Below are 72,089 nucleotides of genomic sequence, written 5' to 3'. Positions count from 1 at the left end.
TTTTTCATTATATAATAACATTTCTTGTTTCTTTTTAACATTTTTAGTTTAAAGTCTATTTTTCTGATGTAATTATAGCTACCCCCATTGTTTTTTATAACTGTTTCTTTGCAATGTCTTTATCTATCCTTTTACTTTCAGTCTCTGTGTGTCTTTAAGATGAAAGTGAGTTTCTTGTAAGTAGCATATTGTTGTTGGTGTTTTTTTAAATCCACTCAGACATTGTATGTCTTTGGTGAATTTAATCCATTTATTTTTAAAGTAGTTATTGATAGGTAAGGACTTATTATTGTCATTTTCTTAATTGATTTCTTGTTGGTTTGTATATCTATTGCTCATTATTTCTTATCCTGCTAGCTTTTTTAAAAATGTCTTTTGGTATCAGTATGCTTTGACTTATTTATCATATTCTTTTGTGTACCTATTTTATAACTTTTCCACTTTCTCATTACAATCTTGAAGGAGAGACTTGGAGACAAGCAATCAAGCACTCAGCACATTGCAGCTGTGGCTAGGCTTTTGGTAATCTTTGTAGAAGTATTGACCTTTATGTGTATGGTTCCAATGGGAAATAAAGATGTGTTTATGTGTGGCACTGTGGGGGTAGTGTTTAGAGGGTTGAGGAAATTAAGAAGTTTTCAAAAAGGCCTGTACTTCTCTTCAGAAAATCTTCTCCCATAATGAAGGATTATGGTTGTGATATGCAAGAAAGTGGCGGTGGAAGCATATGTGCTATGCTGGTTCAAAATTAGTTTAATAATTTTAAAATAAAATATCACAGCATTTCTTTTTCTTTCCTGTTCCTTTCTCTTCCTATCTTGCATTCCTTTTAGTTTCTTTCTCTTCCCTTTCTTTCTTCCTGAACAATTCAATCCTAAATCCACTAAGTGGTTCACAGTAATATTATTAGGTGCCAGAACCTGATTAGATGGGAGGTTACAGTGATGCAGAGGAAAACGTGGAAGAAGTGTAAGAAGGACATCTATATAGGAGGGATGTGAGGGGTGCTTAGAACCTGAACAAGGTGAAAGGGGAATTCCTATAGAGGAGTGGCCATTGTATAGTCTCAGAGCTAGAGTAGGGTGAGCAGAGCATCTACCCAAAGGGGTGACCCAGTGGGGTGACATAAGCTTAATATAATAAGATTGAAGTCCACACAGGATTGTTGGTTCAGTGCATGGTGTCAAATAAATGAGGGAGCTGACCACATGTGGGACAATGACAGCCCTACACAGAATCCAGATGGTGAGATTGAAATGGATTTGAAGTGAGGTCAACTGAATGGGGGAAGGTGTAGCAATGATGATAGGGGATTGGTCACATACAGGAGGACTGATCAAATAAGTTATTCTATTAAGGAAAATGGGGATTAGTTTCCTCTTTTTGGAGAAGGAAGTTACAATTATGGAAAGGGAGAAAGCTAGAATGAACAGTCTTATTGCATTATAATGGGAGTTCTCAGTGTGATCTCATGGTTTTAATATACATATGTACAGAAATGTAGATGTTTGTGTTTGTGTGTATTCATACATGTGTGTTTGTATGCTCCTATGTTCTGTCCACTGAAGGGTCTGGGAGCAGTGACAACCTGATAATAATGAGTACAACCATTGCCCAGAATATTACTTCTTCTAAATATAATTCTTCATATGAAGGAGCCAGGACTTTCTGGGGTAATGGCTGATTCCAGGTCTGGGGCAAAGAAAACTACAAGATAAAACTGAAATATGTTGTTCATTAGAAAGCAAGAAATTTCTTAAATATGATGGGGACATGTCCAAGGATATTTGAGGTAGTTTCAGTGGTATTTCCACTGTTTAAATCAGTAGCAAGTTCAACCATAAGAATAAATACTGACAATAATGGTTTATAATCCATTGAAAAAATTGTGTAACCGTGAATCTATAGCAATAAGTATTAATGAATAATAAACTGAAAGTATGATGAGAACCCCAATATTTACATAGGTTCAAAGTATCTCTCCACAAAATGATCATTAATTGCAAAAGATAAAAAAATAACTTTATAATAGGGAAGCCCTTCAGGTACCACACTAATGGAATGATCAATGTGAATATCATCTTTAATAGGATAGACTGAAATTGTATAGTACTTGATAGGATGCAATAAGAAGAATGCGGCATCATTTTTGTGACAATCCTGTCAAAGATGCAAAACTTGAATTTATCATGAGACCACACCAGACAAACTTAAATTGATATACAACCTACAGAATAACTGGCCTAAAATCTGTAAAGTTGTAAAGGTCATAAATGTGAAGTTTGAGGAATGGTGTAGTGAAGGAAATTAAAGTAATACAACAACCAAATGCAATGCATGATTGTGAATTGGATCCTTTTGCTATAAAAGACATTATTGGAACAACTAGACAGACTTGACTGAAAACCTCATAATTGGATAGTAGTGATGTAGCAATGCTAATTCCCTGATTTTGATGGTTGTATTATTTTTATATAGGAGAATGCCCTTTATGGTAGACAATACACAATAAAATAGGCTTGGTGGAGCATATGTTGGCTACTTACTGTCACATGGTTTAGGAGGAAAAAGTTCTCTGGCCTATACCTCCATACTTGCAAATTATCTATAAAGTTGGCATTATATCTGTATAAAGGGAAGACAATATTGTGGTAGAGGTTGAGAAAGTAGGCTTTGAAAATCAAGTTTGAGGAAATTGGTCTAGGTCTGATTTTTGGCTCTATCATTTAATAGTTGTGTGACACTGAGCCAGTTATTTAACTTCCCTGAATTTGAACTTCCCTATCTGAAATAGGAGAATGACATTTACATTCTAACTGAGCCTCCAGTATACTTAAATAAGAATGACATCATAATCTTCACCATACTTTTCCCTGTTACTGCGAATTTGTTATACGCATTGAATTTAGTAGAGTACTTGTCAAACTCTCTGTGATGAAGGATCATACTTTTTAATCATTGACTAAAACCTTTCGAAAATACAACAATGAATTATTAAAAATGAATTAAATAAAAAACGCAAACCTACATTTTTATTAGATTCAACAAACATGAAATTATATTTCAATGGATATAAGAAAAAGAAATTATAAAACTGTTATTCATTGAAAGTGTAAGTATACACAATTGATGGTTATAGGAGTGAAATAGTGATTCCCCATATTAGACGCCTATATGCAAACTTCGAAAAAAAGTATATATGAACATCTTAAGCTTTTAATGTGACAAATGAGCCTCTTTCTGGCTAATTAATTTATATAATCTAGGCTGGATTGACAACAACACTACTGTCAAGGAATAATGTATACTATATATAACTCTGTGTTATGTTTTAATAATATTTACAGTAGGGAAATACATCTAAGTATACTGACAGGAGTAAAAGAGACTTCAAAGCAATTTCACCAAGATCAAGTTACTAATTTTAAACTTGTATTCAAAATTAAATGAATGATGCTGTTATTTCAAAAATCATCTTCAAGAGTTCATTGATAGCAAGTTCCAAAATCTTAACCTATAAAATTAGGTAATTAGTAGTAATTAGTATATAATTAGGTGATTATTAAAATTATCTTTCATGAAAGAAGTGGATTTCATATTTTATAAACATTTAGATTTTAGTTGATGAACTGATCTTAAAATATTATACATTGTAATGTGGTACTTCTGAGTATGACTACAACACAGCTTGCATCAAATGTGACTCATCATTTGAGTTCCCAACACCTGAGCTGGTCAATTTCTTGTTAAATGAAACAAGTACTTTCTTAGATGTTGTGACAATGTCAATGTTATAGAATTTCTAAACTCAGTTTCTATACTTACCTCATTGGGGACTGTAACAAACAGTTTACTTACTAGCAGTTTAAGAGCACATTTGAGCAGCACTGGCTTAGTGCTTTGGATGGATTAATTCCAGAAATAATGTAGGTGAAGCACTGAACACAGTGAGAGGTACATAGTAAGTACTCAATAAATATAGCTATTATTCATGTTGATGTTAATAATATTATTTAGAATGTTGACCACCAAGTTTGAAAGTTTTTTTTCAATAAGAAAAGAAGCTTTCAGTAGTGAAGACATATGCAGTTAAAGTACTGCTGACAGACATGCAAACAGGAGATGTTCACTCAATCATCTACTAAGAAGCAGGTGCTATTCATGCACAAAGACAAGTAGAAGCTGCTTATTAGTAACACTTGTCTGGCCACATAATCTTTACCTAATTTTGGTGCAGACTCCTTTCAGGAAATACAGGTGCACACACCTTATTACAAGCTATTCTCATTTTAGCTAAAACATCAGCAAAGATGAACACAATGTTTAAGTCTTTTCAGGATGTTGACTACTGAATCTCTTCATTTCTAGGAAACATGCCAAAGTCCAACTAACTCAGGGAGTTCCTGAGCTCACTTTTATGTTTTCTCTCCTTACTGTGGTTATTTGAATTGATATTCAATTGATATTTTGGGAGTTGGTATTTTGAAACTGACTAACTGCATGGCTATTTTATGAGATTACAAAATTGGGTGAGTTCACTTTCCACATACAGATTGGGCTAGTGATCTTGATTCTATGTCATTAGCCAGAATTTTGAAGACCTCTGTCAATGTCTTTCTTCCCTTTTTCTTTGCCATGTTTTACCCTCAATAAGTGGCCTTAATGAATAAGATCACCTTATTGATCATAGAATAAATGCTATGCACTATTTTCTTATGAATATTCCACCTTAGCTATGAGCCACTCAGTTTTGCCCTATAATCATCAAAACAATATAAGCCAGGTAGAATGATTTCATAATGACAGTATAGCAGAAATATATGAGCAACCAGTATACTAATAGAGAATTCCTTCAGTAAGAAATTCCCAATAGGATCTGAACTCTTCCTATCATTACACTGCATTTATGGGCCTAAGATACCTATGGGGTATCTACTATTATTTTTCCCATCATGTTTATTATGATTTTTTGTGGAGTTATTTATGACATTGTTCTGTTATGTCTGGAATGTACATGCACATTTTCTGTACATAGTTGCACTTTTTGTGATTCCGTTATTTTATGCATTTTATTTTAAGTGCATTATTTTATCATGGTTCTTATTATTTGTTCAACTATCATTCTGTTTCTCCTTTTATGTTTATGGCACAGCAGCCTTGAAACATGAGAGTAGCATAAACCTAGCCTCCTGAACCAAGAATGCACCTCTTCATAGTCATCTCATTGAAACATCTCTGAAAATCAATCAGAATGAGTGAAAAGGGGAGCATGGAAACAGCCTTCCTAATTGCTTTTTCCTATTTAACTTAAACTACAACTGTGCTCTGATTCTAATAAGATATTTCTAATAGTAAATGCCACAGCTATATGTCATTGTAGAAACAAACGTGACTGAGCAATTCATAGTCCAATTTAGAAGTCCAGTAGACTTCTAAAAAACAACTAGAAAATGACTATGCTCAGATTTGAGTAAACTTTGTTTTTAGGGCTAGGAATAATTTCAGTCTTTTCCAAAATTTTTGCTAAAAAATCGTACGGGTAAAATAAGATACCAGTATTAAAAAAAGCAACTGCAATTTGGGTGGACTTGATAAGCAACATTTTTCTATTTTCTCATATTTGGAGAGTATCTTCTGGGGAGTACTGAAGAAAAATGAATTAACTTGGACTTCACTGAAATTAAAAATCACAGTGTCCAGATGAGCACCACAAAAATGCCTATCATATTATGATTACATTATTATTTTCTCCAAATTTATATCTTGATGTTTCCAAAACACATAACGTCATGGCTTAATTAACGATCATGTTCTCTATTCAAAAGGGAAAACTACATATATGTGTATATTATATATATATGCTATATATATAAAAAATAAAAATGTATACTAGAGATTTAAAATATATATGTATACTGTATATAAGCTACATATATATATGTGTACACATATACATGGATTTACTATATATTCTTATTAAATATTATTGCTACATATCACTTCTTGATCAATGTAACTGTTTTTGTAGTTTTCTGTTAAACACAATTTCCAGTTTTCAATACATCAAGAAGGAAATGTTCTTGCTCACAATGTATGTATGTGGACAATTAACATATAAGCACCTTAATTGTAGGATATGTGCTTAAGTAGTCCTTAGAGAGTTCTTCACTAACCATCCAATGTAAAGTGAGTCCCATTCCTTCCTGCCATTCTTCATATCAGACCCTTGTTTGTTTATTTCATGGTACTTATTATAATTTTCAGTAACTTTATTTTCTATTTTCTTGATTTGTTCTTTCTCTCACCTCTATCAGAAAGTAAGCTTCATGAGGCCAGACATGTTTATTTCTAGTACTTGAAACATTCCTTGCCACATTGTTGAAGCTTAATAAATTTAAGTAGAACAAATTAAGGTTATTGTAATTCTTTATAATAATCCTGTACTTAGCACCATAGTAATTATTCAGTAAATGTCTATTATTACATTTTTTGGATATGTTATAAGTAGGTTAGGGCTGTCTCCTCTGTGCAGTGATGTTAATGTTGAACTCGTTAGTCAGGATGATACTGCAATCATTTCCTATTGTTGTCTAAACAAACTTGAATCTTTCTCCAGAGTGCCAACTCTAATAATGTACTCTCAATGTTCCACTGAGTCCCTGAAACATATGTAGTCCATTTTTCAATTTGTTTTATCAACACATAATATTCAGAGGAGCCAAGTGCCATATGTGACCAGTAAATCAATGCTGCTAATGGAAATAGAGCAAAAGCAATACCTAATGCTGGAGAACAGCAAGAAAAAATAGAGCAAAAAAAGAAAGAAAAAAAAATAGAGTCGTTAAGCAGTCTGTATAATAGAAGGAATGAAACAGATAAAAAGCTGATTATTTATCTGATCTCTGCATGTTAAAGTGGGAAGGGCTTTGGTTTGGAAATCAGATGATCTTGGTTTGAACTCTAGCTCTGCTCCATAGTAGTTGTGTGGCCCCAAGCAGTGACTTAATCTCTTGGATCTTGTTTCCATGACTTTAAAAAGGGGATAGTAATAGCTTCATGGATTACAGTGAGTATTAAATGAGATAATATATATGCAAGTTCATGGATAACTACATTTTATATTAACCATGAAGTTTAATTTCAGATAATTAAAAAAATTTTTTAAATAATGTCCATTGAGCTTTGATACTTTGGTAAGTTATTGAATTTTGTGGGTCTCAGTTTCCTCATCTGAAGAATAGGCATAACTATATTTACCTAACTGGATCACTGGGAAAATTACCTTGTGACATTACATTGAATGGTGACTCAAAACATATTGAGTTATTAATACTTGAAAGTGTTGCTGTTGTTATGGCTAATGATAAACCTCATTTCTTTCAAAGTCTGTGTGTGTGCATATGCATATATGTAGGAATGAGGACAAGAACTTGCATTATGGGAGCTTGTATCAGAGAGACACACAGAAAGTATAAAAGGGACAGTAATAGTCTATGAAGACCAATTTAAAGACTCTATGATCCACTATAAGCTCCAAGATTAGTGCATGAGTTGAAGAAAACTTCTGAACTTTCTGGAGAGTGAGCCTGTGAAACAACATGATAATGCTGCCCCCTGCACCCCTGATAATTGTAAAAAAAAAAAAATTAATAATAATAACCAAAATAGTGGTTTGGAGACATTTTGCAACTATAAACATATTACAGAATTGCTTAATGAGAAAATAAGAAAGAATACACTTCCTTGTTCAACAATGGAAGTTGGACAAATACTACTATAAAGGTCAATAGTAATCATAACAAAGGATATACTTTTCCACTCCTGGAGTAAAAGGAAATAGACTACGCAATTTTTTGGAAAACAGGGTCATTTTCTGGGATAGAACAACTGGCAAAAGAGATTTGAGGAAGCAGTTTCAAAATAGTATAATGAGATTTGATGAGAATCAACTTAAACACCCTTGGCTGAGCAATGGCAGCTTAATCTAAACACAATGAGAGGGAAAGGTAAGGCCTAAAAAAGTCATATTCTGAATTATCCCTCTTCTTAACATTCCCATTGATCTCTCTCCCTCCATGGGTATGCTTTACAACTGTTATCTATGTGAGGAGGCTTTGCTATTAGTTCATTGGACTATAGTGACTGCTGTGCTGGTAAATGTTTTAAAATATGCTGCCCCTAAAGCCTCAATTTGTATCATTTTCTTATTTTTGTGGCATAAATACTCCCACCACAGCTAATTTAAAGCTACCAATGGTTGAACTACCAGCTTGAAAAATGCTTGAAAACATAACAATAAACTCTTGTGGTCTGATAATAGTAGCCAGTCCTAACACACCACTCACTGTGACTACAATGCACATGGTTTCTAGAATAGGTTATGTAATTTATGTGAGATGGTTGAGGCAGAGAGGGATGCTTTCATAGGAAGCCTGGCTGAAATGCACTCAACTAATTCTACCATGATAGAAATACGTTATGTTGACTATTTCCATCATATTCTCTCTAGTCAATGCAACCTACAATTTGAGTTTCTGGAAATGTTTAATTACTAGTATCCTTTTGGATCTGACTTTTTTCAGTGTTGTCATCTCTTAATTTATCCTGTTTTAGATATTCTGAAATATCCAAATCTATTGTTTTAGGAATTGAATTTTAAGGGTGTATCTTTGTGCACACATTTGTGGTCTGTCATTTCATTGTGAACATTCAGAAAAATGGATTCAGTTCTCAAAAGCAGTTGCCATTCAGTGAGTAACTCTCTTCTGTCTGCCAGTGTAAAAGTGAAGAAGATATAGCTCCTGCCTTTGTAGAGTTTATCATCTTGCCAACAAGTTAGTTACTGTTATGGACGGAATAGTATCCCCACAAAATTCACATGGCGAAGTTCTAACCCCCAGTACCTCAGAAATGTGGCTGTGTTTGGAGACTGGACCTTTAAAGAGGTGACTAAGTTAAAACATGGCTTTTAGATGGGTCCAAAACCAATATGGCTGTTGTCCTTATAAGAAGAGGAAATTTGGACACATACACACAGACATCAGGGATGTGGATGCAAAAAGAAAAGACCATGTGTGGACAAAGTGAGAAGGCAGTCATCCGCAAACCAAGGGGAGAGGCATTAGGAGAAACTAAACCTGGAGACACCTTAATATTGTAATTCCAGCCTTCAAAACTGTGAGAAAAAATTTCTGTTGTTTTAGCCACCATACTGTGGTAATTTGTCGTGGTACTCCTAGCAAATTAATGCAGTTACCATAACTAAATATTTACAGTATCTTTCAGTTAAAGTTAGGTTCAGTCATGAGGAACATAAAACTCAAAATAACCATGTTTTTATGGAGGTAGATTGTTTCTTTCTAATATACAAGTTCATGTTATAAGCAGCACAGAGTTATCATGGCATGTCTGGTTCATGATATGCACTTAAGACCCCATTTCCTTCCAATCTGTCATTATGCAATATTGAGTATGTGGCCCTTATCTTTATGTTTCAAGATTGTGGCATCTGTATTCTAGACAGAAGGATTAGGAGAATTTGAAATAAAGAAGACAAAATTGCCAAAAGAGGAAGAATTCTGGAAACTGCCACATGGTATTTCTGCTTATGCAGCATTGCACATAACCATTAGTCATAGCTACATCTAGCTGTAAGGATGTTTGGGAATGTAATATTTAGCTCAGCTAAAATGTTCATATTATGAGAAAAATGGATACCAGATAAAGAAATAAGTAGTAGCCTCTGGTACACTCTGCCTTATTGACTATCCAAATAATATTGTTTACCCTTCCTTCCATAGAACATGTTTTACTCTTTCCCAAGAGAGAAGCCACAGAGTACCTTGTTAGTTACTGTGTTCATCTCAAAATTCAAGATAGCTGGTGACATACCTTTTTAATAACCAGATGTGATTCATTGTGTTCTGGTCACCTATAAACTAAAAAATGAGTTCATTGTGCTCTGAACACCAGTGAACTAAGAAACAAACAATCTGCCCTCCCACTCACTCACCCAGTGTATGGTTGTAGAGAAGAAACAGGATAGTTGCAACAAAAACTCCCAGTTAGAAAAGGGAAGAATGGTAACCATACAGAAATTACTCCTCTAAAGCAATGATCAAATCATTTGGAGCAGAAGTTGTAAACACCCTGAGTAAAAGCATGGAAGTATGAAATTGAATTTTATGAATGGAAAAGTTATTTTACATAATTATTAGTGATTTCAGTGAACTGACAAGTTTATTCAGGTGTTCATAGATAACAACTGAATTATTCTTTGATCATGCTACAGATCTTCCTTGACTTATGATAAGGGTTACATCCTGATAAACCCATTGTAAGTTGAAATATCATAAATTAAAAATGCACTTAATACACCTAATCTACCAAACATCATAGCTTAGCTTAGCCTACCTTATACATGTTCAGAACACTTACATTAGTCTATAGTTAGGCAAAATCATCTATCATAAAGACTATTTTATAATAAAGTGTTGAACATCTCACATAATTTAATGAACACTGTACTGAAAGTGAAAAACAGAACGGTTGTATGGGGACAGAATTGTAGTAGAGTGTATTGGTTGCTTACCTCGTGATCTTGTGGCTGACTGGGAGCTGTGGTTCGCTGCCATTGCCCAACATCATGAGAGAGTATTGTACTGCATATCACTAATCCAGGAAAAGATACAAAAGTTCAGTTGCTACTGGATGCATTTCACTTTCACACAATTGTAAACTGAAAAATCATTAAGTCGAGCTCTCATAAGTCGGGGACCATCTGTATTTCAAATAATATTAAAACTAAATTAAATTCCTTATCCAACATAAAAGAAGAGGAAGAGAATGAAGATGACATTTACTGATTGTCTGTATATTTGTTCATTCAACAGGTAGCAGTATAATGATTGACCACTAGTCTAGGCACTGGGGTAGAGGAATGAAGAAAACTGGTAAAATGTATGTCCTCATGGAGTTTATATTCTAATAAGGAGAGACAGTCAATAAGCAAAATCCATAATGAAATATGTGTTGTAGCAGGTCTTAATTGTTATAGAGAAAAATAAGCTTGATAAGGGTATTGTGAAGAGCCAGTTTGCGGTGATGTTGGTGGTATATTTTACAGAGTTAATAAGGAAGATTTGAGTAGAGGTCCAAAGAGAGTGTAAAAGTTACATTTAAGTCTTAAGAATTGTAGAGAATTTCACATATATAAAATTATTATGTTATATATAATCTATATGTGTATGTGTGCATATCTATATCTATATCCATATCTATATCTATACAAAACATCAATATACTTAGTATGGATACTTCAATTTACTTATAAAAAGATAAATTCTTGGGGCTTCCTGCAGCTCTATTGATTCCACATATACTGTTGTGTTTATTTTTGAAACCAGTTATTGAGCCTACATAGTTTGGTTCTTTGAAAGCAAGGGGATGAATCTAAAATGTTCAAAATCAGCAGTAGCCTCAATAGACCACCACTTTGTTTTTTCAATGAGAGTATTTGTATAGGAGTTTCCCAGCAGTTATGTCACTGATCCACAGGTTTTGGAATATGTAATTTATTCACCCCTCAAAACATTATTATCATATATGTCAGCTGTCAGCACTGCAATTTTATAGAGGTGGAAAAGGAGAGGGAAAATGGGAAAAATACAATTCACAAAGAAACCAAGGTTCCTATATCTAGTTGATCCTGAGTAAATCTAATCTCAGGTCTTACCCCTGTCCTACTTTCTACCTGGCTTGGTTCCTCAGATATTGTTGAGATGCACTTTGCAATTTTTCTGCTTATATACTTATTTACAAAATATACAAACAAGTTTTAGTTTATTTAATGTAAACACTATCTTTCTATAGTTTATTATGGATGGACAACGAAATATGGGTTTAATACTGAGCAGGGGCATAATGCTTTAGAATCAGATTGATATGAAGGTGAATTGTAGATCTGCCACCTACCAGTTGTAATAATTTAGGCAAGTAAATTTGAGTTGTTTTCCTCGACTATAAAAATGGGTTAACATCTACTTATCTTACAACTTTGAGGAATTAAACATAAAAATTAATATGAAGTGTCTAGAATCCTACCTGGTAGATGTTCTGTGTTGATTGCCTTGCCCTTTACCAGAGAATATCTAAAACCACCTTAAGTAATTCAAAAAGGTAATATAACCTACCAAAATATCATTCTTAAGAATATGAACTTAATTTTATTTGATGCAAATAACATACTCCACTCATCCTTAGCCAGTATAACAAAGTGGCGAAAAAAGGGAATTTTGGAGGCAAACATACCTAAAGTTGCCTCCCTGTTTCATTACTTAAAAGTATGTGTTTGGCATGTGGTCAGGCACTTTAAATGCCTTCTTGCTTGATTTTTGCAACAGTCCTGTGAGTTCAGTCTTATTATCTCCATTTTACAGATGTGTAATAGACTCAGGGATCTTAAATGATATATATATATATAATCACAAAACTAGTAAGCAGCAAATATGGCATTTGAATCTATGCTTACTAAATTTCAAACCCAGGCCTTTTCTATTACATTGTACTGCCACTATGGCTATCACGTTTTAGATCAGGTAAGCATTATCATGTGTTCTGTCTTATATCTCTGAAGTCTCATGAGATCTAGTAGTGTAGTGATAGGTTAGATAAAAGCAGTACCCATCATTTTTGATTTCTGGTTCTTCCACACCACTGAAGGGTTCTCCATCTTTTGAGTCACTTTGATTTATTGTCTAAGACAGAAACTATATCAATTTGTTCTATTTCAGGGGAGACTTCCCCAATTCATCTTTGACATTCTGAATTTCTGCACTGGTTCCCAGTTTGTTGATTGTGTCACAAAGGTTTTTTAAAGTTGGATCAGGCTGACAGCAGAATGGCATCACCACACAGATGTAGATGGATATCCTCTGTAATAAAATGCAAATACCCTTGAAATCAGCCTCTGAGAGTTTTAACTCTGTTGCCATTACAGTATTTTGAACTTTTATTTTGATTTTTTTAAAGCAAGTGTTTCAGTGATCACATTTTCAACAATCACTTTTTTTGTCTTGGGATGTATGTGCTATAGGAAGGAAGTTTCATTGAGGAACACCAAAAGCTTTAGTATGGATACTATAATTTACTTATGAAAAGATAAATTCTTGGTATTTTCTACATCTTTATTTATTCCACGTGTAATGTGCCTATTTTTGAAACCATTCTTTGAGTCTACATAGTTTGGTTCTTTGAAAGCAAGGGAATGAATCTAAAACTATTCAAAATCAATAGTAGCCTCAATAGACCACCACCTTGTTTTCCCAATGAAAGTGTTTGTATAGGAGTCTCCCAGCAGTTGCATCAATTATCCACAGGTTTTAGAGTTTTAAAAAGACAATCCGGAATTTTAGAAGCACCTATATAAAAATAATTCCCATTCCATCTGCAGAATTAAAAAGATATGAGGATTATCCCATATACATTTGGCAAGATGAGATTTTTGTTGTCTCTTCTTAAAAGTGAAATAAGAATAAACCCACTAAACTTTTTCTCTGGGTTTGATACTTAGTGAATATCATACTTTTTCAAAAGAAATGATGTTTGATCTAAGAATACCTGGAATACTGAGAATCAGCTTTACCAGCACTTGACATTAACTTTGTTATCAATATCAAACTTTCTCTTAGTCTTTTAAAAAGTGTTCACTTAGCTTTTATGAGATATCTTAGTGTTATTGAACATCAGTGATTTCTGAATCTCATGCAGTGTTATTCTAAACTCAAAATGTGTCAGTGTCTTTAACAACATCAGTAACAGACTTTGTAAATAATCTGCTGATACTGTCCATAATAATTCAATGCTCAGTTATAAGTTCAATGAGCACTTCTCCCACTTACAGTTTGCTATTTAGTTTATGCAGTATACCTTTATCAGATAAGACTACCTTGGACATATTTCCTACAATCGTTAATACTTCCGATTCAAAAAAAGGAGGAAGATAGCTTGGTGAAAATTATGATAGTGACTATTTATTGGATGCCTACAATATGATATTAGCAGGAGCTTTCCCAATCACACTTGTTTTAGTCCCCACAACAGCCTGTGTGAAAAGTATTATTATACCCATTTTATAGTTAATGAAATTGAAACTTTTAGAGGTGTTGTAACTTATTCAAGTTCATATGGCTAGTATATATTGGAGCCAGAATTTAAACCTAGGTATACTGGCTCCAAAGCCTGTTCTTTTTCATTAGATGAAATTTCTTCCTTAAATTACTTTAAATGAGAAAAGTCCTAAAGAATTCAAGACATAAGTCCTTCAAATTCTGGGTTATTTTCCTTAAGAAAGATAGCTGCTTGGGACCATGAAAAATGAACTTTCACTTATCATTAAAGTTAAAACTACAGTTTATTTTTCATAAGCTTATCTTTTCTTCTGAGCCTGTTATGTTTTTGTGGCCTCTTGATTGTGAAATTGGGAGAAAGAAGGGAAGGAGTGTGGTATCCCATCTAGAAATTTTGTTATGTCATTAGGTTCACATGAATTAAAAGTTGTGTCTTTCAATCTCGTAAGATTTTATGTATGTCTACATTCTATCATCCTTAATGTAAATCAAGGTCTTTATTAATCACATTATACTAAAAGTTCCTATTTTTCTTGATGATTAGTAAGCTATATTGAATCTTTATAAAGAAGTGCATATTTCTCAGGGAAATCATTCTTTTAAAAAGGTTAAAATGAATAACAATGGGAGAAAATTCCAGTTGGTTAAATATAGGGAAATGAGACGTCTAACCCAAGAATGCTCTTTGGCACTGGACCCATCACATTTTCATCTGATTGTGAAATAGATAAAATTTCAGTCTTGTAAATTTATTGCCTTTTAGTAATCTACCAAGAGAGGCAAGTAAGTACCAGTGGCCATGTTATCTTTAATTAAATGATTTATATCAGGTACATAATTGTTTGTTAAATTCAGCATTATGCTTGCCAAAATGGAAACTCCTCTAGTGAGAGATTACATATGAAATAGAGATGTTTTACTACATAGTTTGCTTTCTTGCATCACCAAGATAAATTTTGTCTCTTGTTCCATGCAGATATTTTGTAAAACATGAAAAAAAAATCCCTAGTAAATAATTTTGTGCTTTGAAGGTCCCTTACCCATCCACTCTTGGGTATTCCTGTCTAACTCAATCTGGCTCTCAGTTCAGCCAAAAACATGGTGTCTAACTGTCCTGCCTCCATTTCTTTATAATTTCTTACTGTGAGGAATACTCACCCAATGTAAATGTAACTGCATGCCATATATGATTATGGATGTTAAAAGCTCCTCTGCCTAAATAGCTCCTTTTGTTAAGATATCTGGGATGATTTTTTTCTTTAGAAATTCCTTTGGCTTGAGTATTGAAGTTTTACAAAAGCAAATGTTATATGGGTAGGGTAAGTTATTACAAAACATAAACATTTTTCTTGTTTTATCAATTAATGCAATATTGGAAAACCTATGATATGAAAAAATATATGACTTGTTGCTGTGGGATGAAAAACATATTAAGAAATAAGACTGAGTCTCAGTCTTCAAGGAACTTGACTGAAGAATTAAGATAACTCCAGCCACCTTAATGCAATCTTGAGCAATAACATGGACAAGACTGGGTGGACTACTTATTTGGAGAAGGCTGAGGATTAGGTAATGTAGGGTCAGTATGATGATAATGGGTAACGTGTGTGTGTGTGTGCGTGTGTGTGTGTATTGCATCCTAAGGGAGAGAGAATGAGGTCCCAATGCAACTTAAAATTTTTTCTAATCACTTGCTCTGGTTGTTGAGACTGTTGCTCTCATCCATAATCATTTTTGCTTTTTGGTTCTGCCATTCCAGGAAGTGGAATGACTTCTGCTTAACTAGTAGATTTCATAGAAAGCCAGGTGGTCATTGGAGTGAAAAATAGGCTTCATGAGACCCAAACTCGTAAGAAACTAAGAAAAGAGAATTTTCAGTATGACTTGCCATGTTTTTGATCCTTTTCCATCTTTTCTACGTGACTGGAACAGTCTGTTAAACTCTACCAAACTCCAGACTTCTTTTGCTTGTAAAAATAACTTAAAAACATTTCCCATGGAGATAAAAGAGGTGCAGACTCTGTGGAAAATAATATGGTGGTTCTTCAAAAAATTAAACATAGAATTACCATGAGATCTAGCATTTCTGCTTCTGGTCATATACACTGGGTATATTTCAATTCAAAATAATTGAAATCAGGGACTTAAACATATATTTGTACACCAATGTTCATAGTAGCATTATTCATAATAGCCCAAAGTTGGAAACAATTCAAATGTTGATTGACAGATGAATGGATAAATAAATATGGTGTATATACATACAATGGAATATTATTCAGCCTTAAAGAAGGAATGAAATTCTGACACATGTGACAACATGGATGAACCCTGAAGACATTATGCTAAATGAAATAAGCTAGACAGAAGAGGACATACACTATATAATTACACTTTTATGAGGTACCCAGAGTAGTTAAACTCATAGATATAGCAAGTATAATGGCAGTTGGCAGGGGCTAGGGAGCATGGGAATGTGGAGTTATTGGTTAATGAGTATGTGAAATTACAGTGTGGGATGATGACATAGTTCTGGAGATGGATGGTGGTGATGGTTGCACAACAGTGTGACTATACTTAATGCCACAGAATTGTGCAATTAAAATGGCTAAAATGGAAACTTTCATGTTGTGTATATTTTACCACAATAAGGAATTTTCAAAAAAAAATGTTTCCCCAAGACTTTTCTAAGTAAGAAGAAAATAACATGGCACAACTGCATTATAAATTTTATAGAGACAGAAATCTATATGCTTACAAATTGTTTCCTGGAAGGCAAAGCCCATGCTTTTTTTCTTCACAATTAAATACTATTTTTGATGCCATGAAAGAATACAGAAAGTATATAGTTCTTGCCTTCAAATAACATATAAACTTGTTAGGTAGACAACAATGACACCCAGGATAAGTAAAGAAAACTTAGTCACTAAATGCCAAACATCACATATTACAATACTAACTCTATAGACCATAACTACAGTGTAGTTCAAGGAAACATATTAGTTAGAGTTGAGATACAAGGGATGATTTTATGAATGAAGTATGGTTGAGTTGGGCTTAAAGAATGAATAATATTTAGATAGCTAGAAATGAAACACTATGGCAATTTCAGCCATGGGAAAACAATAGAGGTAAAAGGGCAAAGGTAGGAATGAGATTGGCTTATCTGTAGAACAGTGAAGATAAGCATCTGACTAGAAAGGAGAGTAAGTACTGGAAATAGGTTAAATAGATTAGTTGGGGTGAGATTTTGAAGTACTTCAAAACATAAGCAGTTTTTTAGTATTAAGTGTTATCTGACTAATTGTACAAGATACAACTTCTTGTAACTTCCTTCTAAAATCTTTTCTCCCACACACACATGCACAAAATCACTGAAACCTGGCATGAATAACCAATCTGTTGCCAAAAATATAGGGAAAATGTCCGCTAACAGGCTGTTGGAATTGAATCTTGAAGCACAATTGATGCTGACATATGCTAAATTGCTAGGAATAGAACCAATTTGCTAGTCTGAAAGATAACCATTTTTTTGGTCTTTTCTCCATCCATTCTTTGGTTCAAATTTTGTACTAACCATAAAACAGGGTACAAATATTTCTACTGCATGTGTCCTGCTTTTTGAGTCTTTTTCCCACCACATTTGTATCAATACCTCGCTTTCGAAAACCTGTTAGAAACTACAACTACCATGATGATTCAATCATGATGTAGGGGAAGGACATATATTAATTCCGGGGTCTGTAGCTCTCTGAAAGCACTATGGGCCAACATGGCAGACAACTAGCTATCTTCCAAAAAAACCCATGATCTTTCCATAGTGTAGAGTTGTATTTGGGAAGAAGGTATCCAACCAGAAATTATATTCCTTGTCATCCTCATATCTAGATATAGCCTTATTCCTTGTCAAAAGAAGGTAAATGAAAGTGATATGTATCACTTCTAGGCAGAAGTGGTTAAATAGTAGGAATTCCTCTTCACTGTGGTTTTTCTATCTTCTAGCTAAAGGTGAAGGATTCTAAGCTCTGAGGGGATGACAGAGCTATTAGATGAGAGGAGACTGAGTTTCTAAGTCTAAATATCTATTGAACAATTGTTCCAGTGAGATATAAACTTGCGTTAGCCACTGAAATTTTAAGAGTTTGTTACAGAAGCTAGCATTGCTATAACTAATATAACTATAACAGAGTAGGGTATCTTTTAGCATGTGTGATGGTTTAGTGGTTTTTAAAAATATACTCCATATAATAAGAATCTTAGAGTATGAGATTGTGGGGACAATAGATCTCCTCACAGTTCAGCAGAACATAACAAATACAAAAAATTAGATTCTTAGAATTAGGCTAGGAATTATGCACAGCAACCTCTGTTCAGTATATAATACTATATGCATCTCTTGCATCCTGCTACATGTGTTATGTCACTGTATCCTCACAATCCTATAAGCTAGTCATAGCATCTTAGTTTTATAGATGAGGAATTTGAAATAACTCCCCAGGGTCACACAGTGAGTGATGGGGCCAGGCTATGAACCCCAGAATTTCTTTCAAGGTCATTTTTAACTATTATTTTCTAACAATTCCTGAAAAAAGAATTGGAAAGATATTTGTCCAACTGGTTAGAGAACAAAGTTAAGGGAAACCTGTATATATTATCTGTTGGCTGTTTGTAGATCTAGGAAAATTTCTTTTCATTCAAGAATGAGTAAAATGCAAAGTATTAACTTGGAGATGGTTGTCATATAACTGAAGCATTTATCAAATATAGTTTGTGGGATATAATCAGAAAGCAGCTTTGTTTTAATTTCCTATGATTTCTTCAAATTTATTCTGTGAGATGAGTTCTTCTCTTGCTCCTGAAGAAATGTCAAGAAAATTTCAATAACTTTTCTCGTTACTTTTAAATAATGAGTCTTATTTCAGTAATTAATATATCTTTAGCAGTATAATAACAAAACTATAAGTTTTATTTGAAGCCTCGCTCTTTTCCTAGCTCAGGTCTGATGCTAAGTTCACTAACTTGAAAGGGAAAGAGGACATGTTTTCTGTACCTTGTACTTTCCTCCTCCTCTATCTTGTTAACTTTTTGATTTCTTCATGGTAAGGGACAGGCTGAATGAGAGGAGAAAAAGGCCAGGAAAGAAGCTAATTTACTAAACTGCCATGAGAAGAAACAGATGCTCCCTGGGGTTGGTGGATGTTTAAGTTTGATTCTTTCTTTCATGGAATACTTTATTACCTTCTTCAGAGACTACTTAATCTCTGGAAATACCTCACAGTTCTACTGATGCTTGTGAATGCACTCACTCTAGCTTTTTCCTTACGGTTCCTTCTTTATCACATAGGAATCTGATAATTCACTGCACTACTGGGAACATCTCTCCCATGGCCATTGTTGGCGAGGTGCTAAGGAACCCATGCTGGCCCTTTCTTGTAAGTGGCCTACGTATATTCTATGGAATATGCTTATGTATCATCTGTCCCAACAAACTCTGGAAGTGCAGGCATTCCTCAAATACAGCAACTTTTCTTTGCTCCTTTAAGAATGACTAGCCAAGTCTTGCCCTTTATATTGTCTGGGAATGTATGAGCCATACATTAATCCACTATCCATCAGGTTCCAGGGACTGTATTTCAAACTCTGCATATGATTCTGTTAAAGACCCTTTCTTTCATTTTGTGATAAGAGGCAAGCATCTCTCACTACTCACACTTTGAGAATATACTACTCATAGCACACCAACAACTCTTTCCAAAAATCTCCTTCTAATCTCCCAATCTTTTATCGGACTCTCCAACCTCTTTCATAGGCTGAAAATGAAGTATTCAACTAAGATATTGAAACCAGTATTCAGCCAACTTTGTAAATTCCTCCTGGTAGACTTCTACCTGTTAGAATATGGTATCTAACATTTAAGGGCTTCAGCACAAAGTAAGATGTAACTATTTCCATTTTAACATCATTTTACAACAAAAAAATATGAAGACATTTAAACAAAACAACAAAAACAGCAATAGAACAAAGGAATCATGATATTGGAAAGTACACAGGGAGATGTCAATTCTAAAAATAATCTAATTTAAAAATAAGAAGAAATATTTTTCTCATAAAGTAGTTGCAAAAAGACATTGCTTCCAAATGGGGATCTAACTTTCATTCAAACTTTATAGACAAGGGGATATCAAAAGAGCCAATCAAGGGGTACTTTTTAATGTGTATCTCCTGTCTTCTGAGGGAAATGTTGGAGCATATTTTGAGGACTAAAAGTTATATACATCAGATATTAAGATTTAGAATTCTGACAAAGTGGGGAGAAAAATGGCACCCCCAATTTCTAGGAGTATTATCTAAGAACACAGAATCATTTGCAAAGGGCCTATGGATGAGAGAGAGACTCTTTTGCATGGGACAACAAGCAGTCTATTCAAATAATCTTTGACTAGCTGTGTTCAAGATCACAGAACTCATAAAAGTAAGCTATTTTGGGGTACCTGATTGTACTTACTGATTGGAGAGATGACCTTTCCCAACTTCAAGGTCAATTTTAATTGTTGACCAATGGGGTTGAATGCATTGAAAGTGGAGACAGTGTAGCCAGTGACTGGAACCTTAAGCCTGATGTAATGAGAATGCCATCAGTAGTAGTACTGCTCACATTTTGTTAGTTACCTTGACAGTGGCAAACAATGTAGCCCAAGAAAAGGTCACTTGGTAGAGAAACAGTGTGGAATGATAATAATAGGCAACTTGAAAAACTTCAGAAAGCTTCGGCAGCCACCGGGTTGGAATAATCCACCCATGACCCAGGACAGGAAAAGGACTTGTGGGATATGGATAGAATGACTATATAATTTATTGATTAACATTGGGTACCTTCTAAGAGTGAAAGGGCCATATTAATATTTATGCTAGCCAGTACAATAGACATAAACTAAGACTTACTGGGATAACTGGGATATATCATAGTTCTCGATTGGAGAGCAAATAACTTTCCTGGATTGAGGCTCTGAATCATAGAACAGTATAGCCATTACCCAGGTTTTTGGTGATTTAAGATGTGAGTAGCTAAGGTATACACAAATGATATCACCATATTTACTTCTAAGATGGGCACTTTGGAATAAATAAAGACCATTCCCTATTTCTACTCCCTCTTGTTCAATTATTTTTCAGGACATCTAGCTTTATTTTAAGCAATGGATTTTATATATGTATATGCTCCTATTTCACATAAATTTAGCATAATTTGTAATCTAAGCCTTGAATTAAAACATATGAAGAATTTTGCTTATCTTAACTTGCCGCCTTTGAAAAGCCTTTAGCTTTTAGACAGCATGAGAGAAGAGGCAGGTGACCAGGTGGTAAGAAGAATAATTACAAAGGCTAAGGAGATTAATTTTGATGTGGAGGATTATGAAAAGCTCTTACAGAGTTTGCAGAAGTGCAGCCACATTCAGTTGAATTTAGTAATATTTAGGACCTATTCCATGCTACATATTATCTGTCCTTGATGAATTTATAATCTGTTCTGGGACACAAGAAATCTGCACTTGAAACAGTGCACAAACCAGGATAATCAAATGTCAAAGTATGAATTTCAGGTAATGAATATTTCAATATGGCATGGGCTAGAAGGCAGCTGAGGAAAAGAAAAACCAAAAATACCTTAGGCATAAGACTTTATACCAAACAGACATGTGATCACTTTTTAACATGGTGAAAAAACAGTATAACAGAAATAGCTCACCTTTCACCAAGAATCTGTGTTCTTTTATTTCCATAGTATGGAGTTGCCACCTAAAGATAGCTATCTAGCCAACTATGATATCTCCCTACCATAAACTTTGTATATTCTTATGACCATGTGATTACTTTTCACTGATGAAATATGGGAAGAAATGATTTAGGTGACTTTGGGGATAGTTTGTCTTGATAAGCCTGGTTTTGCTGCACTTAGTTCCTTCATCTTCAAGCTGGATGCAAAGGATTACAAGGACCTAGAAAGAAAACTAGGTCCCTGAATCACCATGTGGAGGAAAGCTATGCACTGACCAAGAACAACTGCATTTTACTGTTACATCAATGAGAAATAAACTTATATTTTGTTAAGCTATTGGAACTTTCAGGGTTTCTTTGTTATAGCAATTAGTATTACCCTGAATAATATAGGCACTAAGTTGTACAGGAGTTTTCACAAACAAGCCATCTCACAGTATCCTGGGATTTAATCGCTTACTGATTTGTATGCACTATTATTCAATATAATTAAGAAATGCATTAGTTTCTCCACCACTTGTGTTTATCTAATAAGTAATTCTAAGAGAAGAGGAAAAAATACTGATTTTCCACCTAACCCTTCAGTCTTCTTACTTATTTTAATTTGTTTTGAAGCTGGATGAATTCAACAGTGGACCTCTTTACTTGCAGGATTAAATGCTGAAACAGACTGGAGAAAACCCCAAGCATCTGCGGTCTAAATATACTGTGAATACTTTGGAAGCTAATCACTTTTACCTGAATAAATTTATTTATCTTGTCTGACAAATGGTATATTAAGTTTCGAGTTTATTATATGTATCCCCTCCCACTTAGCTCTGAATTCCAAAGTTAAGAATTCTTCCTTGTTATTAGATACATTGACAGACAATAACATTAGATTTCCCTTAATCATGAGATTTTATCTTAAGACTATAGAGTATGGGCTAAGGAGTTTTATTTTCTTTGCTTAGCAATTAGATTGCATAAAAAGTGTTTAGGTAGTAGAATTTCATGTTGGGGTTCATGCTTTTGGACGACTGATCTGGGAGGGTTGTCATATCAGGCTGAAATTGATAGGAGTTACAGTGAAAGAACCAGGCAAGACTTGACCAAAGTGACTTAGGAAGTTCAACTTACCCCATTTCTGTACCGAGTCAGTTACTAAGAAAAACCACAAACTTCCCATAAATCACCCCACGTCCTGCTTCAACCAATCAGACTCGGGTGGAAAAGAATCCTAAGGGTGTTACACAAACAGAAAAAGAGAACGAACCGTGGCGATCCTCAAACGACCCAATCAGCTTGAAACAAGTCAGCCCTAGTTAAAGGTCAAAGTATCCCAGTTCTGCCTGAAAGAAAACTCCCTAACTGCCCCTCTTGACTGTATAAAAATCCTGCTGAAACGTTCATAGGGGCTCCCGAACCAAGTCCCGCTGTGTCGGGCCGGTCGGGTGCCCAAGCTCCAGCTTGTACTGCTTTAATAAAGGCTCTTTGTTTTTACATGCCATCTGAGTCCTCCAGTGGTTCTTGAGACTCGCTGTGATTCGGGCATAACATTCCACGATCTGAAGTCCTGAGGTTCTGGGGATCCCGGACGAACCCCCAAATGTTATTATGTCAGAGGTACTAATATCTTATAGTTGCAGTCTCTGGAACATGTGACCAACTAATCCTATGATCCTTCCTAATAATAAAGAGTCTGGGAAATGAGAGAGAGTAGTTGAGTATTTTATGATCACTATTATCTCTGCCACAGATCTCTGTGTCACACCATATCTAAATATTGCAGATAGATAGCATATTTAAAGGAAAAAAATGAAATCATACTATAGGAAACTGTAAGTTAAACTATAGGTCAAACACCTGTCATGGGAAAAGCCTTTCTAAGCTTGTAAAGAAAAGCAAACCAGAAATCATAATGAAAAAGAATGACAGATGTTACTGTACAGAAATTAAAAGTATATCAAAATAAACAACTTTAAAAAGAAACAAGTAGGAAACTAGTTTTGCATAGATGTTAAAAAGTTATTGTTATTAATATGCAAAGAGTTCTTTAATCAATAAGAAAAAAATCATCTCAATAAAATGGAAAATTGGCATATTCAAAATATTTTATCTTAACAATAATTAAGGGAATGTAAATTAAAATAAGATATCAGACCCCACCTCCAAACTGTCATAAGAAAAAGCATAATGCACAGTGTTGACAAATACAAGGAAAACTTTCATTAATTAACTCTGGGAATGTAATTGGTGCTACAATTGTGAAAGGAATTATGGTGATATATATCAAAATCCTTAGCACTGTCTGTACATTTCAAAACAGAAATTCCACTTCTAGGAATATTATCCTATGAAAATCCTCATATAGGTGTACAAAGTTATGTGAATATGTGTTGGTTGCCTAATGTAAGGAAAATGAGGGAAAAATCTACATCTCTATCAGTAGATGATATAAAAATGTTGATTTACATTTATTAGTATTCACTATATATTATTAAATAAAGAAAAGCAGGTTACAGAACAACATGCTTAGCATAAGCCCCTCCCCCATGTTTTCTTCCCTTACTTCAAACTCCTTGAATATGGACCTTGCAAATGGACCACTGTCACACATTCTTTTTCAAATGTTTCTTTTTGATACTTCAAGTCTTTGTTTAATTTCACCTCCTCAGGGAGGCCTTTCCTTGCAATTCTGTCTATATTAGGTACCCCTTGTCATTCTTCATCAAAATGTGCTATTTTTATCTCTCATAGCACTAATAACAACCTGTAATTGTTTTTTATTGCCTATGTCTTCCACTGAGGTAAGTTTGGTGAGAATAAATGTGTTTTGTTCACAGGTGTATTTCTACCAATTAACATAGTGCCTTGTGCATAATAAGAGTTTCATAAAAAGTTGAGAGATGGATGGTAGGAAGGATAGAAAGAAGGAAGGAAAGAAAGAAAAAGGGAGGGAAGAAGGAAAATTCATATGGAAAATGTCTGGAAGGATTTGAACCATAATACTGACAATAGCTATTTCTGAAAAGTGATATAGTAGATGGTTTTAATTATTTTTCACTAGACTGCTTTGCTTTTCTGAAATTTTTTTTGGTGTAATGAGTTTATGTTACTTTTACAAGCAGAACAAGAAGCACAAAGTATTTTTGTTTTGATTAGAGGAAAAGCTATGCAAAATAATGAGGACCTGAATTAAGGTAGTAAGAGCAGGATTGGAAAAGAAATGGTGAATGTTAGAGACACTCAGGTTAGAATGAATAGGATTTGGAGGAGTATGAGAAGAGGAAGAAGGGAATTATGACACTTGTCTTCCCAGTGGTTTCAGCCCTGGGCAAGTTTGCTATGGATTCAGTGTGACAAAAGAAATTGACAGCAAAACGTTCTTCTGGATGAAAGGGTTTATTACCCGGCTTGTTCTTCCGGCGGTAGGTCAAGCACTAGCGTCTCTGCCTCCGCCCAGAGCAATGGGCTGAGCTCTCTATACAGCACAGTAATAGCTTATTGCTTAAAGGTATGGAAGCGGTAGCCCAGCAGCAGGCCAGTTACATCATCAGGTGGTTTAAGTTCATTGAGGATCCTGGCCATAGGAACCCCAACTTCCCCACACTCCACCCCTCCAGGATTCTCGCCTTACAATCTACACGCTTTCAATCTTCTGCAATGGTCCCTGTGTGAGAAAGCTGGAGCACTGTAACCAGATTCCACAATAGCAACGGAGGATAACAACAACTTAGAGATAATAAAAATTAAGATACAACAAGATTTTAATACAAAAATTATAATAATCCTCAAGCCAAAGGAGGTTCCTAATAACAAAAATTATAATAATCCTCAAGCCAGAGGAAGTTTCCAATCCACAGAGACTTTAGGGGCTATAGTACACATGTTTTAATGTCACCAACACAGGTAAATCTTGTCCATCAGGTAGGATACATGCAAGAGAGTGGTCCTGTGATAGGACTGTAGCAGGAAGGGGGTCCCTTCCAGGTCTAGTATACCACACGTTTACTCCTTTCCCCATGGGGGTTACTGCAAGATCTATATATAGTGCTACTGGAGGTGCATGCACTGGCCATAATGATAAAACAAAACTCCCTGGTAAGATGCTCCTACCTTCTGGCCATTCAGGATATACTACTGTGACCTTTGGTGGCCACTCTGCTGTTATTCCAGGAATACACAGGAGGCCAACTTCCAGGCCTTGTCCCCAAGGTGCCAGGAGAGCCAGCCATTGTTGGTCCATGTGTCGAAAGGTCCAAGGCCACATCCACTCAATAGAGTCTCCGGGGTTCAGTGCAGTTGGTGTTGGCAGCAAGACGTTATTTTGGTGGCCGAACCTCGACTTCAGTGATTCTTCCTTGGTTTGTACTTGCAGTTGTATAGGGGAGGCAGCCATATGTGTTAACATGTCTATGGGGCTCAGAGCTCCCTTGCAGGGTATCTCATTCAAACGCCATAGCACGGTCCATAAGCAGACTGAACATCCCCGCAGACTATTGATATCTGACTTTAGTCCGGATCTTAACAAGCCATTGTGCCTCTCTAGCATGCCTGCTGCAGTAGGATTGTGTGGTACATGAAACTTCCACTTGATTCCCAGCTGTCGTACTCATTCTTTCAGTGTATGTCCAGTAAAATGGGTGCCCTGATCACTCTCAATCACCTGTGGTCAGCCATAGGCAGCAAAGAGGCACTCCAGGCCTCTTTTGATTGCCTGCTGGTCTGCACAATGGGTAGGAAAAGCAACCAGAAGTCCACTAGCTGTGTCCACACAAGTCATCGCTTACCAATATCCTTCTGACACAGGTAAAGGCCCAATATAGTCTACCTGCCGCCTGACGAGGGGTATAGGCCCCTTAGCTATTGTTCCATGTTGCTGTGGAACTCGGTGTAAGTCCCTTTTGGAGCACACAACACATTCCTGCTGGGCTCTACTAACTTCTTCGAAGGTCAAAGGCAAGCCCCACTGATGGGCTTCAGCCCACATTTTCTTTTGCCCTGCATGCAACAAACACTGATGTAGCCGTTGGGCTATATCAGAGGCAGGCTTTCCTTCTAACCAACGTATCTGGACCAATTTATCTGCCTCATCATTTCCTGGGGATGCCAATGGCAAAGGACCTGTCACATGGTATACTGTAATTATTTTAGTCTGACCACAGGCCCATAAGTCTTGCCATAATTCTTGCCCCCAAAGGGGTCAGTGACCAACCAGCCAGTTGGCATGGTACCAGGTTGGTAGCAACAGGGTGAAGCCCTGATAGACAGCCCAGCTGTTAGTGCAGACAACTATAGGGGAGGGCTCCTTGCTGATCACAAGCCACACAGCTTGCAACTCTGCCCATTGGCTGCTCTTCCCCTCACCATCTTCCATCCATATTGTCTCAGTTTTAGGATGGAAAGCTATGGTCCTCCATTTTGGGGGCTGCCCCCAGCTGGAGCCATCTGTGTACCATGCATCTTCAGGTATAGGGGCTCTTCCCTCCCGATAGGGATTCTCTGCTACTAATGGTTCAAAAGCAAGTTCTTCCTGCTTTTCACTAGTATATGTCACCAGCACCAACAAGCGTTGGAGTTCTTCACTCAAGGGGCTACTAGAGAGGGCACTATGCTGCTGTAGGTAAGCACCCCACTTGGCTAATGTGGGTGTTTGTGCCACACCACTCCTTGGCTTTTGGGTCCCATTTTGTACCCACCCCAAAATGGGATCGGTGGTTATTACCTTTCTCAGGGTCATTCCAGTGATGGGTTCTGTAGCCAGGAAGGCATGATACATGGCAGCCAGTTGTTTTTCTATCAAAGTGTATTTTACCTCTGCCCCATTCCAGAGTTGTGACCAGAATCCAATGGGTTGGTGAGTTCGTTCAAGCCACTGCCAGAGACCCGAGCCATAACCATCTTCAGTGACATAAACATCCAGCTCACAGGGTCTTGATGGGTCTATCATACTCAAGGCCTGCATGGCCTTGACTGTCCGTTTTGCTGTAGTAAAGGCAGATGCACATGTCGCATCCTAGTCCCACGTGACGCCATTTCATACCAACTGGTATAAGGGCTTCAGAATTTGTGCCAAGTGCAGTATAAACAATTTCCAGTAGCCTAGAAGACCCATAAACTCCTGTAGTAATGCTACAGTTGTGGGGGTAGGAAAGACCTAGACTTTGTCTATAACTGTTTCTGGTATAACTTTGATCTTACCCGACCAGATGACCCCCAAGAATTTAACAGACAAACCAGTTTCATGAAACTTGGTGCTGTTCACAGCCTATCCTTTCTCCTGTAAATGTTTCAGCAATCTAGGATCTTCTAGATCTGAAAGAGAAGAAGACATGAGCATGACATCATCAATATAATGGTACAGCCGCACCGTTGGCGGTTTCTCCCATGTAGCCAAGTCCTGGACTACAAGTCCATGACAGATGGTGGGCTGGCTGTGGAGGTATCCCTGTGGGAGGATGGTGAAAGTCCATTGTCATCCTTTCCACGTGAAGGCAAACTGTTCCTGAATTTTCTGCTCAATGTCAATGGAAAAAAAGGCATTAGCAAGATCTACCACATAATGGTATGCTCCTAGTTCATGGCTGAGGGTATCCATCAAGCCTGCAATAGAGGGGAGGGCAGCATGCATAGGGGGTATGACTTTATTCAGCTCTCTGTAATCCACAGTCATATGCCAGGAGCCATCTGGCTTTTTTACAGGCCACACTGGGGAATTGGAAGGACTATGGGCGGGCTTTATAATACCCACCTTTTCCAGCTCTTGGAGAGTTTCTCCAATCTCTTTATGCCCTCCAGGTAGTTTGTATTGTTTGGTATTAGTCACCCACTGAGGCACAGGCAAAGCTATGGGCAGGTGTCTAGCATGTCCCCTCAGAACTGCCTTCACCACACATACTCTCAGTCTGAACTCACCTGCAGTGGTCTGCAACCATAGACCCTGCAGGATATCAATCCCCAAAATATACTCAGGAATAGGAGATACATACACAGCATAGTCTTTTGGGGGTAGATGCCCTATTCCCAAAGGGACTGGGCTTTTTTCCTTTGATGGCCTTCCCCCCATATCCATCTATGATAGTGGGGGTCCCGGGGAACTGCTCAGGGTTACCATGAATCAGTGAACATTCAGGCCCTGTGTCCAACAGAGCCAGGACACATTGCATGTTCACCGTGGACCAAAGGATAGCTATTTCAACATGTGGCCTCCGGTCCCCTCCTGGTCCCTCAGGGCAGAAACCTTGACCTTTCCCTCAGTCAAACCGTGTTCTCCAATCACCTTCCTGTGCGGGCTCAAGTGAGGTTGGCTCATTCTCCAGCAGGAAGTCTTGCAAACACACAGGCCAGACTTGTGGCTCTGTCTCTGACTTCTGCCTCTTTTGTCTTAATGGCGGGAACTGCTGCTCTGGTTTCAGTTGTTGCCATAGCTCTAGTAAGGTCCTATTGGACTTCCCATCTAGTTTCCTTCCATCTGCTTCTGCCTGTATTAAATCAACCCACATCTGGATCCTCATAACCTACATAGGGCCCTGTAAATTCTTGTGAGTAACAGGTCTTATTTCTTTCCGGATTCACATTGCTTCTGCTTCTCCTAAGTCAGCTACTGTACATGTCACCTCATTTATGGGCTGCCCTAAGTGAGGGGAAAGAATGGCCACTAGAAACCCAAAGAGGGATGTAGGAGCCATTTGAAGTACAGTATTTCTCATCCCATCAGTGAAAATCTCTTCATCTGAGTTATAATTCTTTGGACTATAGATGGCATTTCTTATGCCTAGCTCTCATAACACCTGCTGGAAATAAGCATATGTCTGCCATGTAACAGGAGAGGATGGCAGATCACCCAGATTGGGCCACACAGTACAACGTGCAGCCATAAGCCAATCGAGGAGGGAGTGACTCCCTGGGGTCTTAAGTGCATTTTGTTATTGCTGCCTCAAGGCAGGCTGCACTGTTAGGGAAGATAGCTTTCCCATCTCTGATCCTGACAGAACAATTCCATCCACCCCCAAGTCCCACTGACAAAGGAGCCAAGCTGATATTGACTCTGAGGTCTTTTGCCTAAACCGGGAGCCCAAATCCACCAGCTCAGCCTGAGTATAGGGGCGGACCATACAGTGCTCCACCACCTGGGGGAGGGGGCTGCTCCTCTCCTTGGGGAACTTTCAGCTGCTAGGTCTTTATTTTCTTCACAACCACTGGGTGGGCTTTCAGTACAGGAGGCACCAGTGCCTCCGGAACCACCCCTTCATCCTTCCCCAGCTCCTCCATTTCTGGGGCTGATGGCACCTTTCTCTCCCCTCCCCAGAGTGTCTCCTCTGCTACAACCTTTACCTTTTCTACTGTGCCTCACAGCAATGCTACCTCAGTCTTCAGAAGGTCTCCTACCTTCAGTTCAATGCTTCGCAGCTGATGTTCTCGTGCCACCTCCACCTGTGCTTCCATCAGGAGTTCATCTTCTTCCTTGATGGCCTCTTCCTCCTTCAGAACACCTGGCAGCACTGCTGACTCGTCTCCAATGGCACCTTGCTGTCGGCGCTCTCATGCCACCTCCTCCTACATCAATACCATTTCCCACCTCAGGGAATCCACAGAAGTCGGCAGCTCATGTTCTCATGCCACCTCTTGCAAAAATGCCACTTCCCTCCTCAGGGAATCTACTGAAGTTTGCAACTCGCATTTTTGCACCACCATTTCTTGGGTCTCCTCTGTAGACCTTTTTAAGACTGTGAGGAGCAGCCAGCCCACAGTCCCTGCTGCCTCCTGGGCACTCTGCTTCTCAAAGGAGCTGCTTACTGTATCAAGAGCCACCCCTACTATCTCAGGTGTCACCTCCACTTGCCTCCAGTCCTGGGGTGGGGCCCAGTCCACTAGGAGGCAAGCCACCTCAGACCACATACCCATTGGGGGATGATACACTGTCTCTCCATTCACAGGGGCAGCCCACTGAAGCACCCCTCCCATAAGGGCAGCCTGTCTTTTTCCTTGGTCAACAGTGAACCCTACCAACTTTTGCCAATTGTCTTGCCAATGGGTTTCAGCCCCAAGCAAGTTCACTATGGATTCAATGTGTCCAAAGAAATTGACAGCAAAATATTCTTTGGGGTGAAAGGGTTTATTACCGGCTTGTTCTCCAGCGGTAGGTCGAGCACTACCGTCTCTGCCTCTGCCCAGAGCACTGGGCCGAGCGCAATAATAGCTTATTGCCTAAAGGTGTGGAAGCGGTAGCCCAGCAACAGGCCAGTTACATCATCAGGTGGTTGAAGTTCAGTGAGGATCCTGGCCATAGGAACCCAACTTCCCCACAACACTCATATTCTAAGAGTTATAATACAATTATAGAGTGCTTTCTCTTATCCCTTTTCATCTCATTTTTGAGGGAATGATGTAACACATTTTATCTTAGAATTGTATTTCTAATGTCAATGATAAAGTTTGGGAACTAATATCAGGAAAAGGGACATTGAGGGTCTGGTCTAGGGTAGAGGCTAGGCAGATAAGAAGGGGAATGACTGGGGAGAGTTATGGAGTACAGAATTGTCAAGTTTTAGTGACTGTGTGTGTGCGTGTTGAATAGGGGTTAGAGGTAGGAAGAGGAAGAAATCTTTGATTACTGTCAAGTTGCTTGTTTGTGCCACTGGGCAGATAGTGGTGATGTTTTCTGAAAAAGAAAATATAGATTTAGAACTGTAGAGAAAATAAATGTTCCTATGGCCAGGATTCTTATCTGACCCTGGTCTGCTTGCTCACTGCACACATGTTGGCACTACTTTATTAATGACTCTATATGAAGCACTCTGCCCAGTGCTCTGGGCTGCATGGCTGCAGGAGAGGAGACAATGGAGTGTTGGCTGTATGGATGTCAAAGACTGAGACAGCTGCAGGGGTAGAGAGGCCCAGGGGCAGAGACAGAGGAGGGTTACATACCTGCAGACTGCTCAATGCAGATTTTATTTTAGCACTTGACCTACAACCAGGAGAATAAAGCTGGGCATAAACCCTTTTACCCCAAGAACATTACATAGTCATTTCTGGATCTCACTGAATTTATAGTGACCTTGCCTGGAGCTGAAACCTTCAGGCAAGACAGAAGCAAAAGTTTTTCTGATCTTTTTGTTTTAGGGGAGAACCTGTACCTTTGGTTGGTTTGGGTAGTGATGAGTTAGAGGCAATGATGTCAGGCTTCTGGTTTGAGCAGGGGATGCTGTTGACTTTCAATAAGGAACACAGAAGAAGGACAAACATTGGGAATTTTGTGTCCTTTGGGACATTGAAGTATAAATGTTACTGTTTAGTTAGATCTGTATGTCTACAGCTCATGGAGATTTGGGGTTGGAAATATTGGTCATCAGGAGTCATCAAGTTATAGGTGCTAAAGGAAATAGAGATGTTCAGAAGCCACAGCATTTAGCCTGACCTTTTTCCTAGAACCTTAAGTCTCTCCCTCACCTCCTTTCTGCCCCTCATTCCCTGACTGCCAATAACTTCAGGTGCTGCCAAATGTCAAAACTACCCTACTGTTGAAAGTACTGAGCACTGCCCCAGGCCTCCTATGAACTACTCTCTGTGTTTTGTGGGATAATTTTTGTAATTCCTGAGATTTGTTTCTCTACTCTTCCTTCTGCTTTGATGATTGCTTAACACATGCAATTGGGGAAAAAGCAGAGTTATGCTGGGCAATTATATTTCAATTGCTTTTCAGTTTTTAAAATCCTTCTGCAAAATTGAAATAAAAGAAATAAGTCCTCAGTGTAACTTAGGAAATGCTTCCTGGTCTACACACATATGGTTAATAATATATGACTTGGATAGACACATAGTAAGAAAGGTTGATTTTACTTTTTTATTACTGGTAAAATGTTTGCTTAATGCTTCCAAAGCCACTCCCCAGAATAGAACTCTAATAATGAGGATGGAAAATTTCCAGGGAATACAATAAATATCAAAGAATTAACAAGGGTTTCAACAATGAAAAACTTACAAGAAGTATAGATGATATTTTACTTTCATACAACTTCTTGCTCCTTATCCAACCTGATGTTTATAGGAGAAAAGTGTTCCATTCATCTCCTGATGAAGAGTAATTTAGTTTAATAGCATTCTCTTTTATTCATTAATTGTCAGAAGACTATATTAGAAGCAAATAGTTTTTGTATTTTTCTATTTGCAGAACACTTATGTCTTCTTTTATTTTTTGATGGCAATTATCTTTGCTGAGTTCTGCAGGCACAATCCTAAAGGTCAAAACATTGCATTTAGCAAATGCAGCCTTCCCCTCCCCACCTCCATCTCCACCTCAGAGACTTCCAGAGTGATTGGTAGGAGGCATTTAGTCCCACATATAAAAGAAGTTACATGGCTCATTTTCTGTAAGGCCTTTGGAGGACTAGCAGCCTTGTCCATATTTTCTGAAGATGTAATTTTAAGTCATTACAGCTCAGTGAGTTGCCTTATATTAAGTGTGTAAATTGTTTATCAACAACTAGGAATTACTAAAGCAAAAAATTTCTGTGCTTAAATGTCTCCTTTTCCAGGATTATCTGTATTTCTTTGGGGATCTTATTACAGTAAAAATTTGTTATTTCCAAAATTGGGTACACCATTGTTAGACAACATTCCACTGCTCCAAGAGATAATTCATGTTGTACCTGGCTATTTTCCCCTTGTAACATTCCTTGTTCATTTTTCTAAGACCTATTAAGTAAATGAAACAACAGTGACCACAATTTGTTTTCTCTCCACCTTCAAGTCCCCAACCAGTTAAACCAACTTTGAGTTAGATTAGAATCTTTCTAATAGAAGAATGATAAACTCCAAATACCAGTTCATTCTTTTATCATATTTGAAACTTGTCAATCTTAAAAAAGCTGTGGAATAAAGTGTAGTGAGGAAGGACTCTTATGTAGTTAAGATGGATAGTGAGCACATTATATTTAAGTTCTTAAAAACACCTCACTTTCTCTTTGTTAAATAAAGAAATTATTTAAGTTGCATTTACCTAGAGTGATGAAGGCATGCAATTAAGCAAAGACTTTAGGGGTACTTACTTCCCATAAGTAATTCTAGTACAGTCCTTGGATCTTCCATGCTAGATATTGCTATAATATTCCTGATCATTGTCAGATACACAAAATCAATCTGAACAACATTCCTTCATTGGGAAAATGCTAAGTGACTTCACATGTAGCAGTGGTGAACTTCATTTATTAATATTCTTTGTGCTTCCTATAAAAGTGACCCTTCTCATCATATCATTATCTGTTACCAGATTATACACATACAGTTTATTACAGTTCTCCTTTCAAGTTTCAGGCTAGACATCTTGCTCATTCAAGATGGTCAGAATAGCCAGAGCAAATAGATTCATTCATTTGGTCATTAATGTATATTTTAAGTATTAAAACATGAAGCAAAAAAATCCAAGAAAAGTGTAATAGAAGTTATATTCCTATATGAGGCATATTGTCTATTGAAGACACTAATTTCACTATGGGGTGCAGTCTTGCAGCCTTTCATTCTAATCAAAATTCATTTCCATATTCTTCATCAATTCCTTCTTCAGATGAAATCTTCTGAAATAACTTTTTTTCTTAACTTATGATTCACCCAAAGACTTTATTTTTCCCCAATAATCATTTAAATACAACTGCATTTTTCCAGTAAACACATTCTAAGAATAAATGACCTTGCCGGCAAACATCTACTAAATGGGAGGAAGACATTGACTGTACTAAGCTTCCTTTCAATGATACAAACACATTTTACATATCTTTGAGATGTGTAATACAAAGTGAAAGGCAAGTTTCTGGGACCTCTGAAAGTTAGAAAATTGAATGTGTGCTTAACAGCTTGCAGTTGGATTAACTGTATTTGTAGTCATCTAGTGTACAAATTGAATAGAAACATCTAATACAAAATCTGAAAGGGAAAAAAATGGAGAAGCCATGTTGTCATGTGCAGAGTTCCAACAATGAAAACTGCCTACATACAACTTGTCCTTTGAGGTCATCAAAGTAATTTAAATATGGATAGCTACTGAGACACAGCTCAGTGTGACTGACCAAGAGTCTTTCCTGTCCTTATTCCCTTGAAAGCCTTATCAATATTTAATAGTATATGCTAATTATCAAAATTGTATATGTAATCCTATTCTCTGATCTCAGGTGAGATGCTGATTTATTCTCAACTGTCAGAGGAAAATTTCTGGTCAGGCTTCTGGTGGTCCATGGGTAGTCTAGCTGAAATAGCAAATAAGGGAACAAATGCCTCTTCCTTTTCTGGAAGGGTTGCAGAGGGAGAATTTGATCCCTTTTACAGTTCTTTATGGGATGATACTGTGCCCTGTGAAAATGGAAGGAAAGAATCAATATGAATAATATTGGGGAAAAGAAAAAGAACTGGTACATTAGAAGTTCTCAGTCATTTTTCAGGTAGTTTACAAAATTTGACAAATGGGAAAGTATATGGGAGATGAATCTGGATGTTTTATGAGTTACTACCTACTAAAACATAACCAAATTTATAGTTGAAAGGAAGGGGAGTATTGTATGTACCCTATCTTTCTAAAATTTCAATGGCATTTGTTGTGTATCACTGTGGTTGAAAATGCTATACCTTTTACATTCATGCTACTGGAAATGAAATATATTGCTCTTTTTTAAGATCTTATTATTAGTGGTAAAGTTTATATAACTCATCTTGAATTCTCCATATTGTCTTTTTTACCCTATTGAGTGGTTTAATGCTTCAACAATGCTGGGTAAAATTGCAGTGCAGACTATTATTCTGGCATCAATTAATCACTGAGTCTTGTTATTCAATTTGGCTCCACTTTTCATATCCCAAACAAATTGTTGGTTTCAGCTTAAAGACATTGAGAAGATGAATTCACTGCTGTTAAATAAAAAAGTTAGGTGGCTAATTAAACACACTGTGAAAACAAAGATTTGAATTAAAGATTTGCCCATACTCAAATTCCATCTTCATTGAGTTATGATATGCACAAGCTAATAAAAATCTTGTTTCACAAAAATCATCAATGATTCTCCATAGTGAATATAATATCAAAAATGCTAATCCAGAAAAGCTGTCAAGAGCTTTAAATTAATTTTGTCGACTTGCAGTTCATAATTATAGTTCAGCATCTTTCACAGGTTAAGACACTTCTACTTTTGAAACTCTATTATCTTTACTCAACCACCTTTCATTCTAAGTACTGTTTTTAAGTTAATTGGCCTAGTTGTAAAAAACAAATTATTTACATTTTTTATTATTCTTTTGGGTCACTATGCATATAGAGCATGTCCTACTACAAAAAACTCCATGAACATCAATAATTGTTGTTGTTCTTGAAACGTGAAATTAAAGGTGGGAAACTTAAGTAAGGGAAATTGAGAAATTGCTCCTTTACGACAGAACATGAACTGAAAGAGACCATGTAGAACATTTCAGCAGTCATCTTCCCTATTGCCATGTAAATAGTGTGACTTCTATTAGAAATACTGTTTCTGAGATTTGTATAAGAGAAAAAAGTCTGTAGAAATTACAAGGATATTTGTCATAATCAATTCAATTTGACAGTTATCAAGCATCCATAATACAAAGCTGAATAAGCCACAATTCTTGTCATAATACAAAACACAATAGAAGAATTATAAAAATAAATAAATAATTCCCACAAAAAGTGCACCTTTAACCCAGTACTCCTTAAGTATCTACCTGAATTTATTTATTGTAGCAATTATGACATTTTTGTATTCTATAAAACTTTTGTGTTTTGTTTCTCCACAGAAGAATTAAAGCTCCATGAGGGTGGGTTTTTTTTTTTAATCTGCTTTTTGCATAGTGCTTGGAGAAGTGTCTGGCATGTATTAGAGAATAAAGGTTGTTCAATCATTGAATTGATGAATGAATAGTACAAAGAAGAATATATTTACTGTTACAATGGAGGTAGGAATAAAGTGATTTTGAACTATATAGAAAGATGAGAGACCCAAGAGAAAAAAGATGGTGGTGTGGGAGGAGAGCAAGAGGCTTCCTCCTAAAACTGTATACAATTATAAAATACAGTTGGTGCAACTAATCCAGAGAGAGCAACAGGAAAGAGGATGGTGCCAGACTGCATACACCTGGAGAAAAAGGCAGGCCTCATGGAACAGAGTAACATACCAAAGCTGTGGCCCGGTGGGACCCAAGCCCTTCCCCCACCCCAGTTCACCAGCGGGAGGAAGAGAAATGGAGCAGGGAGGGAGTGGAAGGCCTGGAACTGCTAAATACCTAGCTAAGGAGATCTGCTCTGGGAGCACAAACCTACATTTCATGGTGCTTTCACGATACTAATGTGATTATGGGGTTGGAAAGCTAATACAGGCAGAATTCCTGGAGAGACTGAGATTCCAGCTGCTTGTGGAAAGCAGGGATTCATATCCAGCTGCTCTGGGACAAAAGCTTATACCTGTGTGCTTGGCCCACTGGTTCAGGCAGTGCAGACAGGCATAGCAGCCAGGAAGCAGGAAACAGCTCTTTCCTCCCCCTAGGCACCAATACCGCTACCCTGAGACCCCCAAAATTGCTTCAGGGGCTGAGCAGCTCCAGAGTAGAGCTTCTGGACACTAGAGGGCACCATATACAAATATGAAATGCCAAAGGAAACTTGTCCAGAGTAAAATTAATATAACTCCTGAGAAAAATTTAAATGACATGGACCTTATGACTCTTCCTGAAAGGGAGTTCAAAATAAAAATCATCAACATCCTAATGGAGGTACAGAAAGATATCCACGAACTTGGGAATGAATTCTGCTTGGAGATCCAATAGTTGAATAGCACGATGGAGGGTATTAAAAGCAGGTTGGATATGGTGGAGGAGAAGATAAATGAAATAGAAACTAGAGAAGAGGAATACAATGAATCTGAGGCACAGAGAGAAAAAAGGGTCTCTAAGAATGAAAGAATATTGAGAGAATGTGTAACCAATCCAAACGGAACAATATTCGCATTATAGGGATACCAGAAGAAGAAGAGAGACAGAAAGGGATAGAAAGTGTCTTTGAGGAGGTAGTTGCTGAAAACTTCCCCAATCTGGGGAAGGAGATAGTCTCTCAGGCCATGGAGATCCACAGATCTCCCAACACAAGGGACCCAAGGAAGACAACACCAAGACATATAGCAATCAAAATGGCAAAGATCAAGGATAAGGACAGACTATTAAAAGCAGCCAGAGAGAGAAATAAGATCACATATAAAGGAAAGCCCATCAGGCTAACATCAGACTTCTCAGCAGAAACCTTGCAGGCCAGAAGGGAGTGGCATGATGGATTTAATGCAATGAAGCAGAAGGGCTTTGAACCAAGATTACTTTATCTGGCAAGATTATCACTTATATTTGAAGGAGGCATTAAACAATTTCCAGATAAGCAAAAGCTGAGAGAATTTACCTCCCACAAACCAACTCTACAGTCTATTTTGGAGGGACTGCTATAGATGGAAGTGTTCCTAAGGTTGAATAGCTGTCACCAGAGGAAATAAAACCACAGTAAAGAAAGTAGAACAGCTAATTACTAAGCAAATGCAAAATTAAATTAACTATGCACAAAGTCAATCAAGGGATAGACAAAGAGTACAGAATATGATACCTAATATATAAAGAATGGAGGATGAAGTAAAAGGAAGAGAAAAAGAAAAGAACCTTTAGATTGTGTTTGTAACAGCATATTAAGTGAGTTAAGTTAGACTCTTAGATAGTAAGGAAATTAACCGTGAACCTTTGGTAATCATGAATCTAAAGCCTGCAATGGCAATAATACATACCTATTGAAAATCACCCTAAATGTAAATGGACTGAATGCACCAATCAAAAGACATAGAGTCACTGAATGGATAAAAAAAAAAGAGCCACCTATATGCTGCCTACAAGAGACTCATTTTAAACACAAAGACATAAACAGACTAAAAGTGAAGGGGTATTTCATGCAACTAAGAAAGAAAAAAGGAGGAGTTGCAGGACTTGTATCAGACAAAGAAGACTTCAAAACACAGAAAGTAACAAGAGACAAAGAAGGACATTACATAATGATAAAGGGGTCAATACAACAAGAAGATATAACCATTATAAATATCTATGCTCCCAACACAGGAGCACATAAGTGAAACAAATACTAACAGAATTAAAAGAGGAACTAGAATACAGTGCATTCATTCTAGGAGACTTCAACCCTTCACTCACTCTGAAGGACAGATCAACCAGAGAGAAGATAAGTAAGGAGACAGATGCACTGAACAACATAATAGAACAGATGGACCTAACAGACATCTACAGAACTCTACACCCAAAGGCAACAGAAAACACATTCTTCTTAAGTGCACATGGAACATTTTCAAGAATAGATAATATTCTAGGCCCCAAAAAGAGCCTCAGTAAATTAAAAAATATTGAAATTGTACCAACCATTTCCTCAGATCACAAAGGTATGAAACTAGAAATAAATTATGCAAAGAAAATGAAAAAATCCCACAAACACATGGAGTCTTCACAACATGCTCCTAAATAACCAAAGGATCAATGACAAAATTAAAACAGAGATCAAGCAATATATGGAGACAAATGACAACAATAATTCAACACTGCAAAATCTGTGGGACGCAGCGAAGGCTGTGCTAAGAGGAAAGTATATTGCAATACAGGCCTACCTCAAGAAAGAACAATCCCATATAAGCAGTCTAAACTCAAAATTAATGAAACTAGAAAAAGAAAAACAAATGAGGCCCAAAGTCAGTAGAAGAGACATAAAAAAGATTAGAGCATAAATAAATAAAATTGAGAAGAATAAAACAATAGAAAGAACAATAGAAAGAATACAATGAAAGTTCTTTGAGAAAATAAACAAAATAGATAAAACCCTAGCCAGACTTACCAAGAAAAAAAGAAGTCTACACACATAAACAGAATCAGAAATGAGAAAGGAAAAATCACTACCGACACCACAGAAATACAAAGAATTATTAGACAATACTATGAAAATGTATATGCTACCAAACAGGATAACCTAGAAGAAATGGACAACTTTCTAGAGAAATACAATTTTCCAAGGCTGACCAAGGAAGAAACAAAAAATCTGAATAGACCAATTACCAGCAACGAAATCGAACTAGTAATCAAAAACCTACCTAAGAACAAAATTCCTGCACCAGATGGCTTCACCGCTGAATTTTATCAAACATTTAGTGAAGACTTAATACCAATTCTCCTTAAAGTTTTCCAAAAAATAGAAGAGCAGGGAATATTTCCAAACTCATTCTATGAGACTAGCTTCACTCTAATACCAAAACCAAGCAAAGACACCAAAGAAAAGAAAATTACAGACCCATATCCCTGAAGAACATAGATGAAAATATCCTCAACAAAATATTAGCAAACTGAGTTCAAAAATACATCAAAAGGATCATCCATCATGATCAAGTAGGATTTATGCCATGGATGCAAGTATGGTCAACATTCGAAAATCCATCAACATCATCCACCGCATCAACAAAAAGAAGGACAAAAACCACATAATTATTTCCATAGATGCTGAAAAAGCACTTGACAAAATTCAACATCCATTCATGATGAAAACTCTCAACAAAATGGGTATAGAGGGCAAGTACCTCAACATAATAAAGGCCATATGTGACAAACCCACAGCCAACATTGATACTTAACAGTGAGAAGCTGGAAGCTTTTCATTTAAGATTGGGAACAAGACAAGGATGCCCACTCTCCCCACTTCTATTCAACATAGTACTGGAGGTCCTAGCCACAGCAATCAGACAACACAAAGAAATAAAAGGTATCCCAATTGGCAAGGAGGAAGTTAAACTGTCACTCTTTGCAGATGACATGATATTGTACATAAAAAACCCTAAAGAATCCACTTCCAAACTACCAGATCTAATATCTGAAATCAGCAAAGTTGCAGGATACAAAATTAATACACAGAAATCTGAGGCTTTCCTATACAGTAACAATGAACTAGCAGACAGAGAAATCAGGAAAACAATTCCATTCACAATTGCATCAGAAAAAATAAAATACCTAGGAATAAACCTAACCAAGGAAGTAAAAGACCTATACTCTGAAACTGCAAGACACTCATGAGAGAAATTAAAGAAGATACCAATAAATGGAAACACATTCCGTGCTCATGGATAGGAAGAATTAATATTGTCAAAATGGCCATCCTACCTAAAGTGATCTATAGATTCAATGCAATTCCTATCGAAATACCAACAGCATTCTTCAACGAACTAGAGAAAATCATCCTAAAATTCATATGGAACCACAAAATACCTCGAATAGCCAAAGCAATCCTGAGAAGGAATAATAAAGCAGGGGGAATTATGCTCCCCAACTTCAAGCTCTACTACAAAGCCACAAGAATCAAGACAATTTGGTACTGGCACAAGAACAGACACATAGACCAATGGAACAGACTAGAGAACCCTGATGTAAAGCCAACCATATGTGGTCAATTAATACATGATAAAGGAGCCATGGACAACAATGGGGAAATGACAGCCTCTTCAACAGCTGGTGCTGGCAGAACTGGACAGTTACATGCAAGAGAATGAAACTGGATTATTGTTTAACCCCATACACAAAAGTAAACTCGAAATGGATTAAAGACTTGAATGTAAGTCATGAAACCATAAAACTCTTAGAAGATAACATAGGCAAACATCTCCTGAATGTAAGCATGAGCAATTTCTTCCTGAAACCTTCTCCTCGAGAAAGGGAAACAAAAGCAAAAATGAACTCATGGGACTACATCAAACTAAAAAGATTTTGTACCACAAAGGACATTATCAACAAAACAAAAAGTCATCCTACAGTATGGGAGAATATATTTGTAAATGACATATCTGATAAGGGGTTAACATCCAAAATGTATAAAGAACTTACACACCTCAACACCCAAAAAACAAATAACTCTATTAACAAATGGGCAGAAGATATGAAGAGACAGTTCTCCAAAGAAGAAATTCAGATGGCCAACAGACACATGAAAAGATGCTCCACATCACTAATTACCAGGAAAATGCAAATTAAAACCACAATGAGATATCACCTCACACCCATAAGGATGGCCAGCATCGAAAAGACTAAGAACAACAAATGTTGGTGAGGATGCGGAGAAAGGGGAACCCTCCTACACTGCTGGTGGGAATGTAAGCTAGGCCAACCATTGTGGAAAGCAATATGGGGGTTCCTCAAAAAACTAAAAATAGAAATACCATTTGACCCCGGAATCCCACTCCTTGGAATATACCCAAAGAATACAACTTCTCAGATTCAATAAGACATATGCACCCCTATGTTTATCACAGAAATTTTTACAATAGCCAAGATATGGAAGCAACTTAAGTGTCCATCTGTAGATCAATGGATAAAGAAGATGTGGTACATATATACAATGGAATACTATTCAGCCATAAGAGAGAAACAAATTCTACCATTTGCAACAACATGGATGGAGCTGGAAGACATTATGCTCAGTGAAAGAAGCCAGGTGGAGAAAGACAAATGCCCAATGATTTCCCTCATTTGTGGGGTATAACAATGAAGCAAAACTGAAGGAACAAAATGGCAGCTGACTCAGAGACTCCAAGAATGAACTAGTGGTTACCAAAGGGGAGGAGTGTGGGAGGGCAGGGAGAAGGGGACTGACGGGTATTATGTTTAGTTCACATGGTGTGGGGGATCATGGGGAGAAGAGTGTGGCACCGAAAAGGATATAGTGGATCTCTGGCAACTTGCTGCACTGATGGACAGTGACTGCATTTGGGTATGGGTGAGGACTTGGTAATATGGGTAAATGTATTACCACGTTGTTTTTTCAAGTGAAACCTTCATAAGAGTGTATATCAATCATACCTTAATAAAAAATTAAACAAACAAACAAACATAAAAAACGATGAGAGTCCAAGTCTGTGATCCTGCTGAAATGTTAATGTGTGAAGAAGCTCTCTCTAGATCACCCAAGCAGGTTTCCTTCTGTTGTTGTCTGTTTTCCTTCATATTTTTCTTACAAGAGTTACTGTATTGTTTTATAAAGATCTATTCATCTCTCTCTTCATTGGATTATGAATTCTTTGGAGATAGAGTCTGTTTTTCATCTTTTTCCTAATTGCGAATTACAGTGTTGGTAGCTAAGTGGTTATTTAATGAATGAGTGAAGGGTTAGTAAGCTTGAGATTCAGAGATTAGGGTTGGGGTGTGGGAAAGAGGTGTGACCAGATTGGATAGAGGCCATGGTCATATTTTCTTAAAATTTATGAAGTCAAATGAGTGATAAATAAGATTAGAAAAATAGGCGGAACAGCTACAGAGGGTTTCACATGTCAGTTTTTGGGCTTGATTTTGTTTCTCATAGGTAGGGGGAGGCCACGAGTTTTGAATAGGGAAATAACACAATTATATCTGTGATTCAGGAGAGCAGAGAGATGGATTGAAGTCAGAGATACTAGTTAAGAAGTTATTATATTAATGCTTGAAATAATGAAACAAACTAGGTTAGTAAAAAGTTTGGAAAGAAGGTGAAATAGGACAAAAATATTGTAGAGGTAAAAGTCACAGGATTTAATTGATACTTAAATTTGGGGAATAATTAGGAATATAGAACAGTAAATATTGGGTCTGAGGTTTTGGTTTTGAGTGCTTAGAAAAATAAAAGTCCTTACAAAATACAGAATGAGTAGGAAAGTTGGAAGTCTGATGAGGTGATATGGTATATATATGTTAGGTTTAGCATGCTTCTGGAACATTAATGCATGCTAATCAGGCAGATATAAAATTTTTACTGCACTTCAGAAGAGAATTAGGGCTTGAGCAATTTATTGTTGAAGTTATGGGAGTGGGTGCAATTGACAAAATAGAATGAAGAGCAGGAAAAGAGGACAGGGAACAGCACATTGGGGGATACCTTAATTAAGAAGTGCATAGAAGAGGAATCCATGAGGAAGACAGAAGATTATCCAAAGAAAATGTAAGAGAAGGAAAGAGAATGAGAAGAATGTCACTGAAATCATTACAGGAAAAATTTTAAGAATGATGGGCTATCAAGGATAGTGAATTATACAGATACGTTGATTATGATGACAATTGGGAGGGTTGTTGGAACTAGTACTTTGTAGTGATTTTAACTTTTTACAGCATGCTAAATGTTGAACCCAGAATAAAGAGTGGAGAAAAAACAGAGTATATGCAGTGAGGGTAGACTACCCAATCAAGAAGTTTGACAATAATTGGGAAGGTTTTTAGAAATTGAGAAGGACAGAAAAGTTCTGGAATAGTTGCTGCAGTGGATTCAGTAGGGAGATAATTATTTACAAATGGTAAAAAAAGAATTCAAAGTGGAGCCCAGTTAAAATTTTATATCATGGATATTTAGTGTACTTAATCAGAATGTTGATGTGTCTTTCTTGAAGCAATTTTCACAAATCAGAAAAGATTTTTAAGAAAACGGTTAGTTGGGGTTCAGCCTGGTAGATGTATTGCAAGGTCAAGAAATAAAGTTCAGAGAATTGGTGAGAATATAATTGAAACATTTGGATATAGGATCCTAGATGGTAGCAGGGCCAATAAGTAATTGAGCAAGTTGTTATAATATGAAAATAAGGAACAATTAGAAAATAAGGAGGAGCAAAATTACAGCAAAAAGGAAATTCCATGCAATGATAAGGTCTAAGATGAGGACTGATGGAATAGAGATGGAAGTTATTTAAGTTGAAAATATTATTACAATACCACCATAAGGAAGTATATTTTTTAAAATTGAAGTATAGTTAATATAAAATCTTACATTATGTTCAAGCATACAACACAGTAGTTCACCAGTTACACACATTATTAAATCCTCACCCCAACTAGTGCAGTTACTACCTGTCAACATAGAAAGATGTTACAGAATCATTGGCTATATTCTCCATGCAAAACTACTATCCCTGTGAGCAACTTATATTATGATTGAGAATTTTTGTGCCCCTTTATCTCCCTGCCTCTTCCCATCCATAAATCTCCAACCCTCACCCATGGTAACCAGCAGCACTTATCAGTGTCTATAAGTCTACTGCTATATTGTTCATTTTGTTTTGTTTTTATATTCCACAAATAAGTAAAATCATATGGTATTTATGTTTCTCTACCTGGCTTATTTCACTTAGCATAATAGCCTCTTGATCCATCCACATCATTGAATTGGCAGGATTTGTTTCCTTTTTATGGCTGAATAATATTCCATACCTTCTTTATCCATTCATCTATTGATGGATACTTTAGTTGCTTCCATATCTTGGCTGTTGTAAATAATGTGGTGATAAACATAAGGGTTCATATATCTTTTTGAATCAGAGATTTTGTTTTCTTTGGGTAAATTCCTAGGAGTGAAATTACTGGGTCATATGGTATTTCTATTTTTAGTTTTTTGAGGAACATCCATACTGCTTCCCATAGTGGCTGTACCAGTTTACATTGCCACCAATAGTGTAGGAGGGTTTTATTTTCTTCATATGGTCACCAACACTTGTTATTTCTCATCTTTTGGATAGTGGCCATTCTAATTTGTGTGAGGTGGTATCTCATTGTGGTTTTGATCTACATTTCCATGATGATTAGCAGTGTGGAGCATCTTTTCATGTGTTTTGGCCATCTGTATGTCTTTGAAAAAATGTCTGTTCAGGTCCTCTGCCCATTTTTTAATCAGTTATTTGTTTTCTTTGGTGTTAAGTCATATGAGTTCTTTATATATTTTGGATAATAACCCCTTATGGATAAATCATTTACAAATATATTCTCTCATACTATAAGCTGCCTTTGTGTTATCCTGTTGATGATGTCCTTTGGTGTACAAAATCTTTTTAATTTGAAGTACTCTCACTTGTTCATTTTTAATTTTGTTTCCCTTGTTTGGGAATATATGTTCAGAAAAAAATGCTCATGCTTGTGTTCAAGAGATTTTTCCCTATGTTTTCTTCTAAGAGTTTTATGGTTTCATGTCTTACCTTTAGGTCTTTAATCCATTTCAAATTTTTACTTTTGTGTATGGAGTTAGAAAGTAATCTAGTTTCATTCTCTTGCATGTAGTTGCCCAGTTTTCCCAACACCATTTTTTGAAGAAACTGTCTTTTCCCCATTGTATATTCATGGTTCCTTTATTGTATATTAATTGAGCATATATACATAGGTCTATATCTGGGCTCTCTGTTTTCTTCCATTAATCTATGGGTCTGTTCTTGTGCCAGTACCAAATTGTCTTGATTACTGTGGCTTTGTAGTAGAGCTTGAAATTGGGGAGCATAATCCCGCCTACTTTATTCTTCCTTGTCAGGATTGTCTTGGCTATTTGGGGTCTTTTGTGGTTCCATATGAATTTTAGAACTATTTGTTCCAGTTCGTTGAATAATGCTGTTAGTATTTTGATAGGGATTGCATTGAATCTTTAGATTGCTTTAGGCAGGATGGCCATTTTTACAATATTAATTCTTCCTATCTATAAGCATGGGATAGATTTCCATTTATTTGTGTCTAATTTATCTCATCAGTGTCTTATAGTTTTCTAAGTACAGGTATTTCACCTCCTTGTTTAGGTTTATTCCTTGGGATTTTTTTTGATGCAATTGTAAATGAAATTGTTTCCCTGATTTGTCTTTCTCCTAGTTTGTTGTTAGTATATAGAAATGCAATAGATTTGGGTGTATTAATACTGTATCCTGCAACTTTGCTGAATCCAGTTATTAGTGCTAATATGTTTTTAGTGGAATCTTCAGGGTTTTTTATATGCAGTATCATGTCATCTTGAAATAATAGTTTAATTTTTCCTAACCAATTTGGATAACTTTTATCTCTTTATCTTGTCTGATTGCTATGGCTAGGACCTCCAGAACTATGTTGAATACAAGTGGTGAGAGCGGCCATCCTTGTCTTCTTCCTGATTTTAGAGGGAAAACTTTCAGCTTTTCACCATTGTATATGATATTAGCTGTGGGTTTGTCATATATGGCCTTTATTATGTTGAGGTGTGTTCCCATTATACCCATTTTTTGAGAGTTTTTGTCATGAATGAATGTGAAATTTTGTCAAATGCTTTTTCAGTATCTATTGAGATGGTCATATATTTTTTATCCTTTTTGTTAATATGGTGTATCATATTGACTGATTTACAAATATTGTACCATCTTTGCATCCCTGGAGTAAATCCCACTTGATCATGATGGATGATGTTATTTGATGTATTTTTGAATTTGGTTTGCTAATGTTTGGTTGAAGATTTTTACATCTATGTTCATCAGGTATATTGGTTTGCAATTTTCTGTTTTTGTAGTGTCTTTGTCTGGTTTTGGTGTTAGAGTGATGCTGAGCTTATAGAATGAGTTTGGAAGTATTCCCTCCTTTTCTACCTGGAATACTTTAAGAAAGATGGGTATTAGATATGTGGTAGAATTCAGCTTTTTAAAATATGTGGTACAATTCAGCTGTGAAGATATTTAGTTCTGGATATTTGTTTTTGGAGAGTTTTTTGATTACCAATTCAATTTTGTTACTAGTAATTGGTATATTCAGATTTTCTGTTTCTTCCTGGGTCAGTCTTGGAAGGGTATACTTTTCTTGGAATTTGTCTATTTCTTCCTGGTTGTCCAATTTATTGGCATGTAAGTTTTTATAGAATGGTCTAGTAATTATTTGTATTTATGTATTATCAGTTCTAACTATTTTTTTTCTGCTTTTGTTTATTTGTGTCCTGACTCTTTTATTCTTGATAAGTCTGACTAGGGGTTAGGTTATTATATCTTCTCAAAAAACCAGCTTTCTGTTTCACTGATTTTTTTCTTATTTTATTCTTCCATTTTATTAATTTCCGCTCTGATCTTTATTATGTCCCTCCTTCTACTAGCTTTGAGTTTCATTTGTTCTTCTTTTTTTACTTACTTTTATGTGAGTTTTGACTGATTATTTGGGATTGTTCTTATTTCTTGAGGTAGGCCTGTATTGCTATGTACTTCCCTCTTAGAAGCACTGTTGCTGCATACCACATATTTTGAACCATTGTGTTTCTGTTTTATTTTTCTCCATGTATTGTTTCATTTCCTCTTTGATTTGTTCATTGACCCATTGATTATTTAGAAGCATGTTGTTTAGGTTCCATGTTCTATGTGTATGTTGGTTCTTTTGTTTTCTTTGTGTGATTTATTTCTAATTTCATACCATTGTGATAAGAAAAGATACTTGATACAATTTCAATCTGTTTGAATTTCTTTATGCTCTTTTATTTTATTTTTATATTTATTTATGTTTACTAGGCTCTCCCCTACCCCAAGTCCCCCCCACATACCCCATTACAGTCACTGTCCATCAGCATAGTAAGATGGTGTAGAATCACTACTTGTCTTCTCTGTGTTGCAAAGCCTTCCCTTTCCCCCCACCCCCCACATTATACATGCTAATCATAATACCCCTTTTCTTCTTCCCCGCCCCTATCCCTCCCTACCCTCCCATTCTCCCCAGTCTCTTTCCCTTTGGTAACTGTTAGTCCATTCTTGGGTTCTGTGATTCTGCTGCTGTTTGGTTCCTTCAGTTTTTATTTTGTTCTTATACTCCACAGATGAGTGAAATCATTTGGTATTTGTCTTTCTCTGCTTGGCTTATTTCACTGAGCATAATACCCTCTAGCTCCATCCATGTTCTTGCAAATGGTAGGATTTTTCATCTTATGGCTGAATAATATTCCATTGTGTATATGTACGACATCTTTTTTATCCATTAATCTACTGATGGACACTTAGGTTGCTTCCATTTCTTGGCTATTGTAAATAGTGCAGCAGTAAACATAGGGGTGTATCTGTCTTTTTCAAACTGGAGTGCTGCATCCTTAGGGTAAATTTCTAGAAGTGGAATTCCTGGGACAAATGGTAAGTCTATTTTGAGCATTTTGAGCAACCTCCATATTGCTTTCCACAATGGTTGAACTAATTTACATTCCCACCAGCAGTGTAGGAGGGTTCCCCTTTCTCTGCAACCTCACCAACATTTGTTGTTGTTTGTCTTTTGGATGGTGGCCATCCTTACTGGTGTGAGGTGATATCTCATTGTGCTTTTAATTTGCATTTCTCTGATAACTAGCGATGTGGAGCATCTTTTCATGTGTCTGTTGGCCATCTGAATTTCTTCTTTGGAGAACTGTCTATTCAGCTCCTCTGCCCATTTTTTAATTGGATTATTTGCTTTTCGTTTGTTGAGGAGTGTGAGTTCTTTATATATTTTGGATGTCAAGCCTTTATTGGATCTGTCATTTACGAAAATATTCTCCCATACTGTAGGGTTCCTTTTTGTTCTATTGATGGTGGCCTTTGCTGTACAGAAGCTTTTCAGCTTGATATACTACCACTTGTTCATTTTTGCTTTTGTTTTCCTTGCCCAGGGAGATGTATTCATAAAGAAGTCGCTAATGTTCACATACAAGAGATTTTTGCCTATGTTTTTTTCTAAGAGTTTTATGGTTTCATGACTTACATTCAGGTCTTTGATCCACTTTGAATTTACTTTTGTGTATGGGGTTAGACAGTGATCCAGTTTCATTCTCTTACATGTAGCTGTCCAGTTCTGCCAGCACCATCTGCTGAAGAGACTGTCATTTCCCCATTGTATGTCCCTGGCTCCTTTATTGAATATTAATTGGCCATATATGTTTGGATTAATGTCTGGAGTCTCTATTCTGTTCCACTGGTCTGTGGCTCTGTTCTTGTGCCAGTACCAAATTGTCTTGATTACTGTGGCTTTGTAGTAGAGCATGAAGTTGGGGAGCGAGACCCCCCACTTTATTCTTCCTTCTCAGGATTGCATTGGCTATTTGGGGTCTTTGGTGTTTCCATATAAATTTTTGAACTATTTGGTCCAGTTCTTTGAAGAATGTTGTTGGTAATTTGATAGGGATTTCATCAAATCTGTATATTGCTTTGGGCAGGATGGCCATTATGATGATATTAATTCTTCCTAGCTAAGAGCATGGGATGAGTTTCCATTTGTTAGTGTCCTCTTTAACTTCTCTTAAGAGTGTCTTACAGTTTTCGGGGTATAGGTTTTTCACTTCTTTGGTTAGGTTTATTCCAAGGTATTTTATTCTTTTTGATACTATTGTGAATGGAATTGTTTTCCTGATTTCTCTTTCTATGGGCTCATTGTTAGTATATAGGAAATCCACAGATTTCTGTGTGTTCATTTTGTATCCTGCAGCTTTGCTGTATTTCGATATCAGTTCTAGTAGTTTTGAGTGGAGTCTTTAGGGTTTTTTATGTACAATATCATGTCATCTGAAAATAGTGACAGTTTAACTTCTTCTTTACCAATCTGGATTCCTTGTATTTCTTTGTTTTGTCTAATCGCCGTGGCTAGGACCTCCAGTACTATGTTAAATAACAGTGGGGAGAGTGGGCATCCCTGTCTTGTTCCCGATCTCAGAGGAAAAGCTTTCAGCTTCTTGCTGTTAAGTATGATGTTGGCTGTGGGTTTCTCGTATATGGCGTTTATTATGTTGAGGTACTTGCCCTCTATATCCATTTTGCTGAGAGTTTTTATCATGAATGGATGTTGAATTTTGTCAAATGTTTTATCAGCATCTATGGAGATGATCATATGGTTTTTGCTTTCTTTTTGTTGATGTGGTGGATGATGTTGATGGATTTTCTAATGTTGTACCACCCTTGCATCCCTGGGATGAATCCTAATTGGTCATGGTGTATGATCCTTTTGATATGTTTTTGTATTTGGTTTGCTAATATTTTATTGATTATTTTTGCATCTATGTTCATCAGGGATATTGGTCTGTAATTTTCTCTTTTGGTGGGGTCTTTGCCTGGTTTTGCTATTACAGTGATGTTGGCTTCATAGAATGAGTTTGGGAGTATTCCCTCCTCTTCTGTTTTTTGGAAAATTTTAAGGAGAATGGGTATTACGTCTTCTCTGTATGTCTGATAAATTCTGTGGTAAATCCATCTGGCCCAGGGGTTTTTTTCTTGGGTAGTTTTTTGATTACTGCTTCAATTTCTTTGCTGGTAATTGGTTTATTTAGATTTTGTGTTTCTTCCTTGGTCAGTCTTGGAAGGTTGTATTTTTCTAGGAAGTTGTCCATTTCTTCTAGGTTTTCCAGCTTCTTAGCATATAGGTTTTTATAGTAGTCTCTAATAATTCTATGTATTTCTGTTGGGTCCGTCATGATGTTTCTTTTCTCATTTCTGATTCTGTTGATGTGTGTTGATTCTCTTTTTCTCCTAATAAGTCTGGATAGAGGCTTATCTATTTTATTTTCTCAAAGAACCAGCTCTTGGTTTCATTGATTTTTTTTCTATTGTTTTATTCTTCTCAATTTTGTTTATTTCTACTCTGATCTTTATTATGTCCCTCCTTCTGCTGACTTTAGGCCTCATTCGTTCTTCTTTTTTCAATTTTGATAACTGTGACGTTAGACTATTCATTTGGGTTTGTTCTTCCTTCTTTAAATATGCCTGTATTGCTATATACTTTCCTTTTAAGACTGCTTTTGCTGCGTCCCACAGAAGTTGGGGCTTTGTGTTGTTGTTTTCATTTATTTCCATATATTGCTGGATATCCATTATAATTTGGTCATTGATCCATTGACTATTTAGAAGCGTGTTGTTAAGCCTTCATGTGTTTGTGAGCCTTTTTGCTTTCTTCGTACAATTTATTTCTAGTTTTATACCTTTGTGGTCTGAAAAGTTGGTTGGTAGGATTTCAATCTTTTTGAATTTACTGAGGCTCTTTTTGTGGCCTAGTATGTGGTCTATTCTGGAGAATGTTCCATGTGCACTTGAGAAGAATGTGTATCCTGTGGCTTTTGGGTGTAGAGTTGTGTAGATGTCTATTAGGTCCATCTGTTCTAGTGTGTTGTTCAGTGCCTCTGTGTCCTTACTTATTTTCTCTCTGGTGGATCTATCCTTTGGAGTGAATGGTGTGTTGAAGTCTCCTAAAATGAATGCATTGCAGTCTATTTCCCCCTTTAGTTCTGTTAGTATTTGTTTCACATATGCTGGTGCTCCTGTGTTGGGTGCATATATATTTATAATGGTTATATCCTCTTGTTGGACTGAGCCCTTTATCATTATGTAATGTCCTTCTTTATCTCTTGTTAGTTTCTTTGTTTTTAAGTCTATTTTGTCTGATACTAGTACTGCAACTCCTGCTTTTACCTCCCTATTGTTTGCATGAAATATCTTTTTCCATCCCTTGATTTTTAGTCTGTGCATGTCTTTGGGTTTGAGGTGAGTCTCTTGTAAGCAGCATATAGATGGGTCTTGTTTTTTATCCATTCAGTGACTCTGTGTCTTTTGATTGGTGCATTCAGTCCATTTACATTTAGGGTGATTATCAATAGGTATGTACTTTTTGCCATTTCATGCTTTAGATTCATGGTTACCAAAGGTTCCAAGTTGCTTTCCTTACTAAGTGTCTAACTTAACTTGCTTAGTATGCTGTTACAAACACAATCTAAAGGTTCTTTTCTATTTCTCCTCCTTTTTCTTCCTCCTTCATTCTTTATATATTAGGTATCAGATTCTATACTTTTTCTCTATCCCTTGATTGGCTTTGCGGATAGTCAATTTAATTTTGCGTTTACCTCACAATCAGCTGCTCCACCCTCCCTACCATGATTTTACTACCTCTGGTGACAGCTATCCAACCCTCGGAATACTTCTATCTATAGCAGTCCCTCCAAAATAGACTGCAGAGATGGTTTGTGGGAGGTAAACTCTCTCAGCTTTTGCTTATCTGGAAATTGTTTAATCCCTCCTTCAAATTTAAATGATAATCTCGCCAGGCAAAGTAATCTTGGTTCCAGGCCCCTCTGCTTCCTGGCATTAAATACATCACACCACTCCCTTCTGGCCTGTAAGGTTTTTGCTGAGAAGTCTGTCATTAGTCTGATGGGCTTTCCTTTGTATGTGATCTTATTTCTGCCTCTGGCTGCTTTTAACAGTCTGTCCTTATCCTTGATCTTTCCCATTTTAAATACTATGTGTCTTGATATTGCCTTCTTTGGTTCCCTTGTGTAGGGGGATCTGTGGATCTGCATGGCCTGAGAGACTATATCCTTCCCCAGATTGGGGAAGTTTTCAGCAATTACCTCCTCAAATACTCTTTCTATCCCTTTTCTCTCTCTTCTTCTTCTGGTATCCCTATAATGTGAATATTGTTCTGCTTGGATTGGTCACACAGTTCTTTTAATATTCTTTCATTTTTAGAGATCCTTTTTTCTCTCTGTGCCTCAGCTTCTTTGTATTCCTCTTCTCTGGTTTCTATTTCATTTATTATCTCCTCCACCATATCCAACCTGCTTTTAATACCCTCCATGGTGCTCTTCAATGATTGGATCTCTGACCTGAATTCATTCCTGAGTTCTTGGATGTCTTTCCTTACCTCCATTAGGATGTTGATTATTTTTATTTTGAACTCCCTTTCAGGAAGAGTCACAAGGTCCATATCATTTAAATCTTTCTTGGGAGTTGTATTAACAATTTTACTCTGGACAAGGTTCGTTTGGCATTTCATGTTTGTATATGGCCCCCTCTAGTGTCCAGAAGCTCTATTCTGGAGCTGCTGAGCCCCTGAAGCAATGTCAGGGGTCACAGGGGAGCGGTACTGGGGGTAGGAAAGAACTGTTCCCCGCCTCCTGGCTCCTGTGCCTGTCTCTACTGCCTGAGGCAGTGGGCCGGGCACACAGGTATAAGTTTTTGTCCCAGAGCAGCCAGATATGAATCCCTGCTTTCCACAAGCAGCTGGAATCCCAGTCTCCGCAGGAACTCTGCCTGTATTAACTTTCCAACACGGTAGTCATGCGAGTCTCATGAAAGCACCATGAAATGTAGGTTTGTGCTCCCAGCACAGATCTCCAGAGCTAGGTATTCAGCAGTCCCAAGCCTTCCACTCCCTCCCTGCTCCGTTTCTCTTCCTCCCGCCGGTGAGCTGGGGTGGGGGAGGGGCTCGGGTCCCGCAGAGCCACAGCTCTGGTATGTTACCGTATTCGCTGAGGTCTGCTCTTTTCTCCAGGTGTGTGCAGTCTGACGCATCCTCATTCCTGTTGCTCCCTCAGGATTAGTTGCGCCAATTAAATTTTCTAATTGTATCCAGTTTTAGGAGGAAGCCTGTGTCTCTCCTCTCACGCTGCCATATTTAATCCTTTATTCATGATATTTTTATATCCTTATATGTAATCTATTCTGGTGAATATTCTATGTGCATTTGAGAACCATGTGTATCCTGCTGCTTTTGGATGGAGTGTTCTGTAGGTATCTTTTAAGTCCATTTGATCTAATGTATTGTTCAGTTCCTGTATTTCCTTATTTATTTTCTGTCTTGTTGATCTTTCCATTGATGTAAGTGATGTATTAAAATCCCCTAATATGCAGCCTATTTCTCCTTTTAGTTCTGCTAGTGTATGTGTTTTACATATTTGGGTGCTCCTATGTTGGATGCATAGATATTTACTATGATTGTATCCTCTTGTTGGACTGATCCCTTTATCAGTATATAATGTACTTCTTTGTCTCTTGTTACTTTCTTTGTTTTGAAATCTATGTTGTTTGATGCAAGTACTGCTACTCTTGCTTTTTCTCCCTATTTTCATGAAATATCTTTTCTCATTCCTTCACTTTTAGTTTGTTTATGTCTTTAGGTCTGAAATGAGTCTCTTTTAGGCAGCAGATAGATGGGCCTTGTTTCTTTATCTATTCTGCCACTCTATATCTTTTGATTGGTACATTCATCCCATTTACATTTAAGGTAGTTATTGATAGGTATATACTTACTGCCATTTCATTGATTGTTTCCTGGTTTTTTTGGTAGTTCCTCTTTTCCTCTCTTATACTTTCCCTTGTTATTTAATGATTTTATTTAGTGTTATGCTTGGATTCCTTTCTTTTAAATTTTTTTGTGTATCCATTATGGGCTTTAGATTTTTGGTTACCATAAGATTCATACATAACTTTCTCAATATATAACAGTCCATATTGATGGTCACTTGATTGTGAACACATTCTAAAGGTACTAATTTTTAATTATTTTTCCTCCTTCACATTTTATGTACATGATATCATAATCTACAGATTTCTGTATCCCTTGACTAATTTTGTGTATAGGTCATTTTATTTTCTTAACTTCATACTTGCTTAGTAAGTAATAGGTCTACTACCTTTACTGTAGATTTATTTTCATTGATGAAAAATATGTTGTCTTAGGAACATTTCCATTTGTTATTGTTTTCAGAGTTGATTGTATTTGATGTAGCTGCCTCCTCAGTGTGTACATAGAAGCAGGTTTTTGCAGTGACTTCCTATTTTGCCATATTTCTTCAATCTCGCCCTTATCTTATTCTATTTGGGATTTTCTTTAGTATTTCAACATAGTGATACATAGACACACACTTACACACACATGTGTATCTTTAGATATATGCATGTTACTTTAAATATAAAATGTGTATATCTGTTTTGTATCATTACTATTCCTTTTGAAACTGTGTAACTTTATGTTTGCTTATCTCCTGATCAAATGATCAAAACAATTATTTTTCATATCAAATTACGAAAAATGTTTACTGCATTAAAGATGCTCTTTAATTTAAATGATTGGCCTAATCTGCATTTAGTATGAAGGATTTGGGGCCATGATTATATCTGGCTCTACTTTATATACATCTGCATATGAAGTGATATTGAACTCATAAGAGCTCATTAGTAGCAATTTTACACTACATACAAAGATTTCCAGATGTTGGTTTCTTGGTTGTTCTTATTACTATGACTTTTTGAAAGGATGAAGTGAAGATGTCCTTTGTGTATTAGCCCTTATGTTCTTTACTTCTTCACTGCAGGCTGAAGCCCACTAGCTCAAAAGCCCACTGACAACAAACTCAAATTTGTACCTATCCAATTATTTTAAGACAGCCTCTAAAATATTAATTTTTGCCATTTAGTGCTTACCTGATTTGCATACCCTGGGAAACCTCACTCCACATCTACTGGCCATTGATAACATAGAGCTTTTTGCTTAAATAACTCCAAGCTACTATGGCCCTTTGGAGCTCTATGACCCAGAGACTCCCCACCATGCTGCTGAGTGACATCACGCGGACATCTAAGTTCCCTCTCAGATCCCCTTTTCCTTAGGGAACTCATTTGTCCTCCTCCCCTTCTGAATAAGGGCCTTTACCTTATCCCCTGTAGACTCTTGATGCGAGGAATAGATTCCTTCTCAGGAAACACTGGCCAAATGCTACCAAATAGGCTTGTTTTATGCTACTGCCTCTTGTGGTCATATCTTTCCCTTATCAGCACCAAATCCTTTGAACTCCTGAAAGAATATTAAAAACACCACTCAAGGACACACAGAGTCAATTAAACTTGCAGAACTTTGATGGAAAATCTAATTAAATACATTATAAATGAAGATGTGCATGAATTGAAAGTACTATTTGCAAAGAGTGAAGAATATGACAAAGTTTTATACTATATATTTATAGAAATTTCTGTAATATTTCCAATGTAAAATTAAGATCCTATTTTCTCATTGTTTTGAGGTAGTGGCTGAAGGCAGATTCTTATTTTTATTTTGGTATCATTAATCTAAAATTACATGAAGAACATTATGTTTACTAGGCTCTCCCCCCCTTCACCAAGTCCCCCCAACATACCCCTTCACAGTCACTGTCCATCTGCGTAGTAAGATGCTGTAAAATCACTATTTGTCTTCTCTGTGTTGCACAGCCCTCCCCATGCCCCCCACGCACTATACATGCTAACTGTAATGCCCTCTTTCTTATTCCCCACCCTTATCCCTCCTTTCCCACCCATTGTCCCCAGTCCCTTTCCCTTTGGTAACTATTAGTCCATTATTGGGTTCTGTGATTCTGCTGCTGTTTTGTTCCTTCAGTTTTCCTTTCTTTACTCCACATATGAGTGAAATCATTTGGTAGTTATCTTTCTCCGCCTGGCTTATTTCACTGAGCATAATACCCTCTAGCTCCATCCATGTTGTTGTGAATGGTAGGATATGTTTTTTTCTTATGGCTGAGTAATATTCCATTGTGTATATGTACCACATCTTCCTTACTCATTCATCTACTAATGGACATTTAGGTTGCTTCCATATCTTGGCTATTGTAAATAGTGCAGCAGTAAACATAGGGGTACATCTGTCTTTTTCAAACTGGAGTGCTGCATCCTTAGGGTAAATTCCTAGAAGTGGAATTCCTGGGTCAAATGGTAAGTCTATTTTGAACATTCTGAGGAACCTCCATACTGCTTTCCACAATGGTTGAACTAATTTACATTCCCACCAGCAGTGTAGGAGGGTTCCCCTTTCTCCACAACCTCGCCAACATTTGTTGTTGTTTGTCTTTTGGATGGTGGCGATCCTTACTGGTGTGAGGTGATATCTCATTGTGGTTTTAATTTGCATTTCTCTGATGATTAACGATGTGGAGCATCTTTTCATGTGCCTGTTGGACATCTGGATTTCTTCTTTAGAGAACTGTCTATTCAGCTCCTCTGCCCATTTTTTAATTGGATTATTTGCTTTTTGTTTGTTGAGGTGTGTGAGCTCTTTATATATTTTGGATGTTAACCCTTTATCAGATCTGTCATTTATGAATGTATTCTCCCATACTGTAGGATACCTCTATTGATGCTGTCCTTTGCTGTACAGAAGCTTTTTAGCTTGATATAGTCCCACTTGTTCATTTTTGCCTTTGTTTCCCTTGCCCGGGGAGATATGTTCATGAAGAACTCACTCATGTTTATGTCCGTGAGATTTTTGCCTATGTTTTTTTGAAGACTTTTATGGTTTCATGACTTTCATTCAGGACTTTGATCCATTTCGAATTTACTTTTGTGTATGGGGTTAGACAGTGATCCAGTTTCATTCTCTTACATGTAGCTGTCCAGTTTTGCCAGCACCATCTGTTGAAGAGACTGTCATTTCCCCATTGTCTGTCCATGGCTCCTTTATCATATATTAATTGGCCATATATGTTTGGGTTATTGTCTGCAGTCTCTATTTTGTTCCACTGGTCTGTGGCTCTGTTCTTGTGCCTGTACCAAATTTTCTTGATTACTGTGGCTTTGTAGTAGAGCTTGAAGTTGGGGAGCGAGACCCCCCCCACTTTATTCTTCCTTCTCCAGATTGCTTTGGCTATTTGGGGTCTTTGGTGGTTCCATATGAATTTTTGAACTATTTGTTCCAGTTCATTGAAGAATGCTGTTGGTAATTTGATAAGGATTGCATCGAATCTGTATATTGCTTTGGGCAGGATGGCCATTATGATGATATTAATTCTTCCTAGCCAGGAGCATGGGATGAGTTTCCATTTGTTAGTGACCTCTTTAATTTCTCTTAAGAAGAGTGTCTTGTAGTTTTCAGGGTATAGGTCTTTCACTTACTTGGTTAGGTTTATTTCTAGGTATTTTATTCTTTTTGATACTATTGTGAATGGAATTGTTTTCCTGATTTCTCTTTCTATTAGTTCATTGTTAGTGTATAGGAAAGCTACAGATTTCTGTGTGTTAATTTTGTATCCTGCAACTTTGCTGAATTCTGATATTAGTTCTACTAGTTTTGCAGTGGAGTCTTTAGGGTTTCTTATGTACAATATCATGTCATCTGCAAATAGTGACAGTTTGACTTCTTTTTTACCAATCTGGATTCCTTGTATTTCTTTGTTTGTTTGATTTCCATGGCTAGGACCTCCAGTACTATGTTAAATAACAGTGGGGAGAGCTGGCATCCCTGTCTTGTTCCCAATCTCAGAGGAAATGCTTTCAGCCTCTCTGTGTTCAGTATGTTAGCTTTGGGTTTATCATACATGGCCTAAATTATGCTGAGGTTCTTGCCCTCTATGCCCATTTTGTTGAGAGTTTTTATCATGAATGGATGTTGAATTTTGTCAAATGCTTTTTCAGCATCTATGGAGATGATCATGTGGTTTTTGTCCTTCTTTTTGTTGATGTGGTGGATGATGTTGATGGATTTTCAAATGTTGTACCATCCTTGCATCACTTGGATGAATCCTACTTGGTCATGGTGTATGATCCTCTTGATGTATTTTTGAATTCAGTGTGCTAATATTTTGTTGAGTATTTTTGCTTCTACGTTCACCAGGGATATTGGTCTGTAGTTTTCTGTTTTGGTGGGGTCTTTGCCTGGTTTTGGTATTAGGGTGATGTTGGCTTCAAAGAATGAGTTTGGGATTATTCCCTCCTCTTCTGTTTTTTGGAAAACTTTAAGGAGAATGGGTATTACGTCTTCTCTGTATGTCTGATAAAATTCCGAGGTAAATCCATCTGGCCCGGGGGTTTTGTTCTTGGGTAGTTTTTTTTATTACCCTTCAATTTCGTTGCTGGTTATTGGTTTGTTTAGATTTTGTGTTTCTTCCTTGGTCAGTCTTGGAAGGTTGTATTTTTTTAGGAAGTTGTCCATTTCTTCTAGGTTTTCCAGCTTCTTAGCATATAGGCTTTCATAGTAGTCTCTAATAATTGTTTGTAATTCTGTTGTGTCCATCGTGATGTTTCCTTTCTCATTTCTGATTCTGTTGATGTGTGTTGATTCTCTTTTTCTCTTAATAAGTCTGGCTAGAGGCTTATCTATTTTGTTTATTTTCTCGAAAAACCAGCTCTTGGCTTCATTGATTTTTTCTATTGTTTTATTCTTCTCAATTTTATTTATTTCTTCTCTGATCTTTATTATGTCTCTCTGTCTGCTGATCTTAGGCCCCATTTCTTCTTCTTTTTCCAATTTCGATAATTGTGACATTAGACTATTCATTTGGGATTTTTCTTCCTTCTTTAAATATGCCTGGTTTGCTATATACTTTCCTCTTAAGACTGCTTTTGCTGCATCCCACAGAAGTTGGGGCTTTGTGTTGTTATTGTCATTTGCTTCCATATATTGCTGGATCTCCATTTTAATTTGGTCATTGATCCATTGATTATTTAGGAGCGTGTTGTTAAGTTTCCATGTGTTTGTGAGCCTTTTTGTTTTCTTTGTACAATTTATTTCTAGTTTTTTACCTTTGTGGTCTGAAAAGTTAGTTGGTAGGATTTCAATCTTTTTTAATTTACTGAGGCTCCTTTTGTGGCCTAGTATGTGGTCTATTCTGGAGAATGTTCCATGTGCACTTGAGAAGAATGTGTATCCTGTTGGTTTTGGATGTAGAGATCTATAGATGTCTATTAGGTCCATCTGTTCTAGTGTGCTGTTCAGTGCCTCTGTGTCCTTACTTATTTTCTGTCTGGTGGATCTGTCCTTTGGAGTGAGTGGTGTGTTAAAGTCTCCCAGAATGATTGCATTGTATTCTATTTCCTCCTTTAATTCTCTTAGTATTTGTTTTACATATATTGGTGCTCCTGTATTGGGTGCATATATGTTTATAATGGTTATATCCTCTTGTTGGACTGAGCCCTTTATCATTATGTAATATCATTCTTTATCTCTTGTTACTTTCTTTATTTTGAAGTCTATTTTGTCTAATACTATTATTGCAACACCTGCTTTTTTCTGTCTGTTGTTTGCATGAAATATCTTTTTCCATGCCTTGACTTTTAATCTGTGAATGTCTTTGAGTTTGAGGTGAGTCTCTTGTAAGCAGCATATTGATGGGTCTTGCTTTTTTATCCATTCGATTACTCTGTTCCTTTTGATTGGTACATTCAGTCCATTTACATTTAGGGTGATTATTGAAATATATGTACTTATTGCCATTGCAGGCTTTAGATTCGTGGTTACCAAAGGTTCAAGGTTAGCTTGTTTACTACCCTATTGTCTAACTTAACTCGCTTATTGGGCTATTATAAACAAAGTCTGATGATTATTTCTCTACCTTCTTATTCCTCCTCCTCCATTCTTCATATATTGGGTGTTTTGTTCTGTTCTCTTTTTAGGAGTGCCCCCATCTAGAGCAATCCCTCTAAGATACCCTGTAGAGGTGGTTTGTGGGAGGCAAATTCCCTCAACTTTTGCTTGTCTGGGAACTGTTTAATATCTCCTTCATATTTAAATGATAATCGTGCTGGATACAGTATCCTTGGTTCCAGGCCCTTCTGTTTCATTGTATTAAATATATCATGCCATTCTCTTCTGGCCTGTAAGGTTTCTGTTGAGAAGTCTGATGATTGCCTGATGGGTTTTCCTTTGTAGGTGACCTTTTTTCTCTCTCTGACTGCCTTTAATACTCTGTCCTTGTCTTTGATATTTGCCATTTTAATTATTATGTTTCTTGGTGTTGTCCTCTTTGGGTCTCGTCTCTCGGGAGTTCTGTATGCCTCTGTAGTCTCAGCAACTATTTCCTCCCCCAGTTTGGGGAAGTTCTCAGGAATGATTTCTTCAAAGACTCTTTCTATCCCTTTTTCTCTCTCTTCTTCTTCTGGTACCCCTATAATGAGGATATTGTTCCTTTTGAATTTGTCACACAGTTTCTTAATATTGTTTCTTTCCTGGAGATCCTCTTATCTCTCTTTGCATCAGCTTCTATGTGTTCCTGTTCTCTGGTTTCTATTCTATCAATGGCCTCTTACATCTTATCCATTTTGCTTATAAATCCTTCCTGAGTTTGTTTCACTTCTGTAATCTCCCTCCGGACTTCATCCCTTAGTTCTTGCATATTTCTCTGCAGCTCTGTCAACATGTTTATGATTTTTATTTTGAATTCTTTTTCAGGGAGACTGGTTAGGTCTGTCTCTGCAGATCCTCTCTCAGGTGTTGTCTGAACTATCTTGGCCTGGGCTAAATTTTTTTGCCTTTTCATGGTGATAGCGGTGGCTGTAGGCAGGTTGTGGTTGTGTCAGCTGGGAGAAGAAAGTCGTTTCCGGCTTGCTGGATGCCTTGTCCTTCTCCGCTGCCTGTGTCAGTTACCCACACTCCTGGAGCAGCCACTGGGTTAGTCCCTTAAGCTGCTGTGTGCAGGGTCTCTGTCAGAGCAGCGCGGTGCCCTGTGGGGAGTGGCAGGTATGCCAGGTGCACTTCTCCGTGATAGCGGTGCCCCTGCCTGTAAGCTGTGTGCCAACAGTGGCCTTTGTGTCTGGCCCAGGCGGCTGTGCATTGGGCTGTGATTCTGGTTGGCTGCTGGGAGCACGCCTGCTCCCTCTGGCTCCACTGCAGGTGCGCGTGGGGCTCTCCCGCGTGGACCTCTACAGGGCTCCTCTGGCTCCACTGCCACTGGTGTGCGTGAGCCACACCCATGCTGTTTGGTCGCTGCCGCTGTGCGCTCACACAAGCCTCTCCTGGTCCTCTCTGGCACCGTTGGCACACGCCGTCTGCTCCCGGTCCCTTCCGGTGCCGCCGCCCCCAGCCCACACTGCCACTCTCCCGCTACTGGGCTGGTGTGTTGGGGTCCATGCCAGTTTGAGGAATGACTGGCAGGTGCTTACTGCTGTGAGGGGCTTCAGAGCTGTGCTGCCTCCCTGGGATTTAGGGTGCCTAAGGTTCCCCGGGATTCCCAGCTGCTGGCTAACTGTGCCGGGACGACTTCATCCAGCAATGGGGTCCCTGTTTCTTTAAGACTTGCAGACAGCACTCGTTTTTCTTTTGTCTGAGGGGCGCCGGTTTTAGGGACCTGCCCACAGGTTTTGCTTTCCTGTTTCTCTAATATCCAGCACCCCATGCACCTTGTGTCTGTGCTCCTGGTATGGATTTCTAGAGCTGGATGTTTAGCAGTCCTGGGCTTTCACTCCTTCCCCATTCCGACTCCTTTCTTCCCGCCAGGTTCTGGGGTGGGGGAGTGTTTGGGTCTCGCCTGGCCGGGGCTTGTGTCTTGCCGTCTTCATGTGATGTTGAGTTCTCACAGATGTAGATGTGTCCTGTCTGTTGTACTGCATCCACTGGTGTCTCTTTTAGGAATAGTTGTATTTACTGTATTTTCATAAATATATATAAGTTTTGGGGAGGATATTTCCTCTGAACTACTCATGCCGCCATCTTCCCGTGATCCTCCTGAAGGCAGATTTTAAAAATATTTTCTAGTCTCTTAGTGTCTGTTTAGCACTCTTTCTATTCTTTTCTTAACTTGATTATCTGTGGAATATAAACATTAAAAGCACATAAATAAAAATTTTGATAGAACTCTAGTTAAGAACAAGAACTTTTTATAATTTAAGATAATGCTTGTAGTTTGTATACTTAGCTTGTGATAAATTAAATGTCTGGATTTGTTGAATATAGCACCTGAATTCTACCTACTTAAGAAAATGCTTTATTTCTAGTAGACATCTTTTATGTTATTCTTTCATTCAGTTATTTATGAACTCAATAATGAGTGATATGGTAGAGATACCATGTGTTTTAGAATTTGACTTGGGCTCAAATTATAGCTCTACTATTTGTTAATTGTGAACATTTGGACAAATTAATGTTGTTGAACCTCATTTGCCTTAACCTTCCATTGCTTTATTACTTGATCATACTTGTGTTTACATACTCAAATATTTGTTGTGCACTCAATATGTGTATAATTAGTAGCAAAACTAAAACTTTCTGGCTTAAGAAATTCCAAAGCCTACCACATGAGTTGTTTGGGAAGAGCTTATTAACCATGAATCAGGTAATAAGGTAAAACTTAGTCTGGTTTTATTGGGGCACAGTATCCCCAATTCATATAGCTTCTGTCATATAGCAATTGTCTCCTTTGTTGCCTTCTTTCAAAGGGAGAACTATCAAAACAATAATTTAGATCTTCACAGTGCAAAGGTTTGACAGTCACATGAAGAATAATCATTAAGAAAAAGGATCAAGATAAGCAAGAAAATGAAAATTTAAGTGACTGATTAAACACAAGTGAACTTTCTGGGGAGTATAAAATTGAGCCATGACAATTCTAATTGCAAGAATTTTTGCTTTTGCTTGTTTCATCTCTGGATTATTCAGTCTATTATTATTTTCAAGAAATAACATTATTTACTACATATGCTCAATGTCACAAAATAATTTTCTCCAAAACTGAAGAGTTATTTTTCTTCTTGCTTCAGAAACATAATGTTTGTAAGTAAGGATTTTTTTTTGGTAATATTTGCCTTTGCTATGGAAACACATAGGCTATTTTATCTTTCTACAAGCAGAAGGTTGGGCAGCTAAAACTCTGTGCTGAAACTTCTGGAAATGATTTATAGGCTGATTCCTGAATATTTTGAAATTATACCATTTGATAGAAAATCAAATGCCCCCACTGACTCTACTGATGATTATTCTCAAGGATTCCAGAAATGGAGCCTGTTAAGTCTTCAAGCCACAAGTCCAAATTTGCAGTTGAGTATATGTGTGGTTGCTCTCTGATGGTTCTTGAGTTTATGTGAATTCAATGTAAACTCAGTTCAGACCTGAGTACACTCTTGTCACTATTGTAAATTGACCTCACAGCTAGCTGTAATTGGTATCTTTGTTATTTATATAAATCTTCAGCTGAGTAGATATAGATATTGTGGCTAAATTCTTCCTGTTAAAGTAACACCTTCAGGATTTGGATGGATGATGGTCTAATAAATTGATATAAACTGTAAACTTAGGATAATTCATGATTAATAGTGTTGAGTTGTTTGGGCTTCTCATCATACTTAAAACAAGTCCCTATTACTTACAATGACCTACAAATCCTTAGACAATCTGGTCCCTACATAACTCTCCAATCTTATCTCCTACCATTTTCCACCTCGCTTGCTAAGGCCCAGCCAAGTTGACATTTCTGCTCTTCAGACACACCAAACTCATTATCTCCTAGAGGCCCTTTCACTTTTCATTGTCCCTGCCTATAATACTATGCCTTCTGATCTTGGATAATGTGCTTTTCTTCATCTAGGTCACAGCTGAAATATTGTTGTCATAGAGAGGCCTTTCCTGACCACACAATCTAATGGCATACTTATTCAACCCCACCCACTACTGACAGTGACTTTCTCACCTCTTAATATTAGGCATATCTTCATAGCATTTATCTCTATCTAGATTTATATTGTTTTTATTGTCTGTGTCCTCTCTCTAGAATATAAGTCCATTGAAAGTGGGGCCTTGCTGTCTAATTCATGGCTGTATCTTTAATACCTAGAACAGTGCATTTGTTGTAGTAGAGATTCATAAATTTATTGAATGAATTAATAAAGTTTGAGAGTAACTTACACTGCCACTCCCCAGCTTCTAAGTTTAGAAGATTAATGCATGTTGGGATCAATGATTGGGCCCCAGAAGTAAGGACTTTCAAGTCTAATTGAGAAGAAGGAGCTCCAGGTGTAGTCCAGTTTCATTCTCCAGGAATTATAGCAAGGGAAACTGTATCTAAAACAACCTTGTGTAACTTCCATAAGTCTGAATGACATTAAAAATCCTCTGCCTCCTTTTCCCCACTATTGAAAAAATTCAGATGTGATGGTCTTGAACATGGGTGTTAAAAATAAGTCTTCTCAGAGCCTCTACCACGTCATTTCTTTTCCAATCCATTCTTCACACTAGACATAATGATCTTCCAAAAATGTAGATGCAATAACATCCACATGACTAATTCTCTTCAGTGGATAACAAACAAAATCATTACCTTATTTTTAGAATTACTGCACAGTCTGGCTTTCTACCCTACAGTCACTTTGATCTTCTATCTGTTCCTGGCATGTGCCATGTCCTTTCTCTTAGTTTAGGTATTCACATAAGCTACTCCATCAGCTTGAAACAGCCTTTCCTCAACCTCTTCCCCTTTCCTAACTATCCTTTAAGTGGCAGATATAATGTTACTTTTTCAAAGAGTCATTTCTTATCCTTCAGAATACTTAAAATCTTTAATATGAACTCTCATAGGTCCCTGTACCCTCCATCATTACGTTTAACCCACTTCATTCTGATTACAGCATGGAGAGCATGGAATGAATATGTTTAATTTACCGTTGTATCCTAGCATAGTGCCTGACACAGAACAGGTGCTTCATAATTATTTAAATGAAATTATTCCCTGTACATTTGGAATTTAATCACTCATATCTTTGTGTATGGTTAGGTTTAATTCCATAAGAAGAATTAGCTTTAGAAAAGTGACACAGTTTTCTTATTTCCTGTACTGCATTCCACATTATTTCATTTTTCTTCTATAAAGGAGCTTTTTCTCCAAAAAGAGGTTTTTGTTCAAATTGTCTCAAATCTTTGAACCTGTCTCCTTTTTCCATTTTGCTAATCAGATCATCTCTCTCCCAGTCTTTAAGTTGGTTCTCTAAAGAGACCATCTTCTCAGAAAACAAATAAGCAACCAAAAAATAACATTTGTTGTTTTTCCTATTTCTTTTTTAAAAATTTAGAACATCAGTTCAGAATCAGAATTTAAGTTTCTTAAGGAGATGAATCTTGTCTGTTTTGTTTATTTCCATTGCTAGAACAGTGCCTGACACATCACAGGTGCTCAGCAAATACTTGCTTTATGAAATGATTTTATCTAGCATACTTGGCCTGAAGTAGAGAAAATACACAGATTCTTGTTAATTCTTGGCCTTTTTCTGAATTTGTAGTTTTAGTTTTAGATTCCTAGAGACAGGTTGTAGCACTTCAGAATGAATGTGAAGGAACACAAGATTTTGAGGACCCAGAATTCTCTGGGATAATTACAAAGTTGCTATAGCTGCTCACGGTCACCAAGCCTCACTCATATCAAACTAGAACCTCATCTCCTTTGGATTTTGGGATAAATAGTGGAACTAAGACATCAGTGATGGTTTAGATCTTTATAGTAGGTGAACATATTAGTTCTGTTGCATGTTAATGTATTTTGCTATATCTTATTTTCTTCAAGGACAAGCTCCATTAGGAACTGATCTGATATACCTATTAGAACTTCCCTTAGCTGGTGTGCCAGAACTTTTATGTACTCAATGAGTGCTTTTGATCAAGATTAACTCATATTTTACACAATAAAACACACTTTCCTAAAAGGAAATATCAGTGGTCAGAGTTCACAAGAGATTTGGTACATTAAAATGTATTATATTCACTTATGTGATTTTTAGCAATCTTGTGTAATCTAGTGAAACATTTGCTTTCATAGTCAATTCTCTCTTGTCTGCTATCCCCAGATGAAGAGACAAATACAGCTAATGACTAGAAATATTACTTATCTCTACTCTGAAAATATCTCCTACTATATTTAAAAGCAGTGAAAAGAAAAATATACATGCTTTCTTTGATGTAATAGGATAGGTGGATCATAAGATGTACCTTTACCATACTGGGGCTTTGGGGAAAATTGAAGTTCCTATGGCCAGGATCCTCACCTGAACTTAACTACTTGATGATGTAACTGGCCTACTGCTAGGCTACTGCTTCCACACCCATAGGCAATAAGCTATTATTGACCAAGTCACTATATAAAGAGCTCTACCCAGTGCTCTGGGCAGAGGCAGAGATGAAGGAGGATTACACACCTGCAGACTATTGGATGCAGATGTAATTCTATTGCTTGACCTATTGCTGGGAGAACAAGTCAGGTAATAAATCCTTTTACCCCATTGTTTACAACTGTTTAGAATAGTAGATGAAAATTGAGGGAATTCATAATAATGATTGGGGATGCTAGAAAAACAACTTCATACCTTCTCTTTGATATGATTTGGAAGAAGTCTGGCCTCTGTTAAAAGACAGGTAGGCTTTTGGTAAATATAGGTAGCTATAATTACAAAATTTTTAAGAAAACTTCAGACAGGCCCAGAGGGTTGTAATGAAGCAGTGAAAAATTTTTTATCCTAAATTAAGAAGCATTCTTATTCTCAATCTTGAGAGTAGGAGTAAGGAGAACATAGTTTAATAATTAGCATGTTGGTCCAAGATTACTAAGAAAGGGATCTTATCTATGAGTTTGTACTTCTTTAAATTTTATATTATGTATGTTTGTCTTTTAAAAAATGTGGTTTCCAATTCAAGTTAGTGGTTAAGCTTAGGTATTTTAAGAAAGGTGTCCATTATTTGCAGTAATATTAAGGTAAAAAATTTTGCTGTCAGTTATATTATTTATCTGTGAAGACCTTATTTGAGCAAGCATTGCTCTTTGGCCATGAAAGTACAATTAACACATCCAACCAACTGATGATAATTATTTAAATATAAAGCAAATTGCCTTATTGATAATAGCCTGTTGAAGCCTCATTTAATAAAGAAAGTATTCAAGGGTTTTCCCCTCCCAAGTGAAGTAGTTACCAGTATAAATAATTTCCAAGCCATTTTTACTTTATAGGAGTTCTTTCTTAATGTAAACCCAACTTGTGAAGGTACTTGGCTCATCCATCTCAAATTTTCTGGACTACTCTCTCTACCACTGTTATTCTTTTACATATTCCTCAAAATTGCATTCAGTAAGGAGGAAAAGACTTTCTCTCAGAAAGATAGTTTATGGTGAATATTTTTAAAGAAATAAGAATAAAGCTATCTTCAAATTTATACTAATAAATTTGAATGTTTGGATGAAATGAGCAGTTTTCTATAAAAATATATAAACTGTTAAAATATATTCCAGAATAAAAAACACAAAAAAGACCAATGATGTTAAAGGAAGTTGCGTAAAGAAAAATTTAAGGGATTTACCTGAAAAATATCTCTGGTCCAAATAAGTTTATGCTGATTTGTTTTAAACCTTTTAGGAACTGGAAATCCCCAGACTTCTTTATTTATAGTACCAGAAAACAAACTTCATGAACCCAAAGTTCATTTTCACAACTAGCATAGCTCTGATGCATAACTTTGGAAAAGATAACTTTATCACAAACACTACAGCCTAATCTCATTTATGAATATGTGTGTGTATATATATGTGAGTATACATGCATATATATATAATATATGCTAAACAAATAACATAGGTGAATATTATATAATTGTGGAGTTGTGGAAGGATTTTCTAAGCATGACTTCTAAAGCAGAAACCATATAAGGAAAATGTAAACAACTGATAGATTTGACTGTGTACAATTTAAAAAATTTCAGTGAATAACATTAAAAGAAAAAAATGGCAAACTGGGGAAAAATAATTGAAAAATAATAGATAAAATGTTAATATATTCAATATGTGAATATCAAATGCATGTCAATTAGAAAACATGAGACACTTTAGGAGAAAATTGAACCAAGGGCATAAACAAGAAATTTATAAATATTATCAATTAATCTGTGAAAAATGTCTAACCTCCAAGTAATCAAAATTCAACTTAAATAATGAGGTACAGTTTTCACCTATCAAACTAGAAACAGATTTTTAATATAAAGTTAGTTCTACAAGAATATTATAAAATTGTCACTAATTTATGCTGGTAATGAACTGTAAATCAGTATAAATCATCTTGAGAGACATTAGACTATATGTATGAAAAGCCTTTAACAGCTTTACACCCTTTGACCTAGTAAGTTTACAGATTGGAAATTATTCTAAATAAATAATCAGAGACAGAAAAACATACTTAAAAAGATGTTCACAACATCATTTTAAAAGCAAACATTTGGAATCTGCTAAAATATCCAAAGATTGGGAATTATTTAAATAAACTATGGTGGATCTAAATGATGGAATATTGATGCCACTAGAAAGCATGTTTTAAAATAATATTTAATGACATAGAAATGTATATAATATAATTGTAGGTAAATAAAGCAGAATATAAGACAGAATTTGAATAATCTTATGGTATTATATACACATAGATATACATAAAATACTATATATGTATATATATAATTTTTAACAGTGTTTATGTCTTTGTGGTGGGATTTGAATAATTTTTATCTTATTTTTTCTTTTAGATTTTTCTGTATTCTAAATTTTCTACAATGGATATGTGCTATTTTCTGTTATATCAAAAGTAATGATTTAGTATGTTATGTTTATACTGAATTGATGAAATAAATTCCTCCATGGAACTCGTTAAAAAAGGAACATGAATCAATTCATAACCTACTTACAAGCAGTGAGAAACTCAAAATTCATTAAAACTCACTAGGCATAAAGATAATAATATTTCAGAAACCTGAAAGTCCTCAAAATAGCAGAGTAGGCCTGAATAAATATTCCTTATATTGTTGAAAGACCTAATACACGTAGGAAAAAAGTAAGTTTGACAAGTTAGCACATAATATGATGAATGTAAATTCATCAGCATGAAGTTAGCGCAGTTCCTTAGATAACTGTTTGATAGATCACATTTTACTAGTTCTTGGGTCTTTTGTTTTTCATTTAGCTTTTTCCTTTTTTATGATGCATTAAATTTTTTGACCAGATCCACTTTGCTGTAAGGATGGATTTGATCATTTAGCATTGTATTATCAAGAGTAAGCCCACTAGACCATGTATTCAAGGTAATTTTATTTTATCAGAGACGTGTAACTGAAGAATTGCATATTCAAGGTTAGAAGATCTCTAAATGGTTCCTAGCATGAACCTTGGTCAAGTGGGTACAATCCTATTAAATAGTGCTTTTGATAGCATTCATTTAAAATTCCAGTGCAAAATTCGTGGGGGTAAAGGGACCTTGAATAAAATTAGTTTCTAAAGGAACAAGGAAGGTAACGTGCTTCTTTCTCTCAGAATTCATGACAATCTTAAAATGTCAGATATGCCTGCATTTAAATAGCACATTCATGGAAAAATGAGCTATTTTTGCGTAGCATAAAACAAACACATGGGTAGTCATAGAACTTCTGGAGGACAAGTATCTATTTTATATTTTCTTAGTATTATGGGAAAATAGGCTAAAATATATTCTACAAAATTGTTTTTACAATACTGGCAAAGAAAAACATGGCCAAGTGACTTGATTAAAGTTCTAATAATTATGAGATTGAAATACAATTTAGTAATTGGTGTTTTTATTTTAGCTCTTTAAAATAAAAATGCGTAGTTATAGGGCATAATGAATTTACTTTATTCCCATGATAGAGACTGAGTCACCTCCATTTACTATAAGAACTAATTGGTACAAAAATATAATTTAAAGGGATTTACCTAACTTGGCAAAGATAATCTTGTAGGTGATACAATTTAGAGTATGAATTATGTTTTTTCTTCATAGCACAAAAGAAAAGTGAAAGACTTGATTAGCACTAAAGTGAAATGGGCATGAAGCATTTTTTAAATTCAAAGTTTACCTTTAAACTCATTATGCAAATAATAAGCTGGTGAAGAGAAATGTAGGAGCCACATTATCTTCTTGTATGAATTAATTTTTACAGATTATGAAAGTGTGTGTGTGTGTGTGTGTGTGTGTGTGTGTGTGTGTGTGTATGAGGTAGGGAGAAGAGAGGAAGAAGGAAAGGGAAAGGAACAGCACTCCAAAGAGAAAGCCAACAAGGAGCAAGGAATGGGTGAGTAGGGTAGAGGCAATAATAATAAGGATCTCAGGCTATTGTTTTCTTAAATCATCTGGCCAGCTGTATCTAAATTATTGTCAAGGCAGCAGTTCAGGTCAGGGATTTGTGCTTTAGTCATTGTAACATATAGTGAAAACTTTTCATACCTCCCTTGGTTCTTACTGCTTCTACTACTACTAGATAAAATATCCTTCAGTGACTACCTTAGCCATTGTTACTCTAGTTTTCAAAAGTCAATTGGCAAAGTACCACCCCAAGAGCCCGCATGCACGATAATGTGGAAGTCAGTAGTTTGGAACCTATAAAGACAGGTAGTTGGATTGAAACTTAGTTCTGAGGACAATGGAAGTGACGTGTAAATGCCAAATTGATTCTAACATTGACCCGGTTTCATCCAGTGGATTGGATGCATGTGCCACTCTTGGCATTTTCAGGTGTCATGAGTTCTACTTTATGCTGACTCATACATGAAGCTCATCTGCATCAGAATTTAGGAAGATGTCCAATCTCTCTTTCTCTCTCTCATACACACACACACACACACACACACACACACACATACACATGAATTTTCTTCAGCTCAACTAGTGAGAGAAGACATGTTTGAGAATCAATGATTGTAGGGAGTTAATGGGGTGAAAATGCAAGTGGAGCAGATAAGAAAAGTGCTACAAATAGTTTGGTGTCAGTCCCTTCATGTATCTGAATTATACCTTCTTTCTCTCTAATATCTCCCATCCCACAAACCATTCAATGGAATGTATTCTCTTATCCTTGTGATATAAAGACCAGTAGGATAAAATAGGGGTAAAG

Source organism: Manis pentadactyla, chromosome X (assembly GCF_030020395.1).
Source record: "Manis pentadactyla isolate mManPen7 chromosome X, mManPen7.hap1, whole genome shotgun sequence".
In the NCBI taxonomy this organism is placed as follows: domain Eukaryota; kingdom Metazoa; phylum Chordata; class Mammalia; order Pholidota; family Manidae; genus Manis; species Manis pentadactyla.
Note: the sequence above shows the minus strand (reverse complement) of the source record.